A 72,089-nucleotide genomic window follows, 5' to 3' on the forward strand; every position below is an offset into this window, starting at 1 on the left:
AATTGTACATCTATCATCTTGTTTAATGCTCAAAACAACCCAAAAAAGTAGGTACTTTTGTTACCTCATTTTCTAGGCAGAGAAACTGAGCTCTGTTCTAAGCATTTTATGTGTATCAGGCCCATACATCATGGATCTGCACAGCCATGAATCTGAGGCTAGTGAGCCAGGGAGGCAGGTGCACATTTGACATGCCATCCACCACATGCTTTGGTTATAGCAATCCCCTCACCCCCCACCCACGGTTTCAGTCACCCATGGCCAACCACAGTCCAGAAGCAGATGATCCTCTTTCTACCTATTGTCAGTAGGTCACTAATAGACTAACACTAATAAAATGCCTGTGTCATTCACTTCACTTCATCACGTAGGCATTTTGTCATCTCACATCATTACAAGAGGGATGAGAACAATACAATAAGATATTTTGAGATAGAGACAGTATTCACATAACTTTCATTACAGTATAGTTATAATTATTCTATTTTATTCATAATTATTGTTGTTAATCTCTTAGAGCACTTAATTTATAAATGTTACCATAGGTATATATGAAAAAACATAGCATACATAGGGCTCAGAATTATCCACAGTTTCAGGCATCCACTGGGGGTCTTAGAATGTATCCTTCACAGAGAAGTGTTGGGAGACTACTGTACTTCTATTCCCAGACACAATAGTGGCTGCACCTGGCAGTGACAAAGCAACAGCCTGGTGTCCTCAGGGCGAGAACAACTTCTCTACCAGACCAGTGTGTGGAGTAATTTTGGGTGTTGTTCTTAGCTAAGAGGCTTCAAACTGTTTTTTTGTTTTTTTTTTTTTTGCCCTCCTGGAGAATCTATAAGCTGTTGATAATGTCTAGAAATTTATTTCCAGCCAGAGTTGCATTCTGTTGTTGTGGCTGAGATCACTGACTGATATAAAATGTGAAGTGCCTGGTGCATTACATGTGAGTTTTCTCTTCTTTGCAGGTCTACATTTGTGCATCAAGCCTTTAAATGTTGTTTCAGATTTAGGTACCTTATTAAGAATCACACGTTGCACTATATCATCACTATGTCATCACATCACATGGAGGTCCCACGGTGAGTTATCTTCATGAAGAACAAAAGTATTTCTCAAAGCTTAGATTCTTGCTGAAAAGCAAACAGCACTATTCTTTCCTTGATGTCTCAGAAAATAAAGAGGAGTGAATGAAGACTTTTGGCTTTTCAACAGACTGTGAGTTCAGACTCTTTTGGGCATCTATTCCCACCTCCCTCACCCATAAGACACACTCAGGATGACCTCGTTTCCAGGTGCCAACTCCCCTGGTCTTGGGATGGGGTGCATGAGAGGACCTGTGGCCTTTGGCAGTGCATCACCAGCATATTTGATTCTCTCTTCAAGCCCAGAAGTGACTGTGGATTTTTTTTCCAGCTTTATTAAGGTATGATTGACAAAAAAAAATTGTATTTAAGGAACACATGTGATGTTTTTATATACATATACACTGTGAAACAATTACCACAATTAAGCTAATTAACTTACCCATCACCTCACAGTCATGTGTGTGTGTGACATGAACACTCAAGATCTACTCTCTTAGCAAATTTCAAGTACACAATACAGACTTAGTAACTATGTCACCATGCTGCACATTAGGTATTCAAAATACATTCCTCCTATAAAAAAAGTGTAGACCTCCGACCAGGTTTGTCTCCCTGTTCCTCACCCTCTCCAGCCCCTGGCAATCACCATTCTACTCTATGTTACTAAGAGTCTGACTTTTTTTAGATTCCACATATACATGAGATCATCTGGTATCTGCAGAGATAACTGTTCTTTAAAAAATGATTCCACAAAGTCTTTATTATTCTTTTATTGTTTTGTAATTTTTTCATGCCTAAGTATATTTGGAACCTGAGATTCACAGAAGCCATGAACTTGGCCAATGGGTCACTGTGCGTTAATTCCACGGTTTTTACTACTTTGAACTGCTCGTGCTTCGATCAGAAGGCAAATGGCACTGTGCACCTATGTGGTCAAGGATTAATGCCCTCTCAAGGACCAGTTCAAAGTCTTCTGTGTTTTGTATGAGCTGAAAGCCAGCAAACCACTGCCTCTGGGGGCAGCACACCAAGGTACTGAGTTCCTGATGAATTGTTTAAAAACATATATGTTAAAAATGACAACTCTGGGATCCCTGGGTGGCGCAGCGGTTTAGCGCCGGCCTTTGGCCCAGGGCGCGATCCTGGAGACCCAGGATCGAATCCCACGTCGGGCTCCCGGTGCATGGAGCCTGCTTCTCCCTCTGCCTGTGTCTCTGCCTCTCTCTCTCTCTCTCTCTCTCTGTGTGACTATCATAAATAAATAAAAATTAAAAAAAAAATGACAACTCTTAGTAGTATAAATTAACTAACTGCTTCATTATTTTTTAAAAACTGTGGGAAAAATCCCTAGGTTAAGCATTCACATAATGCCTTTCAAAGTTATAGCATATTCTAGGTTTAACATTTTACTCCGTATGGTTTTTATTTGCCATGCGTAATATTTATTCTTGTCTAAACAACAACAACAAAAACCTTCTGTGCAGTATGGATTCTACCTGAGAAACTCAAATCACATTCTTAGGAATTATTTTAAGGAGAAATGGGATACCAGGAAGTAAATCAATGCTGTTCCTATCAGGAATTTGTGCAGATATGGGATCAGCTTGTTTCCAACAAGAACTATGTGTTCTTTCAAGTATTCAACCTAGAATTTCAGAACTGTATTTGAATATCTCAGATGTTATAATGTTAAGAACTGCTACAGAAGGAAAATAGTGAGCCTTTGAAAGTGAGATAGGGGAACTTAGGTCCTGGATCACAGCCTTTGAGTTAAGTATGATGGTGACTTCCAGTTGGGGTAGTAAGGGCATATTCTAGAGCAAACAGGAATGGAGTGGGGAGACAGGGAGTAGCCGGTTGATGAGTAAAGTATGAGGTTATGAGAAGTCAGTAATTCAGTGAGGATGTCACTTATAAGAAGAGGGATATGAAGGATGTATTTAAATACGGAGACCAGAAAGTCCTTAGGGCTAGAGATGGCTGCATGGTCATGGTCATGGTCATGCAAAGATACCCAAAGTTGGAACTGCAGAGAGACAGAAGGCATCATGGGAATGAAGATACAGAAATGGAATACAAGGAAAGAGTGCCTCAGCCCCCTGACACTCCCAGAGCTCCCTGGGGTACTTGGTACACAGTGTGAAAACCTTGGGACCGGTATCCTCTTAGTGTCTACCAGCTTTGAACTTGAACACTCACATGAGTCTTCTTGGGGGAAAGCCTCTTGGAAACTGACTGCTACTCTATCTGTTTTATCTGTGGAAGGGGATGTAAAGAACAAAATTTTTCTGACACTTCAAGGGATATCCTGGTGAAGAAGGAAGATACATTAGAGAGTTCAGAAATCAGCAAGTAAGCCCAACAGCAAGGCAGAAAGGGTCCAGACAGGAAAACAGCCAGGTCATCCATGGGGTTTGTAGGGAACTATTACTGAAGACATTCTGCAGATGAAGTTCATTGAACTCTGGGACAAGCCTGAGTCTTCATCAGAACTGGTCATGAGTACCCATCTTCATGTCCAGCCCAAACTAAAACCTGTGAGGATGTGCCTGTGTGGACACTGGGGCCAGTGAAGAATCTGTGGACTACCCACAGTGGCTGTAGCTGTCATGGCTCCTGATGGAACCCACCCTGGGACCAGCAGAAAGGGGCTAACCTTGGTGGAATGCTTGCTTACCTATGAGGCACCATGCTGCACCATTAATTGTTGTCATCTTTTAGTCTCAACACACCTTCAGGGTGGTAAATGATAATCCTTATTTGAGTAGCAAGGAAGCCAAAGTACAAAGAGTATGTCATTCAAGATAACAGAGCAATGCCAAAATATGAACCCAAAACATCTGACTCTAAAATTTATACTGTTTTCAACACATCAAATCGGTTCCTGAGAGATCTTCAAATTAGTTTATTCTTCATTCAACAAATCTGTTTTTTTAAACACTTAGAAAATCTCCAGATATTTGAAAATCAGGCAACACATTTCTAAATAACAATTAAATTAGAAAATATTTTTAACTGAATGATAACAAAAAGAGACAAACCAAAGATCTGCAGCTGAAGCAGCACTCAAGAGGAAAATTTATAGTTCTAAGTGATATATAAGAAAAGAAAGTGTGCTGAAAAGTCAATGATCTAAGCTTCCATCTTCAGAAGGCGAATAAAGAAACTTATGGAAATTAGAAGGAATTTTTATATCCCTAATAATAAAGAGAAGAGTGAAAAACCAATTAAATAGAAAGAGAAAACAAAGCTAAAGTTTAGTTCTTTGAAAGAGTAATAAAAGTGATAAATCCCCAAGCAAGACTACTCAAGAAAAAAAGGGAAAAACAAATTGCCAATATCAGGAACAAATATATATTTTAACTGCCTATTATATATGTAAGACATTGAGCATGAGGAGAAAGAGGAGGAAAAAGAAAAAAAAAGTATGTTTTTGAAGCCACCCAGAAAAACCACAGTTCAGATTCTATTATATTTAATATAATCCAACATGCATTTATTGGAAGAGAACATAAAGCATGTCAGCTGGTATTACAGGCCTAGAAAGAGAGCACATATACTTTGGAGTCAGATAGAGCTGAGTTGAAATCCAGCCTCTACCTTGAACTAAATAAATGACTTTAGGCAAATTACATATCCTCTCTGAACTTCCATTTCTCATCTAACAAACAGGAGATAACAGTACCAACCTCATAGGACTATTGGAAGAGGGGGAGGTAAAGTACATGGGTAGTTTATATCCTACAGAATTCTTTTCCCAACATGACCCATAACCATGGCATTTATATTTAACTATTTGTAGAAAGGGTACAAAAATATATCCTGAGACAAGGTCACTCATTCAGAAATGTAAAATTTCTTCAAAACGTTTCTCTTAATAATCTACACCAATAAGAGAGGTTTGGTATGGTCACTCTCCACAGAAAGGATGCTACCAACATATAAACAACATAAAAGCACCTATGAAAATGAAAATGAAATAACTTAATATAAAATCTTCATTCTAATTTTATACCATAATTTTTTCATGAGTATTAGGAAATCAAAATAAAAAACTATGTCAATAATATAAGTTATTTTAAATCTTTGGGGGAAGTACTTCCAGCTCTAGTGTTGGCAGGATGACAGAAGATGCCCCCCAAGTCCTCAGCTTCCCAGCAGCATGTCTCCTGAGTCACGCATGCTGATGTATACAAGGCTCAAAGATCCAAAACGACCACGCTGATTGGCTCATAAGTTATATTTGCAGGATGAGTGCTCAGGATTTTTCACACACTGAAGAAGCCTGACAGGCCTATGACAAGAAAGAAAAAAGAGGTAAATCAATCAGCAGTGCAGTACATCTATGGTTCAATTCCCTAGTGCAAGGAGTCCTTCATTAGCAACAAAAGTATGCACGGACCACTCAGCATCCACACAGCTTCCTCTCCTGCAGTGACAACACAGAGAAAGGTCAAGTCTAGGAATGAACAACTTGAAGTATGGCCTAATTTGGTTTCATTTCACTTGTAAAATCATAGAAATAAATACTGAGAAGGGATGTTTGATGATAATGCGTGAAAATGAAAACAAACGTCTGGTTCTAACATGTCACACTCGCTATGAATGTCAGCTAATGATCAAGACATAGCAGAGGCAGTAGCCTGAGATGAGGGGCCTCCATATTTTTTGTTGGTGATTTGCTTTATCCTTTTCAGAAGCTTCCTGAGAGAGGGTTGAGCCACAGGGTCAGGGGCAAAAGAGAGGGTAGAGACTCTCTGGGGGAAGGCAGGTAGTCATCAGCAGGAAGACCACACATGTCCTTTGCACAGAACAAATCCTAGATAAGAATCTAGCCAGTGAGTGACTCTCACTTTTATAAAAATGACATAAGAAAGCAACAGGATCCAATGGGAGTGGCTGGCCTATGGAGAAGTGTGGATAGTGAGGAATGTGGTTCATTAAACTGTAGCTGAATCTTATTTTGTTAAATGTGAGTCAAGAAAGAGAGAGATCCTTAGAAGCAGCTAACACTACTGCTGGGCTTCTGGGATGGCCCATCTTAGGCTTGTCTCAACCAACAATCATGACCAGCTGGGCACAGTGGCTCTAAGTGTAGAGTGACTCCATCCCTGTTAATATGGTGGCCTGGGATCACCTACATGAATACCTTCCAGGGGGGGAAAGTATCCTTTGTTTAAGGAGATCCTGCTATGGAAAAAAATCCTTCAAAGCCAATCAGAAATTTTGAAGTTATCTTTGCTTTATGTTAAATGAAGAGAACAGGAATATATTCCTTAATTAGTTTCTAATTAGGGGGAGTTCAATTTTGGAAAAGAAGCAGTAATTACGCTGTTAAGATGATCTCTCGGGCAGCCTGGGTGGCTCAGCGGTTTAGCACCACCTTCCACCCAGGGTGTGATCCTGGAGACCCGGAATCAAGTCCCATGTCAGGCTCCCTGCATGGAGCCTGCTTCTCCCTCTGCCTGTGTCTCTGCCTGTCTCTCTCTCTCTCTGTGTGTGTGTCTCTCATGAATAAATAAATAAAATGTTATAAAAAGGATTATCTCTCACCACAGATATATAAAAATATTCATATCCAATGTTCCAATAAAATGGACATACTTTGGATATGTTGGATAACACGTTGTTGGATAAAGTAGTATATTTTGAAGTAACATAGGGGAAGAAATACACCCTTTAGTTTTTTGGGGTTTTTTTTAAGATTTTATTTATTCATCATAGACATAGAGAGAGAGAGAGGCAGAGACACAGGCAGAGGGAGAAGCAGGCTCTATGCACCGGGAGCCTGACGTGGGACTCGATCCTGGGTCTCCAGAATCGCACCCTGGGCCAAAGGCAGCACTAAACCGCTGAGCCACCCAGGGATCCCCACCCTTTAGGTTTTTTAAAAATATGCTACAAGGAGCACTAACCAGAAAAAACATGCTGACATTTTTAAGGTCATCCAAAAAAGTATTGTTACTCTCTATTCATTCCGCTTGTGAGAACATATGTGAAGAAATTCTGTATATATTTCACCAGAAGTGTGACTGTGTGTATGGGAAAAAGGAAAAGGACTTGAAGGATATATAACTAAATGTTAATAGCATTTGTCTCTGGGTGGGAATCATATGGGGATAACAGCAGAATCAGTAGGAGGTCTAATCTACATAAGTGTATTTATACTCCTGTTTGCCAATCAAACAATCATACCAAAACAACTAGACAAAAGTTTGCTAAATTGGAAGGTATGCTTGCCATGGAGTGATTTCAACTTCAGCCTACATCGATACCCATGACACACACTTTAGGCTCCCCCGGGGACAAGCAGCCTTCTTGCAAAGCCACAGAAATCTTAAGATCCAACAAGGTGCCCTGAGGAATCAGTAATTTAAAGAATCATGCTGAATATATCACAACCTTATGGTTAGAGAAACTAGTGATTTCAAATAGGATCCTCAAGTTTAAGGACACTCGAGATGATGCTCAGAATGACAGGTGTTGGCTTACAAATCACTTCCTTCCATGTGGGCCACTGTACAAGTCCAGATGGAACGTATGCTTTTACATTCTTCCCAGAGGGAGAACGAGTGAGCTCACCTGGAGCCTGCAGTCAGCGTGCATGAGGCTGACTGGTGGCCATTAATGCAAGAAAGGGGAATGATTAAAATGAGAATAAAAGGGGGGGTGCGGTGTTGAGGGTTAGACCCATGTAGATTTCCCAATCCTCCCCTAGGTTTTTAGTGTTCTAGTTTCCCAACACGAGATATCTTTGAATAACTTAAACGGGTCAGATGTCTGCAATGCTTCTTTTAGAATTGTCCTTGCTCCTTTGTTCTGGTTGTTTTCCCATCTAACTGCAGTAGAAAGCTTGTGTTATTTTCTGGCAGTTTCCAGAGAGGAGCCAACTGACTGAGGGGGAATTCAGGTCATTTTGAGACAAAAGCCCTCAGTGAATATTCCTGGAATCTGTCCTTCTGCCTTTCCAATAGGGTCGGTGGGAGAAGGTGGTGAGAGAAGGATACAGGAAAAGGATTCTCGATTTCCAGCCTCTGCATTCCTTGAGAACATTTTTCTCTGCATCAATCTTATTCTAAGCAATCACTTATGAGCAAATCTCCAAAGATGCTTCTAGCAAGGAGTCCCTGCCACAACTACTTAAAAATGAGTCAGGGTCCCAGTTTGGATAACAGTTGCAGATGACTTTAAAAATATATACTATCTGTAATTTTAAATGTTTCCTCTGGTAAACATGGATTACTGATTAAAAAAAATTAAGATTTTACATTTTCTAATTTATAAAAGATAAAGTTTGGTAGATATCTACATGGCAACATCTCAAGTGTTAGGCATCTATACTGAGACCCAACTAAAGAAACTTCACATGCAAGATATTGCCATGTTACAAGGATTTTATAAATCCTTTGCATTTGACAAAACGTGCTTCTGCTCCTCTGAAAGCCAGCAGGTTTGCAAGCCCTTAGGTAGGAAACCAGGAAATACATTCTCAAAAGCTGAGTCAGTTCAGAGCAAAATCAATGATTGGGGCATGTGGAGAAGAAAGGAAGAGGAAGATGGGGGAAAGGTGGCCAGTGAAGGCAATGGGCTGGAAATAATTTATAGGCTGGGCCAGGAGGAAGAATGTTCACTATAGGTCACCATCTGGTATCACCGTCAGGACCCAAGAGGGATTCCCACAACCCTCCTGGCTCAGCCGAGGCCAAGGAGAGGAAAAATACCTATAGATGGCCAGAGAGCCATTTCTTTTCCAAGAAACCAATTACCTGTAGTTATTCTGGCAGATAAATATAATATTCCTTGTCTTGAGAATCTGTTTCAGATTATTCACGGAGGAACTTGAGCATGAGTCACTGGGAAAGAAAGACAAAATAGCCAAGTGATAAGGTTCTCACAAACATTTCCTGATCTCAGTGTCTTCTAGGTAGCAAGCCCTGGGCCAGGCCCTGGGATAAAGTGGAGCAGAAGTTATTTTTAAGTGCTCACAGGGCAGCTGGGGAGCTGAAGGTGTGGACTACCTAGATACTTATTGTGGATATGAAGTTGAGGGGTTGTTGGGATGGACTGAATGTCCAGGGAGGCCCCAATCATTTTCTGAGTCACTGTTCTCAATGCATTCTTGTGACTGTGGCTTCTTCCATGAACAAATTCCAAAAATAACCCCGAGGATATATACGCACAAAGTAGGAGCATATACCTGGGGACACTTTCGATGTTATGCATCACCCAGGCCTTTAGAGTATGAACCTTCTCTGGATGCAAATTAAAGACTTCCACACGTCCAAAAGTGCTACAATAGAAGAAGCAGAGAACATTGTTAACCCTAAACTGAATTGTTCAGCCATCTACAGGCCTTGTCAAGAGCCAGCTGTCAGGGAACCACTGGTTAGAACCTGCCCTTTGGGATGGACCAGTGGTTTACACTAGAAACAGCCCATCTCATTCAGTGTGACCCTTATGGAATAAGATTCTCAAAATAAGATTCTTAATCAGTACTTTGATGATGATTCTTTAAATACTTCTGGTTCAAAGAGGGAGCCTTGCACCAACAGAATGAGCATCTCCTGGGAGCTAGCTGGACCTGCAGAATCTAAGCCCACAGCACCTGCTGAACCAGAATCTGCAGCCGAACCATCCCCAGATGACCCACACTCAGTGAGGTTTGAGATGCACTGCCCCGAGAGCCCCTGATGCCCTGCTCTGACTCCAGCCCTAGACTCCTCCCCATTGGTCTCTGACAGCTGCCATTCCCATTGCAAGTACTTTGATCCCGAATATCAGATTATAAAATCATGGAATGTTGACACTTTCACCCAAAAGCCAGCAAGCTTGAGGTCAGAAGAAGACAAAAAGGACAAATGCTTCCTTGCAGAATTAGATACTAAAACAGAAGAAAAGGAAAATTAATATGGGGTATCCAGAGTGCTTGGAGCACATTGGTGTCTGCCTCTCTTCTCAGTCTAGCCTGATGCAGGAAAAGACTAGAGAACAAAGGCTAGAAAAGTATCCAATGTGGTAAAAACTGTAAATAGAGAAGGTCAGAGAAGGAGGGCATTGGTGTGGCCAGGTGCTGCGCTGTGGATTTCAATGTAGATTAACAACTGATAGTCACTGAGTCCTCTCTCTGTTGAGAGGCACAGAGCTCAGCACTTGCCATACGTTATCTCATTCATTATTGAAGACCACTGTCATGCATGGTCTTCAAACTACCACCACCACTTCTTCTGGTACATACTACAGGGCTCCCAGAGGTTAGGTGCCCAGCCTATGGTCACACAGGTAATAAGTAATGACAGGAGCCCCTGCTTTTAACCACTACAATAAATTATGGCCAACACCCAGAAAGAGATAGTGAAGGCCAAGAGCCCAGCACAGTAGTGATTTCACTGCTCAACTGGGATGCACACTCTTCACGAGGAACAGAGGAATCAGGCCAGATCTTCAGATGGTAAGGATTAAACAGATGGGAGTGAGAGGGGAGCCCGGGAAGGGGAACAGCATGAACAAAGGTGGAAGTCTGGAGAACTCAGAAAATTATACCGGGCCTTGAAAAGCTAAGAGGAGGACCCAGACACAGTACAAGGGCCATTGGGCCATTTAGAGGATTTTACACAAAGGAGACATCAGACAAAAGCATTGACTTAGACAAATCTATCCATAGACAACAAACATTTTACCTTTTTAGGCCAAATCTTCAGTACTGACTTAACCATGAAAAAGCATATTCTCCAAGGGGTGAAATATTTAGGAGGAGGCTGTACTAACACTTGTAAATAGGATGTAAAGAAAAGAGTACCTTTTCTCATCAAAGGTGTTACTGATGGACCCATTGAGCACCACATGGACCACACCACAGGCATCTTCTGCAAACTTAAAAGAAAAAAAAAAAAAAAGCCCACCATTCCTCAGCATGCAAATTTAATTTCCATACCCCAGCAGCTCCTTCCAAAACAATTCTTAGCATCAGCCTGTTAAGGAGGGCTGTATGGTTCTTGCTCCTGAATGCCAGGTGTATGTAATTTGCATCCTAAGCCACTGGCAGGATTATGCTTCATATGAGAATTCCGAAAGTGGTTGTTCCAATCTGTGTTTGAACAATGAAGGTCAACATCATTGTTCACAGGGTTGCTAAATTGATGATTCAGGAGCTGGAAGTTCAAGGAGTAGGAGAAACATTGCTGGAGGAGGAAGATCAAAGTGCTTTCTTAGTGCCATGCAGTATAGACACTGCACATATCATTCAGCGGGAGCAGGGTGGACACTATAAGGCTAAGGGAAAAGGGGACAGGAAGAAAGGAGAAACTGAGAGAAGGCCTGTATAGGTAACAAAGGGAAACAGGGAATGAATGAATGAATGAATGAATGAATGAACGAATGAATGAATTACTGAGCAAGAAGTTTTATTTCTTCATGCAATGAACATTCAGCTGCAATCTTTGCTAGGTGCTGGGAAAAACAAAATGAACAAAGCAAAGCAATCTACAAGTCCCACCAAAAGGCCCCACCCAGATCCCTGGGAGCAGCTCAGGCTCGCTTCTACATAGTATTCTAAAGATGAGCTCATTGTGGGTTTAGTCGTCACCACTGAGTGCTCTTTGAGGGCTGGGATCATGGTTGTCCCATCTGTCACCACAGCCCTGGAGCCCTGGAGCCGGTGCATGGCACAAAGAGGGCAGAGGGAAAAGAGGGAAGGAGGAAGGAGGGGAAGAGGAACAAGAAGTTTAAATAATCATCAGTGATGGAGATTAGGAAAGAAATAGAAAAAGCATGGCAGAGGGCAACAAAGGCGAGGTCCTGCTGGACATATAGGATCTCACCCAGGAAAGGCTGAGGCAGGTGCAAACAGAAAGGCCTAGAGGTTTGAGAAAACAGTCTTTTTGGTGAAAACCTCAGTGGATACAGAAGTTGGGTAAGAAAACAAGTTCACAGAGGGCTATGAATGCTTGGCCAAGGAATCTGGCCTTTATTCCCACTGAACAATTTGAAACCGAATTATAAGACTCTAGTGCAGCTTCTCTCTTTCCGCTGGAGGTGATGAAGAGAGGACAGAGGCCCGATCACTACCAATAACAAGTGCTAAGTCAACAGAGTGCTTCCAGAGGGCCAAGTGCTGAGTCTGACATCTATGACTCTCCAGAGCCCCCATGAAATAAGCATTGAGTCGTTTTGCCCCCAAGGTCACACCACTTGGAAGCAAGGAGGTGAAATGGGGATTCAAACCCCAAGCAGCTCTGCCTCTCTTGTCAGGAAAAGGACCTCCCCTGATAAAACGAGGTTGTCTTGGTACATCTGTGAGCATTTAGCTAAAATAAAGCTGCAGCCCCAGGGTAGCTCACAATGGTAAAGGGCATCTTTGATCACCTTCACCACTGGGCTCCTAGCTCAAGTTGTTGACTGACACAGATGAAATGTGTCACATAGAAAAGTTGTTTGCAATAACACTGCCCCAAAACATATCGGAGAGTGAGAAAATAAATAGGAGCCTTTCTCAGAAACAGCAAGCAAGCAAGCAAACAACAACAAATTATACAGTGCCTCTGTATAATTACACAGCACTTAGTATTCAACATATTTGTTACTCAACATATTTGTTAAAGGACTGCATTCTGAGTTAGTTAATGGGGTAGTGGTATCTTGTTTAAACATGGCAGTAACCCCATGGGATAAGCATTTTTTTTTTTTTTAAGACTTATTGATTTGAGAGAGAGAGAGAGAATGGGGTTGGAGGTAGAGGGAGAGATTCTTCAAGGAGATTCCCTGCCAAGCAGGAAACCCAGCTTAGGAATTGATCTCACGACCCATGAGATCATGACGTGAGCTGAAACCAAGAGTCACTCAGCTGACTGCACCACTACTCATTAGCTCGTTGACCTTGGATGAGTCACTTAACGTCTGAGTTTTTGCACCTGCCCACAGCACGTACTGTGAGAACTAACTGGGGTGACATGGGTATGGGACCTGGCCAGGGACTTGTCATGAATAAGCACTTAGAAAATGTGAGTTTCACTTGCCCTGGCTCCTCGGATGGCTAGACTCAATTCTGGAGAATTATAAATAGTGTCGTTTTACTTTCTCCCTGGTTTTCTCTCCTCCAGTTCTTTCTTTTTCCTTTCTTTCCCTTTTTTTTGCTTAGTCCATTTGCAAAGAAGCAACTTATGAGGAAAATAAATGTGCACCGAGGCAGATTAGAGTCAAGTCAGAAATAGAGAGCAATGGGGAGGGGTGATGTAAGTAATTGCCAGCAGGAATTCTGGAACTGGAGTCAGACAATTTGGGATAAACTCCCAGATCTGCCGCTTACTGTGTATGTTTAGTAGGCTGTGTATTTACCTGCACCTCCATTCTGTCATCTGTAAAATGGGTATGAGACACATGGTACCCAATTGATAGGATTCTTGTGAGGATGAAAGCTTTTAATCCATGTAAAGACATGCCTATACCTAGCACACAGTAAGCAGTCTACAAATGTTGATTATTCAGACTGTTTCAGGAATCTAAGTTAGGCCAATGCTTAGATGAGAGGATTAAACCAAGCTGGAGGTTCCTGGCAACCAAAGCCAAAACATGGGTAAGAGCTGGGATTCGCCAACTACAGCCCAGCGACCCTCCATGAATGCTCTAAAATTATATGTGAAAATTTTCTGGTATGTGCTTAAGGATATTATTCTCAAGAAAGAATCCTAAACATTTTTTTTTTCCTAAACGGATCTGTGATTCAAAAAGAATTAAAACCAACCATTGACTGAATGACCTCTTAAGTTCTTTGGTCTCCAAAATTCTAAAATTTCCCTTTTGGTACTCACCCTTTTGGACACTGTGTTCCAGAATACGGAAACAGAGTTATTGCTGCAGTCTTCCCTCCAGTGTGGACAAGATTGATAGTTCATTTCTAAAAGGCATAGTTTACAGAAAATAATTAAAGTAGAAAGGAAAGGGTATAATTAAGCTCTGTTTTTCCTGGGCTATTCGATCACAGTGGAGCCATATTCCAATAGCATCCCTGCCAGGATGGAGGATGGAAAATGGACTCATCTCGACCCAATTTAACTAAAGGCCCCCTGAATCCCTTCCAAGTCCTTACCTTACCCTCCAAATTCCTGACAGGAACACAGTGAGCAGCTTTGAGTCATCGTTCTGGAAAATTACAGCAAAAGTTCATCTGGCAGAGACGAGCCCTCAACAATATCTCCTTGTCCAGGAAAAACTAGAGATAAAACTAAGGGCCTCAGGAGCCTCCCTTGCCAGCTACTCCTCTGCTTCCTGCCAATTCTCAGCTGTCAATTCTTGTTGACAGCTTTCCTCCCCGACCTGCCTCAGTCCCCACATGCACAGGCTCAGAGAGCCTCGGAGTCCTACTACACTCACTCGCCCCAGCCGGTGAGATATAGCAGGTGCAGGGCACGAATGCATCGTTTCTGTGGTACTTCTCCCAAACATATCTGTCTAATACACAAAAATTTTTTAGATTATCTTTTGAGATATAACTAACAAATAAAATTGTGACATATTTAAAGTATACAATGTGAGGCTTATATAGAGAGAGACATCATGTAAAGATTCCCCCACATGAAGTTAATTTAACAGATTTATCACTTTCCCTACTGATCTTTTTGTGTGTATGAGAGAACATTTGAGTTCTACTCCCTTAGCAAATTTCAATTATATAATACAGCACTAGCAACTATAATCCCCATGCCAGAATCTCAGAATTTATTCATCTTATAACTGAAAGTTTGTACCCTTTTTCCAACCTCTCTCTCATTCCCACACCTCTCAGTCCCTGGCAATCACTTTTCTCTCAATTTCTGAGTCTGACTTTTTTTTTTTTTTTTTTTTTTTTAAGATTCCACATATAAGTGATACCATGTAGTACTTGTCTTCTCTGTCTGGTTTATTTCACTTTGCACAATGCCCTCAGATTTATTCCATTGTGTGTGTATATATGTATGTGTGTGTGTGTATGCATGTGTACCTACTTTTTTTTTTCTTTTTTTATCCATTGCACTTGACTACACAAACATCGAGTATTAGGTCCTAGGGATAAAGAGATGAATCAGATAGAAGCCCTGCTTTCAAAGACTACATGATCTAGTACAATCAAATAAATTAGAGAATGATCAACATGGGTTGATGGGGGTGGTATTCAGCACCTTTCGGGAAGGCTGATGTTCCACTTGGTTTTGCAGGATGAATAGTCTTCAGATAGATAAGGTAGGGAAAGGTGCTCCAGGCAGAGAGGGCACAAGCAAAGATACCACAGGTTTAGATCAGTATCACCCGAGCCAAAAGGATGAGAAGGGCATAGGAAAAGCAAAGGGCAAGTCATGCTAAGGAATTTAGACTTTATCTTGGAGACAAAATTTAGGTTGTAGGTAAAGACAGAAGCAATCCCACTGTAGTGGCCGGATGGAGGCCAACCCAGAGTGGTAAGGAGGGAGCAGTAAGAATCTTACAACAGCCCCCACAAGAGAGCAGGGTGTTCATGTGCTGGACTCAGGCAGTGGTAACAGAGTTAGAAAAGGTAAACAGGGGACACCTGGGTGGCTCAGTGGTTGAGTGTCTGCCTTCGGCTCAGGTCGTGATCCTGGGTCCTGGGATTGAGTCCCACATTGAGCTCCCCACAGGGAGCCTGCTTCTCCCTCTGCCTGTGTCATTGCCTCTCTCTGTGTGTCTCTCATGAATAAGTAAATAAATCCTTAAAGAAAAAGTAAATAGATTATGTTGGTGACTCTGAGGCAGAATCTGAGAACATCATACTTCACTTCTGGATCATTGAGCAGGTAGAACAGGTGCATAAAGAGAAGTCCTAGAACTTTCTCATATTTCCTCTGTGGGTATGTGTACAGCTGACCTAGAGAAGCAACTGTCTTTCTACTTCTTCCTTGTTATGAGTTGAATTTTGTTCCTTCAAAAGATATGGTAAAGTCTTAACCCTTGGTACCTGGGAATGTGACCTTATTTTGGAAAAAGGGTCTTTGCTGATATAAGCAATGAAGATGGGGTCATTAGTGTGAGTGAGTCCTAACCCAATATGAGTGGTGTCCTTTTCAGAAGAGGAAGTATGGTCACAAAGATAGACATGCACAAAGTGAGGGATACTCTGAAGACAACCATGTGAAGAGGCAGGGTTTGGAGTGATGCGTCAAGCCAAGGAGCACCAAGAGTTGCAGCAAACACCAGAAGCTAGAAGAGGCAAAACATTCTCCCCTAGAGCATTTGGAGAGAGTACAGCCCAGCTGACACCTTGACCTCAGACTTCTAGCTTCTAGAACTTGAGAAAATAAATTTCCAATGTCTGTGGTACTTTTTTACAGCAGCCACTGGAAACTATACACTTAGAGTCCACAGACATGTACTTGACTGCCAGTGGCATGGAAAAAAGTTCTAGATCAGAAACCCTTCCCAAGATGAGGAAGTAATTCTGGGAGTTTTTATAATAATTAAATGCTAAAAACAAAATCACACAAATAAAAAATATTTCCATGCATAGATGTAAATAATTACTGCACAGTCCAAAGATGTATTCGAATCATCTCCCAACAGAGGCCAGAATCTTGACTATGATGGAATGAACATACATTTTGTGAGGTGCTGCAAAGGTGCTACCATTTATAGGTTTTCAAGAACATAAATTTCCTGCTGTCTGACATTATATAAACAGACCATTTAATAAAATTTTAAGGTCACAGCTAAAAAGGAAGGAGGGAAATTTTACAACAAAGAGAAATTAAATTAAATACATTAAAAAAGGAAGAATAAGAAGTTTTTAAAAAAGAGATCAATAGGTCATAAAAATTTAAACTTTCAGGGGCACATCGCTGACTTAGTCAGTAGAGCATGTGACCCTTAATCTCCAGGCTAGGAGGTCAAGTCCACATTTGGCATGGAGCGTACTTAGAATAAAAATTTTAATTAAAAAAATTAAAACATTCATAGTAAAACAAATACCAACTTAAAACTAAGTTATAAAATAATGTGGACACCAGAATATATAACAATTAAAATATAAATATCAGGAAATACAGTAAATAAAATAGGGAGAAAAGGTTAAAATAAATAAAAACTGAGGCCAAAAACAAAAAAATGAAGTCAATAAAATAACCTATACAGGTTTCAAGTGAAAAGTGAGCAAAAACAAAGAACTCTAAAATATAAATAGATAAGAATTTGATTTTTTATTTTATATATCTCCATTTTATTCAAAGAAAGAATTGAGGTGGTAAATTGAAAAGTAAAGTCAAAAGAGAGAAGTTTTCATGGTAAACAAATGTAAAACCTAAAAGAATTCAATGAATGATCAAGAAAAGCTGACTTGCAAAATGGGAAATTCAAACTGGAAAGCAGGAAGCATAGCAACAGGTACAAAACTTAGGGGCTCCTGGCTGTCTCAGTTAGTAGAGTATTTGACTCTTTTTTTTTTTTAGATTTTATTTTATTTATTTATTTATTTAAGAAAGCACAAACAGGGGGAGCAGCAAGCAGAGGGAGAGGGAGAAGCAGGCTCCCCACTGAGCAGGAAGCCCAATATGAGGCTTACTATCATGACCCTAAGATCACGACCTGACCCAAAACCAAGAGTTGGTCATTCAAACAATGGGGCCAACCAGGTGCCCCAATATGGCTGTATTTCTATTTACTAATTCTTAATGAATAAAGCAAAGTTGCAGAATAGTATGTGTACCTTTTAATATATGTATTTATGTGAACATAGGGCCATGCATGGAAGGTTTCATTCAGAATTGTTGACAACAGTCCCCCTTTGAGAAATGAAATGGAAACCGAGGAGCGGGGAAGGTGTAGAGTGACCTTCACCTTTTACTTTTATATATTTCTGTAACATGCAAGTGCTTTGCAAATAAGCATGCATCATTTTTGTAATTGAAATAATGTAAGCCTGGGATGAAGAAGCTACTATAATAAGTTTTTTACAACAGCCAAAAGCAAGGTGCCTGAGTGGCTCAGTTGGTTAAGTGACTGACTCTTGATTTCAACTCAGGTCATGACCTCAGGGTCCTGGGATTGAGCCCTGCCTTGGGCTCCACGCTTAGCAGGTAGTCTACCTGAGAGTTCTCTCACTCTCTCTCTGCCCCTCCCCCCACTCATGCTCTCTCTCTCCCTCAAATAAATAAATCTTAAAAAAAAAAAAAAAACAGCCAAAAGCAGTAAGAATAAAACAATATAAAGTAAAAATATGCACAATATAAATAGAAAGAAAGGAAAAAAGAACCCCTGGGGTCCAGGGATCAAGTCCCACATTGGGCTCCCTCCATGGAGCCTGCTTCTCCCTCTGCCTATGTCTCTGCCTCTTTCTCTGTGTCTCTCATGAATGAATAAATTAAAAAAAAATCTTTAAAACAAAAAGGATGTAAATGACATCAGGACAGATATCTGTGGCTCCGTCTTCCACACTAATCTGCCACAGCCCCCAGCACAGCCCAGGGCTCCTTCAGGTCCCTGGGAAATCCCAAAAGGCCCCAGTCCTCACCAGAAGAGCTTGTGTCTCCACACCACTTGAGGCCATCCGCCATGTAACCCAACAGTGTATCCTCCAGGGTGTACATATCCCGCTGGACCCGCGTGTAGTCATGCGCCAGCTCACTTGATTTGCTCCAAAAGACGGTCTAAGAAAGAGAAACACAACCTATTATTTTTTAATGGTCCCCAAAGAAACCTTTTAAATTTTTTTTATTTTACTTAAATACAATTAATTAACATATAATGCACTACTGGTTTCAAAGGTAGAGATTAGTGATTCATCAGTCTTATATAACACCCAGTGCTCATTATATCACATGCCCTTCTTAATAACCATCACCCAGTTACCCCTACCCCCTACCCTCTCACCTCCTACAACTCTGTTTGTTTCCTATGATTAAGAGTCTCTTATGGTTTGTCTCCTTCTCTGATTTCATCTTGTTTTATTTTTTTCCTCCCTTCCCCTATGATCGTGATTTGTTTCTTAAATTTCACCAATGAGTGAGATCATATAATTGTCTTTCTCTGATTGACTTATTTCATTTATTAGCATGATACCCTTTAGTGCCACCCCACATCATTGCAAATGGCCAGATTTCGTTTTTTGAGGCTGAGTAGTATTCCACAAACACATTCTATTATCAACAATTCAATAAGTCAAAAAACAAAAAATGAAAAGACAAAAAACAAATCCACATCTTTTTAAATGAAAGAAGAACAAAAAGCAGAGTAAATTATATTGAGTAAGGGTGAGTGCTCTTAAGTCCATCACTGCTTTCTGTATGTGAAACTGAGAGCATGAGTGTGTGGGGGGGTATGTTTTCTAGGTCATAATATTTTTGGCGGCAGTAAAAAAAAGTCTGAAAGCCATTGGTCAAAATCTTACAATAAACACAGAACCAGAACACATCTGGAGAAGGCATTAGGAAATTTCTAAAGTTATCTGCAAAACAATTTTGTCTACGTGCTATTTTCTGGTGAAAGTGCTCCTTAAGAGGTTCCACAGCCTCTGCTTCTTTCCTCAACTCTCTCCTCTCCCCCACAAAGAGAAAAGAAAGAAAAAAATACAGTGAATTTTTTCAGGATCCCTTGTAAAGGTACAGAAGGTCAAATTTCAGAACAATCTCAAGCCTTGTTCTTCCCGACAGGAGGCAGGGGAGGGTGGGGCTTGAAACATGGGCCCTGGAGACCCACTGCCTGTGAAGCCAGCATCACCACTTACAGCTGTCTGACCCTGGGCAGCCAAAGCCTTGCTGTGCCTCACTTTCCCCATCTGTAAAATAATATGGGCATATCTGTAAGGAACTCAGGAACGTGAAGAGATGAAATGAGACAATTGCAAATCAACTGCTTCGTCCTGTATCTGTGGCCTCGATACTTGTCACTGGGGTTATTTCCCAAGCAGCCCCTCTGGGCAAGGCCTTGCATCCATGCACCAGGCAGGAGCTCTGTAATAACTCCAGCTCTTCAGTGATGGGATGAGTGGCTATAATACATGGCTGGCTCGGGGGCTTCACAAAGATGACTGGGGGTACACTGAATTTTCACCTTAAATGCTGCTTTAAAAAAGAGGCACTCCATTAAACATTTTCCAGTACAATCAATGACTCTCTGGCTCCTAATCTTGTGCTAAAACACATCAGCTGGTCACTTCCAAGGCCATTAGACTTGAACAATCACTGATGCCTAACCTCATCAAGCCAAGGTTTTCTCACTGGTCAAATGAGGGTGTTTATTATTATGCAGGGTGACTGGGTTATTATTAACATCATCATCATCAGAGGTCAGGTGACAGTTTGGCAATTAGGTAAGGTTGGGTCATTTTTGTTTGGGTTAGACTGGGCTGTGTTTTGGATAGGCTTGCTTTGCCTGTATTTTGGCCATGTCTCCTTCCCCTTTCCCTGTTCCCATTTCTCTCTTTCTTATAGTCCTTCCCTAGACGTCCTAAATCCTGATGAGATCCTGGTCCCCTAAAGGCCCCCCAAACTCCATGTCAGCCAACCACACATACATTCTAACATCCAGATTTTCCTCTTCCCTCATTTTGGCCAAAACATGGTCCTGTGACCTCTTCCTTTGCCTTTTATCCTCTGTTTTAAACATCAATAGCTTGGCCCCCATTACCTTGTCACAAGGTACAATTTGAGTTGTCAGTTCCATTAGTGGCCGATAGTCCTGTTCTGTACTGCCACAAGGGTCCTTCGAAAGAAATGCACTTGTGAATGCCTTCCCTATCTTTTGGCAGTCTGTATGTCTGCGAGATAAAACATGGAAAAAATAAAACAGGAAAGGTTAGATTTCAAACCTTGTGCTCCATATTTTTGGAGCACAATTACCCAGAAAAATGTCACTTGGGAAGCAATGACCATGTGCCAAGTAGTTCAGGCACATCATCTCATCTAAATATGTGGCATTTTTGATGATATGAACATTACCCTCCCTACTCTACAAAATCCTTGTCCCTCCTGGAGCTCACTCTGGTTAGAAAGACAGATAGTACTCAAATAAGCAAATCAGTTCACAAAATAAGTGTGAATTATTCTAAGTATTCAGGAAATCAATGGAGAGGGGCATCAGCAAAATACTGAAGCAGTAACCAATTAGGGGGGCTGGTCAGAAGAGTTGCCCCTGAGAGGTCACATAAGCTAAGACTGAATAATGAGGAGAGCATTCCAGGCAGAGGGTACTGCAAGTACAAAGGCCCTGAGGCACACAACGTAGCTGCAATAGAAAGGAAAGTGAGAGTGGTTAAAAAATCAAGTCAGAAAAATAATCAGACGATAGGTCATTTACCACCTTTGGACCAAAGAAGAAGCCATTGGATGGTTTTAAGCACGAAAGTGGTCTCATCTAGGGGCACCTGGGTAGCTCAGTCAGTTAAGCATCTGACTTCAGCTCATGTCATGATCCCAGGGTCCTGGGATCAAGCCCTGAGTTGGGCTCCCCACTCAATGAAGAGTCTGCTTGTCCCTCTCTTTTTGCCTCTCCTCGCCCCACTCGTGATTTCTTCCTCTCAAATAAACAAAATCTTTAAAAAAAAAAAAAAAAAGTGGTCTCAACCAGATTTTTTTTTTTTTTTGAGTCATCACTAGAAAGCTCTAAGCTGGCCCAAAAAAGTAGAAAAGTCTCTGAAACAAAATTCCAATTCCATGTCCCCTCCAGACAACCACTGGTAGTGAGAAGGCAGGCAGTCAGGCAGGGAAGAGCAGATGGAGGGAGGAGAGGATCAAGGGATACTGGAGAAGACAGCAATTGGAACTCTCCTTGCATTTGTGTTAACAGGTGCACAAAAACTTGTCACTGCCTTGGGACAAAGAAGTGGGAGTGCTCCCTTGAGAGCACTCAGTTATCATTATTGGGATAAACTCCAGCCTTTGCAATGGTGATCCTAGGTATGGTACCAAGGCAGACAACTTGATCCAGGGGAAATAAAGACCCTTTGTCCTCCCTTCCCTTCTGAGCATCTTTCCCGCTGCCCTCCAGAGGGTCTTCTACCTGCCCAGCCCAGACTGGCTTCTCCATGTTAAGCCAAGGAATCAGAGAATATCAGTGTATACAGGCCTTTTTACACAGGAGCACCCAGTCCACCGGGTGTATTTTTTGGAACACGAAACATCGGAAAGCTTTTTTGTTTAGGGCAAGGAGGAAAGCCCTTGAGTTAGGCTGCCTGCCGGAACTCTCTGGTTTTGGCAGTTATGTTGTGTGTCCTTGGGGAAGTCACTCTCTCCCTGTTTCTTCATCTGTAAAGTATCTACCATCCCACGCCTGAGGTGGTGAGAGCACTGAGCTACTAGGAGTCAGATCTAAGGTGCAAACACACGCCAGAGGATAATATCACCGCCCATCCCCTTGTCCACAGGCAATATGATTGTTTCCCTGCTCTCAATTTTGAACGGGGATGGCATCCACCCTCACCTTTGTAAGAATCAGCCTAAAAAAATCTAATGGCTTTGATGTAAAACAGCCACAGGACAGAATTCCACATCAGTCACCAGCAACTGGGTGGGCTAAGGTAATAATAATAATAATAATAATACAATAGTAGCACTTATTGGGGCTTAATATATATTTCACACTCTTATCTCATTTAACCTCATAACATTTCTATTAGCAAATGTATCAGGATTTGACTTGAGTTAATAAGATCTAAGATTTCAGGGACTTAAGAGAAAACTTTATTTCTTGTCCATAGCTCAATCTCAAAGCCAGCATCTGAGATTTCTACGACATTCCACATGTCTGAGACCCATCTGCTTGGTCCAAAATGGGTGCTTCAGTTCCAGCCCTCATGACTACATTCCAGTCAGTGGAAAAGACTAGGGAAAAGAAAGAGAAAGAAGAAGGAAGAGGAAGAAAATAACAGCAGCAGCAATGGGCATGTGGGCTGCCTCCTAAGGACAGGTACTTAAAAGATGTTCTATTTACATTCATTTCATTTGCTATAATGTCATCACAGGCCACAGCTAGCTGCAAGGGAAGGTGAGAAATGCCATCTTTAACTGTGATGACCATTGCACATCTAAAATCACTGTTTCAATTCTAGGGGAAAAAAGGCCTTTGTCACAGGGAGATACCACCATTCTCCCATTTTACAGATGAGGACATTTGGTGGCTGTGAAGTTAAGCAATGCATCCGAGGTCACAGGGAAGCCGGGATGGGTCCCAAGTCCGTGTGAGCCTGAAGGTCAGGCTCCTACCACACTCTGGAGCAAAGTGCTCCAGCCTCAGCTCCCTCATCTATAAAAGGGAGGTAATAACACGGCACTCATGAAGATTTGTGAGGATTCCGTGAGCAAACACACAACATGCTCTCTCGTGCCAAGGTCCTTCCATTCCCCAATTCCCCAACCTGCACAGGACATTTAAACTCTCATCATGGTTTTCCTTCCAAAGGAAACCATTCCTGTGCCAGGAAACCATTTTCCACCTGGCTTTCTCCATACATTATACATTTAAAGGTAGAAGGTGATTGTATTATATACTTCAATGTCAATCAAAATTTATGGGCACCTGATGATGTTCATGGGGATCATGCTTTAATTCCATTAGTTTAATGCAGTGGCTTCTCAAAAACATGCTGTTCCAGATTCCAACTCCCTTGTAAAATTTTTCTACCTCTGGCCTTAGCAGCATCTGTGGGACTTGAAGCAAAGATTGAAGGGAGAGAGATATCTCCATGGGATGAAGAGCAAGAGAATTTGCTGAAACTTTGAAAAATTCTTGAAAATTTGCAAAAAAATCTGGCACTGAGTCCACCCAGATGTTTTCTCGAACATATTCTTATTTAATCACCAAGGACTCAATGGGGTCTCCTACAGAACTCACAAACCTCCAGAATTAGTTTTATGTTTTTTAGATATACAGATTAGTTCTGGAAAAATTGCTTTCTGGGCTCAGGAATCCCCAGGTTAAAAATTTAACAGAGCTCCTTGTTCAGAAGGGGCAGAGTTATACAACATTAGAGTTGGAACAGACCTCAGTAGAGTTTATAACTCAGCTGCCTTCCCTCTGTCTTGGAGACCACAGCCCCCAAGTCGCCACAAGTTAGAGAAAAGTGGGGACAGAACAGGAAAAAATCTGGGGGCAGGCTTTATGAAGCTGCTTTTTATCCTTAAATTCAAAAGTAAAAATTTCACCTTCAATGTGCAAGTCAACATGTTATTGGCATAAATGGAGAGAGAGAAATAAAAAGGCATGAGGATGGCATTGTACAGAGATGTCTGTAGGACTTATCTCTACAGGTCATCACAGAAAGGAGCCTCAAATTCACAAGGCACGCATATTGTGGTACCAGACTGAAAAAGAACAGAACTAATTATAATCAGAGCACTGGTGACTTGCCCAAAGCACTAAAACTTGAAAATGCAGTAAATAGTAGAACGTTTTCTAATTTTTTATTATAGAATATAGAAACAGAATAAAAAAAAAAAACTCCTTGACTAAATATTAATCAGTATCCTTATTTTGAAAATGATTTTTCTCTGTATGCTACTCTAGTTGTTGTGACATGCAAAATCTATCTGCACATATAACCACTATGGGTTTCTATTTGCCCACTTTCTGGCTTTGCTTCCTTTGATAGGGTCCAGAGAGATTAAAGATGTGTAGCCAACAGGAGGGGATGATTTCAAAAAGTATCTCCACTTAGTGGAATATAAAGCAGCTTTTGAACAAAGCTTGAAATCACTTGGAGAATGTTTATTTTACCTTAAGTGATGAAAGTAGACCTCACCTTATAGAAAATAGAAAAAAGATGCCCATCAAAGTAGTAGTTGGGGTTGTCTCTCAGAAGAAAAATAAAGACAAATTTCCACTTTTACCCCATATTTTTCTGTGTTGGTTTACAGTAAGAATAGATCCATGTACTATCCAAGACATCTAAAAAGAAGGAGGGGGTTAGAACCCTCTTACACTGTTGGTAGGAATGCAAACTGGTACAGTCATTCTGGAAAACAGTATGGAAGTTCATCAAGAAGTTAAAAAAAGCTAACCTATGACCCAGCAATTGCACTACTAGGTATTTACCCCAAAGGTACAAATATAGTGATTTGAAGGGGCACACGCACTCCAGTGTTTATAGCAGAATGTCCACAATAGCCAAAATATGGAAGGAGCCCAGACATCTATTGACAAATGAATGTATAAAGAATATGTGAGATAGATAGATAGATCGATATAGAGAGATATAATGGAATATTATTCAGCCATCAAAAAGAATGAAATCTTGCCATTTGCAACAATGTGGATGGAACTAGAGGGTATTATGTTAAGTTAAATAAGTCAATCAGAGAAAGACAAATACCGTATGATTTCACTCATATGTGCAACTTAAGAAACAAAACAGATGAACATAGGGGAAGGGAAGGAAAAATAAGATAAAAACAGAAGGAAAGGCAAACCATAAAAGACTCTTAATTCTAGGAAATAAACTATGGGTTGCTGGAGGGGAGGGGGGATGGGGTAACTGGGGGATGGACATGATGGAGGGCAGGTGATATGATGAGCACTGAGTGTTATATGGAACTGATGAATCACTAAATTCTACCCTGAACCTAATAAAACACTCTATGTTAATTAACTTGAATTTAAATAAATGATAAATAAAATTTTAAATTAATTAAAAGAGGTGGGGAGTTTCTCTTTAATCAGAGACATAGTATAATCACAACCAATTTTTAAAAACTGAGGGAAAAAAACCTCACAGGAATCAAACCATGTTTTAAAAATAGTTATATCTGGTTGTGAGAAGTACAAGGGTTGCTTTGTAATCTTCCCTTCCTTATATTTCATGTTTTCCTATAATAAACATATATTACAATGGAGATCATAACAAAACTTTCATTTCCCTTTAGAGTCACTTGAGCAATTAGACCAAGCATTTAAGAATCTTAGAAAGCTTTAGGACCCAGGTTGAAAGAAAACATATGGCCTTAGGAATTCCTGTGCCCAGCAGAGATGGATATGGATATCCACTTGGTCACCACTTATTATTTTTGTGTCCTCTCTCATGTCTCCTAGTTACAGTGTTTTTTCTCATTTCTCCTCCAATTAAAGACAGCATGTGGGACACCTGGGTGGCTCAATCAGTTAAGTGTCTGGCTCTCAGTTTTGGCTCAGTCATGATCTCAGGGTCATGATCTCAAGATCGTGAGATGGAGTCCTGCATCAGGCTCCATGCTCAGGAGGGAGTCTGCTGGAGATTCTCTCTCTCTCTCTCTCCCTCTGCCCCACCCCCAACTCTCTCTCTGTCTCTCTTTCAAATAAATAAATAAATCTAAAAAAGACAAAAGCAGTAACTGGGCAGGACTTGGTGCCCCAGCCCCACTTCTCAAGGCCCAGTGATGTGATACATGAGGAAGGGTAGGGGCTATGGCTGCAGACTTTTTCCAATGGAGCTTTCTCTCCAATTTAAAGACTTCCTTGAATCCTTAAGCAAGATTGGGTTGTCCAATCACTCTTAATCACAGAGCATACTAAGAAACTCTATGAATAGTATCAAGGAGGCAAGTAATCAAGAGGCTCAGACAAAGCAAGGGAAGGATGGCACTTCCTACATAGCCTCCCCGGTGTCCTACCCACCTTCCTGCATGGGACACACACTTTCTCACCCAGAATCATGAATCATGCCATTGAGTGACCTTTTGGGTTCTATAGGGTATATCACACAACTGGAAGGATTGAAATGATGAAACATCTCCATCTTATTCCCCAGAGAGCTCCACAACTTACATGACTTTTCCAGAGACTCACAGACTATGAACTTATTTTCTCTAAGTGATCCTTTAACCAAGGACATCCTGTTAAGGACATTCAAGAGATAGGCCTCTTTGTTCTAGCGAGAAAAGAATATTTAGTCTATCTACCTGGAAGTCCAGTTGATAAGGAAATTAGACCACCACTCCCTTGCCTTCCTTTCTTTCCCTCAGGATCATCCTTCCAAAATTAGGTAAAGCCACCAAAGCCAGCTGCTCTAGCTCCTTCCTTGCTGGGACCCAGATAGCAGAAGGTTTTACATGGAGATATTGGTGATGAAAAAGAGAAGCCCCTGACACTCAGGAGCTGGCCTGGCACTCACTTGGTATTCTACTGCTGGACCCCATCCAAAGATACCTAACATCAGATAAGCCTCTCTGTACCCCTGAGACTGTGATGTGAACAGACAGAAGCCACACATATACACACACACACACACACACAGACCAAATATCCTTCTATCTTAGCAAATATCAATGCCTGCTCCTTCTTTACCAGTAAGAGCTTTGGTTTTGCTTCATTCTTCCAGCTGACATATAAGATTAACCTACCCTATCAAAGAATTAACCCCATTCCTAGTGCTTCTGGGCAGCATCCAGGCAAAGCCAGCCTCCTTGAAGCTTGCCCCAAATCTCACAAAACAAGCTCCAATCCTATAAATTGTTCCTAACATCATCACACTAAGCCCTTCCTTGTCCCCATGAGCTCACCTATTGAATGCTCACTCTTGCAAAGAGCCATGAAACCCTTGTTCAACTGCTGTGTTCCTGGTGGTCTTGAGCTGAGGGACATTGATAGTAACCTGCCATCTTGAGGGGGATATTAAAGAATCAAAAGGCCTGTGAGAACCAGCATGCCTTAAGCAGTGTGTATGTTTGACAGAAGTTCCAGGAGCAGCTTCTGAAAGACTCAATCTGCTAGTAAGAAAGTCTGCATGTTGAGCTGACATCTTAGCCATGACAGTATTTCTCTGTCTGCCTCCTTAACTGGTGACCTGGAAGCTAGGTACAAATGTCAGGACTCAAGGTCAAGGACATGTCCTCCCTCTTCCTACCACTTGGCTCCTTCTAGCAGACCCCAGATGGTCGTCAATTGCCCTATCCCCCATGAGTCAATCCCTCTTGCTCGCTTCTCGTCCTTTCTCCCTACCTCCGACCTACCCAGGCAGTGGTCTCTAGGAGCACAGAGGTAGGAGGGAATGCTAGAAGGTTGGAAAGGAGAGTGCATGACCACCACAGAGTGCTCCCCACGTGCTGGACACTGTGCTTAGTCCTTAACCCATACTTATCCAATTTAAATCTCACACTAGCCACATGAGGAGGATCCTGTCATTATCGTGTTTTAGAGTTACTGAAGTTCAGAATTTAGTAACAACTAAATCCAAACAATTAGAGAGTGACAGAGCTGCCTGACAGGCCAAACTAGGCTCTTTCTCCAGAACAATGCTGCCTCCCACAGGACACAAGTTGTTCCTAACATAAATGAGGACCTAAGACCGCAGAGGGCTTGTTCTTTCCCTAGCTCCCATGAGAAGCTGAGGACCAGAATGGGGCATGTTTTCCCCAGGTGATGGGATAGAACCACCAGTGGGGTCCAGGGGATGCACAGAGGGTTAAAGTCCTATGCTAAGGTGAAAACCAGGTACATTTGGTGGTTAAATCTGTAGGTTGTCAGGCTCCTTAATGTTTCATAACTCTGTGCTGTCACCTCTCAGCACAAGTAAGTTTTATTCAAAGTCCCCCTCCCACCCCGGCCCCACCCTGCCGGCAATAAAGCAACATCACCTTCTTAACGTTGGGAAATCTTTCACACCATAAATCCTCATACCTAAAAGCACTTAGATCTCAAAGGGTAATTACATTCATTCTATGAATTTTCCTGCTGTCAAGTCCTGCAGGGAACTTTGTCTGGACCCAGGGAAGACAAGCAGGTTAACTCGGGTTCACTCTCAAATTAAGGCTGAGGGAACCTATATTGTAGGTGAAGACTGCCATCTTGTGGGCAAAGAGAACAACTGGGGAGATTCACTGAGGAAGATCAGAATATCCAAGTAGGGTCTCAAAGGAAGAAGACTCGGGGCTACCAGCTGGCTCAGGGGGTAGAGCATATAGGATTCTTGATCTCAGAGTCAGGGTAAAGAAAGTTCAGAAGTCATTAATTCCATTAATCTGCCTCTAATGCCAGATATGTTCAAGAAACAGCAAAGAAGCCAATGTGGCTGGTGGCTGGATCAGAGAAAGCCAGGTAGATAGTAGACAGAGGTAAAGGCAGACTGGGGGAGCTTCCTAAACAATTGTCAGGAATTTAGCTTCTACTCATGGAGAACTGAGGAGCCATAGAAGATCCAGAAGCACATGATATTACTTAAGTTTCAAAGTATTTCTCTGACTGCCTCGTTGAGTACAGTCAGAGGAAGGAAAGAGCAGAGGCAGATAGACTAGTAATCTGAGGGATCCCTGGGTGGTGCAGTGGTTTGGCGCCTGCCTTTGGCCCAGGGCGCGATCCTGGAGATCCAGGATCGAGTCCCACATCAGACTCCCTGTATGGAGCCTGCTTCTCCCTCTGCCTGTGTCTCTGCCTCTCTCTCTCTCTGTGTGTGACTATCATAAATAAATAAAAAAAAAAATTTAAAAAAAAAATAAAAAAAAATAAAAGCTTTAAAAAAAAAAAAAGACTAGTAATCTGGGCAAGTGCCAGTGATTCACACCAAGATGGTGAGAGGTGATAGATTCCAATTACCCTTAAGTTTCCTAATGGATTGGATATGTGGTGTTAGAGAAATAAGGAATCAATAATAATTCCAAGTTTTGTACCCTGAGACACTGGAAGGACACAGTTCCCAAGAACTGGGATGGATTAGGCTTGGGTGGAGCTGACACTGATCAATTCAGCTTTGAACATGCCGTATTTGAAATTTCTAGGAGACATGCAGTGAAGCTGTGGAATAATCAGATGACATATGACTCTGAAGTTCAGGAGAAACAAAGGCATGAAACTCTCAGATCAGCATCCAAAAGAAAAAGAGAAGATGACCAAGGATTTAGCCTTGAGGCAATCATCCAACAGAAGAGGTTGGGAGAAAAAAAAAACAACAAAAACTGGAATGTGGGACAAAAAGCAGGAGAATGGGTTAGTCTGGAATCCAATTGAAGAAACTATATTGGGGATCCCTGGGTGGCTCAGTGGTTTAGCGCCTGCCTTCGGCCCAGAGCGTGATCCTGGAGTCTCGGGATCAAATCCCATATTGGACCCCCTGCATGGAGCCTGCTTCTTTCTCCACCTGTGTCTCTGTCTCTCTCTCTGTGTCTCTGATGAATAAATAAATAAAATCTTTAAAAAAAAAAAAAAGAAACTATATTAAGCAGGAGGAAGCGATGAACCATGTAGGATGCTCTTGACTGGTCAAGGAATATGAAGACTGAGAACTGATGGTCTGAAATATCACTAAGGAAGGGCTGTTTTAATTTCCAAATGCAATGGGTGTTAGCGGGTGCATATCTTTTTGTTATTGATTCCTGGGTTTGTTTTGGTTTTTGGTTTTGGTTTTTTGCCTTTATATGTCACATCATGTATTTTGTGAATTTACTTGGGGGAAGATCGTTGGAAATGCTGCCTATATTTAAATATTTTATAAATGTATCCTTAAGAAAGCAATATCCCTGAATTTATCCTTCCATGTGCTCACCTTTCATGCTCATTTCAAGCCTGAGCATGTCTTCTCCTAGAATATTTTTGTTGTTGTTGCAAAAGGTGCTTTTATTAAAGTACGGGAACAGGACCTGTGGGCAGAAAGAGCTGCTCCTCCTAGAATATTAAACAAGCCAGTTCCTTACTAATCAATCATTTGTTGGAATGACAATTTTCCTAAAACTGTAAAGCAAAAAAAATTAGAAAATAAATTTAATGTTGAGGTTTGAATCATTCTGTGATAGTCACTTCTTGCAATTGCTTACTTCAAGCTTTTATACTCATTAACACCTAGTATCATTATTATAATATCCAAAGACTATAAATATGAACATATTAAACATATTTATATTAACAAAATTATTTGTATTTCCATTCTTTTGTCCAATTAATACAGAGCACTTGCTCTGTGCCAAGCAGAGCATTAGGTATATTCTAAGAATGCAGTACTTAACAAGACACATACTACCCTTGACCTCCAAAGCTTTGCTCCATAGGGAATTACAGTTATTAAATAGGAGGTAACTATAAAGTGAGTCATGTGGTGGCTAAGGAAATGTATCACTTTGGGACCTGCTCTTTTGGAAGATTGGATCTTTTTGGAACTGTATATAAGTAAAAATGTTAAATGCCTGTACCTTGATAACTACATGAACTCTGGCCACCCCTGAGCTAAAACTGTTTGCCTCATCTTCTAGGTGCCAAAACTGTCCTATTTCTCAAACATGTCAAACTTGTTTCTGTCTAAAATTTGTGAATACAATACCAACATTCAAAACTTGAACCATTAGAAAATATTTTCTAAATTAGATATATGTGTATATATATATGTATATCTATACTTGAAGAGAGACTATAGGAATGCAAAAATTGGAACTATTGAGCCATAAATTTAACAAAATATATGCAAGACTAGTACTCTGAAAACAAAACATTGCTGACTGAAATTTTTACATGCCTGAAGAAACTGAAAAGTGTACCACATTCATGGCTTGGAAGGCTCCCTATTAAGATGGAAACCATTTGCTAAGATGTATCTGTAGATTTATCAGATCACAAATAAAAATTTCAGTATACTTTGTTAAAAATATTGACAAAATAATTCTAAAACTTACATAAAAATACAAGCAATCTAGCCAAAGTCAACAAAAGGAAAAAAGCTGGAAAATTTATGTTATTTGACTTTAAGATGTACTAAAGAGCTAGGGAAGCCTGGGTGGCTCAATTGATTAAGTATCTGACTCTTAGCTCAGCTCAGGTCTTGATCTCAGGGTCATGAGTTCGAGACCCACATTAAAAAAAAAAAAAGGATGTACTAAAGAGCTCCAGTAATTTAGAACATGTGGTAGTGGTGAAGAACTGATACAGATCAAGGAAAGAGAATGGAGAGTTCAGAAAGAAACCCATACTTACATGGTGCTATAGGTTGAATATTTGTATCCCCCCAAAATCAGGTTAAAATCCATCCCCCCAGTGTTAGGAGGTGGGGCCTTTGGGAAGTGACTACAGCATGAGGGTGGAGTCCTCAAGAATGGAATTAGTGGTCTTATAAAGAGACCCCAGAGCATTCCCTCCCGCCTTCCCCCATGTGAGTGCACAGAGAGAAGTTAGCCATGTGAGTTAGGAAGCCAGCTCTCACCAGACACTGAATCTGCTGGTATCTTAGTCTTGGACTTCCCAGCCTCCAGAACTGTAAGAAATAAATTTCTGCTGTTTATAAGCCACGTAGTTTCTCATGTTCTGGTATAGCAATCCAAACAGGCTAAGGCATGGTCGATTGGTTTTTCAGCAAAGGGGCCAAAGCAATTCAATGAGAAAAGAAAAGCTCTTTCAAAGAATGATGGTACAGCAAATAGACTCTCATATTAGAAAAAAAAAAAAATGAAATCTACCCTTACTTCATACTCTACACAAAATTAACTGGAACTAGATGAAAGACCTAAAGCACAGGCTATACAGACAGTCCCCAACTTAACAATGGTTCCACTTATGATTTAGTACAAAACTGATATGCATTCAGTAGAAACTGCACTTTGAACTTTGCATTTTGATTTTTCCCCAGATTAGAGACATGCAGTCTGATCCTCTGTCACAATCACTGCAGGCTCCTATAAGCGTTCTGAGTGTGCTTTAAGTGGGCTAGGCTAAGCTATGCTGTTCAGTAAAGTAGGTGTATTAAAAGCATGTTTGATTTACAATATTTTCAATTTATGATGGGTTTATTGGGATGCAACCCCAGTGTAAATCAAGGAAGATATAAATAAGAAAAAGTGAACAAATCGGATCTTGTCAAGATATAAAAACAACTCGACCCTTTAAAAGACCCCATGAAAAAATAAAAGGAATACTGCAAAATGAAAGAAAACACTTTCAGTACACATCTGACAAAGGACTTCTATTCAGAATACATAAACCAAAAACTCAATAAGAACAAAAACCTAACTTTTTTAAGATTGGCAAAAGATTTGAAAACTTAATTCAATAAGCCCATGTTCAACATCATTGGTCATGAGGGAAATGCAAAATTAAAAGCACTATAAAAATACCACTACGAACTCATTAGAATGGCTAAGGAATAAAAGTCTGACAATATCAAGTGTTAGTAAGATTGTATAGCAACGACAATATTCATACATTAATGGTGAACACGTAAAACCATACAATTACCTTGTAAAACCATTTAGTATTTCTTAAATAGCTTTGTAAATCATGTGGCTCTGCTATTTCAATTCTGGGTATTTGCCCAAGAGAAACAAAATCATATATCCATACCGTAACTTTGTTCATAGGACCTTTATTCATAATATCCAAAAAGGGAATACAAGCCAAATGTCCATCAAAAGATGAATGAAGAAACAAATTAGGGTATACAAGCACATAATGGGCTACTATTCAGCAATAAAAGGGAACAGTCTATTCATGCACACAACAGGGATGAATTTCAAAAACATCACACCAAAGCCATGAAAGAAGCCAGACACAAAAGTGCACAATTTATGATTCTGTTTCTATAAGTACTTTCAAAAAATGGAAACCAATGCCTAGTAACAGAAATCAAACCACCTTTGATGGATATCAAGACATTAGTAATTTAAACAATGTGGTCATTGTTTTGGGATAATTAGATTATAAAGCAGATTGGAAAACTCAAACTAATGAACTTGAAATCAATTAAAGTGGCATTAGAAAGCCCCTTGTAAAGGATGGATTATTTGATAAATATTACTCACACAACTGACTATCCATCTGTGGGGAAAACAAAATTAGGTCCTTACCTTACACCACACACAAAGATAAATTCCAAATGGATAAGAAGAGTTCATTGCAAAAAAGCAAAAGTTTAATTCGGGGAATATATGTGACCTTTATTGTGATCTCTGACATAAAAAATAAGTTCTTAAATAAGATGCAAAAGGCACAACCATAAAAGATAAATGGGATTACACTAAAAATCATCAGTCATACAAGGGATCCAATAAAGTCAAGAGTCAAGACACAGATTGGAAGAACATATTTGCAATCTGCATAACTGACAAAAAATTAGAATCTTGAATGTATAAAGAAGACAGACAATTCAACACACACACACAAAAAGGCAAAAAACAAAAATAGGCACTTCACGGAAGAAACCAGAATGGCCCATAAACATATAAAAAGATGATCAGTTGAGTTAGTAATCAGGAAAACAAAAATTAAAGCCACAAAGAGAGGGGCAAAATTGTTCTAGGCGATGGTAAGGATACATAGCAACAAGGACCTTCATGCTGCTTTTCTGAAAGTAAGTTGACACCACAAATTTGGAGACTGGTTTGAGCATATGTAATGTGGCAGACACTGTTGGTTCCCAACCCAAATAGATTTTCCCTACTCTTCTTCCCTCTTGGCAAAGTATGCCTCCTATCACATTGATTCAAAATATCAAATACTCAGTTCACAAGCCTCCTTTCCAGCTGGGGAGCCATGTGGCTCAATTCTGCCTAATGACAATTGGGGGAAGCACAGAGGCAGTTGAAGGAGGTCTCCTGGGAAAGACATTATTTCCTGATAAAAAGAGACTCAAAATGGTGATTTTCTTGCCCATCCTCCTGCTCTCTGTCCCTAGGCATTATTCTATAAGGAAGGACATAATACCTGGAACTGCAGCAGCCATCCTGTGACAAGAAGCTTAAGGATGGAAGCCACCCAGGGAGATGGGGAGTGAAAGGGAAGTCCCAAACCATCACTGAGCATGGAACCAACCCTAGGACCACCCCATCTCTAAATGTCTTGTAATGTCTGTCTGTAAAATCTCTTGTCTTAAACTACTTCCATTTGAGCATTCTTTTACTTGTAGCCAAAAGCATCTTCATTGATACACCCACTGGTATGGAATGAATTGTATCCTCCCCAAAAGATGTGGAAGTGCTAACCCCCAGGACCTTGGAATGTGACCTTACCTGAAAATAAGGTCTTTGAAGATGATCAAGGTAAGATGAGGATAAATGTGGACCCTCATACAACATGACCGAGATCCTCATAAAAGGGAGGAATTTTTGGGTGCCTGGGTGGCCCAGCTGGTTGAGGGCCCAACTCTTGATTTCAGCTCAAATCACAATCTTTGGTTCATGGGATGGAGCCCCACATCAGCTCCATGTTTAGCGCAGGGTCTGCTTGGGATTCTCTCTCCCGCTGCCCCTTTCCCTGCTCACATGCACACAGCTATGCTCAGTATAAATAAATAAATATATATATATATATATATTTTTTTTAATAGAGAGTAATTTGTACACAGAGAAAGACATGTGCAGAAAGAAAGTGTGTGGAGACACAGGGAGACCATCATTTACTGGATAAAGAACACCTAAGGCTTCTAGAAACTAGGAAAGAGATATGGAATGAATTCTTCCTCACAGCCTTTAGAAAGAACAAACCCTTCTGATAACTGAGCTTCAGATTTCTGACTCCAAAAATATGAGACAATCCATTTCCATTGGTTAAGCCACCCAATTAGTGGTAGTTCCTTACAGCAGCCCTAGCAAACCAGTAACACCCAGTAGTGGGTAAGAACGCAAATTCCATGACTTAGTACTTCTATCTCTAGCTAAACTCCTTAGAGAAAAAAAAAAAAAAAACAAGCACAAGTAGACGTGTGTGTTCTGGCATCACTTATGCCAACAGAAACTGAGGAAAGGGAGTAGTTTAGTAAACGTAGGATATGGTCTTTCAGGAGGATCTCATACACAAGTTGAAATTAATGAACTGAAGCTCATATATCAACAAGGATAAATCTCTAAAACATGATTAAAATCACCAAAATATGGAAAAAGCAAAGCTTATTCTACAGGGCAAAACACAAACTACATAACAATTAAAATGCAGTCACATCTTTCCTTATCAGACTGATAAAAATCAGAAAATCTGAAAACACCCTGTGTGGTAAAAGTATAGCAACACAGAAACTATCATTGCCTCAAAACGAAAATTGTCTCACAAAGGGAAATCTGGCTATTTTCAAAATTAAGTTCAATCCTTGAACTTAGCAATAACTCTTCCAAGATTCTTACACAAGAATTTATTGCAGCACTGTTTCATAATATATTACAAAAGGTTTTCAACAACCAAATTTGTCTATCAGTACAAATCTAGAAAATGGCAAATCCATAAACTGGAATACTCTGTAACCACACTGATAGTCAAGCAAGATACATTATGAAATGAAAAAAGAAAAGTGAAACACAGAAGCACCAATGTGTGTGGGGAAGAAAAGGAATATGGGAATATACTTACATATACAGAGAACATTTCTAGAAAGATACAAGAGAAACAAGCCATAGTATTTGCCTCTGAGAAAGAAGAAAGGGGAATTGTGGGAAGAAAGACTTGTATTTTACCTGTTGAGTTATTTCTGTAAAACTGAAAAGGGGCACCTGGGTGGCTCAGTCTGTTGAGTGTCCAACTCTTGATCTGAGCTCAGGTCTTGACCTCAGTGTCATGAGTTCAAGCGCTGCACTAGGGGGCTCAAACTAAAAAAAAAAAAAAACCCTAGAAAAAAGATCTAAAGCAAATATAGCAAACATGTTACACCTGTTACCTCTGCATAATGAGTAGATAGGCATCAGTAATATTATTCCCTAGACATTCCAGTGTGTTTAAAATTTTCATAATTTAACATCTCTAGCTTAAAAAAAAAGACAAATTGAGAAGAGAGACAAACATGAGAGTAAGGAATATTGAAGAAGGAAAAAGACATCCCTTGAGAAAGAAGAATGAAGTAAACTAGTCCTGGTAAATACAAAGAGGACAGTTCTTGGTAGTAAATTGGTGTGTTCCTACAGGTGGGATTCAAAAGTCCCCCTGAAAAAATTCTGGAAATGCTAAAATATGAAAGAAGTTCCCCCAAATGTGATCGATTGTCTTTGATCTAAGTCTCAAACATTCCTTTGTAATTCTAAATCTCTCACAGTTTCAGGGCACCTGGGTGACTCCGTGGTTGAGCATCTGCCTCTCTCTGTGCGTCTCTCATGAATATATAAATAGAGGGATCCCTGGGTGGCTCAGGTTTAGCACCTGCCATCGGCCCAGGGTGTGATCCTGGAGACCCAGGATTGAGTCCCGCATCGGGCTTCCTGGTTGGAGCCTGCCTCTCTCTCTGCCTGCCTCTCTCTCTCTCTCTCATGTATATATAATTAAAAATCTTTTTAAAAATAAATAAATCTCTCACAGTTTCAGTATGTTTTCAGTCTTTCTTTGCTCTTGAAGAATTCCCAAGGAGATTTAATTACTAATTTGACACTGCTCTAGGTAGGTTAATTCATCAACAAACTTTTACTCCCAGGAACCATGATAATGACGAAAGTAATTCTATTATGAAATTATTTATTATGAATTTCACAATACTTAAACTATAAGGTGCCAAACACAGCAATGGCTTTGTAATATTTACTAGATAGTCATAATAAAAGTAACATTTGAATGGTATCAAGGCAAATATGGACTGAAGCCAGGTAAAAATACGTTGGGGGAACTTCTCACATCCCTTCAAATCAGACTTTCCTGCTTCAAAACATCCAAGAACCAAAGACGTAAATAACTTTCTACCATGTGGATGCATTGTGTTTGCTACAATCTACGAGGAAGTAGAAAACTGAGCTTAGTGATTCTCCTAAAAGTCACATTATAAAAGACATTTGAATTATGTCTATAAAACTGTGTGTGTTGAAACCATCTATTTAAGCAGCTCTTAATCTTCCTTTTGTGAATCTCCTTTTTTTTTTTTTTTTTCTTTTTTGTAATTGTGGCATTCATCATTATTTAGAATTCCACTCTGGGGGTCAAGTGATTTTGTATTCTTCTCTATATCTTTGTATTTTTCTCAATGTCCTCCAATAAGCTTGTCTTATTTTTGCAATTAGAAAAAAATAAGAGTCATTGCAAGGGAAAAGAATGTTATTCTGTTGCTACATTTATTCTTCAAATTTCTTACCTCAGCTTTCACTGCCTTTCTTGTCTTCAAAGCAAGATTCTCAACATCCCCTCCCTCCACAGTAGATATCTACTGGTGATATTTTGTTGAAAAAGATAATCCCATTCAGATCAACTACAAAAATCCACAAATATGATTACTCCTCCCTTACCAAACCCTGAGTCATTAAAACACATACACACACACATACACACACACACAAATCAATTCTCAATTTTATCTCATTCAATTTCCTGTGTTGTTCTCAGCATCTTGCATTCATTCTTTCCACCATCCTTCACTTACAGAAAACTTAGTCTTGGGGGCCCTGGCTGGCTCAGTCAGTAGAGCATGCGATCTCTTGATCTCAGGGTTGTGGATTTGAGCCCCCAGCTTGGGTGTGGAGCCTACTTAAAAAAAATAAATGTAGGGGTTCCTGGGTGGCCCAGTTGGTTAAGCCTTTAGCTTAGGTTGTGATCTTGGGGTCCTGGACTGAGTCCCACACTGGGCTCCCTGCTCAGGGGATATCTACTTCTCCCTCTGTCCCTACCCCTGCTCATGTTTCTTTCTCTCTCTCTCTCAAGTAAATAAATAATTTTTTTTAAAAACAAACCCAAAAAACTTTGTCTTGGTAATTTTCTGACCTGATCTATTTCTAAGGGGTTCCTAAATGGCAAGAAAAAAATACCTGACCACATCTCAGTTCATTTATTGCAAAAACTCTTACCTGACCCCTAAGTGATTCAGTGCATTAACCAACACTATATATTCTTTTTACATAATTAATAGGCTACCGTCTAGTACATCCAACCTGGTTGTTTATTTATCTATTTATAAATCTGCTTATACTTGTTATTTTAATTATATAATTTAATTAAATTGTACATAAATTAGATAAGTAGGAAAAGAAAAACTTTTCTATTTTTTTAAACTATGAAAACTAAGTTGAATGGCTTGGTAAAAATGATCATAGGTGATATATTTTGAAAATGTTACAGACCTGAAATCGAAAAGAAATTCATTGGTAATCTCTAGAGATTGATAGGTCATTAACCAGCTCATTATTCAATAAACAAGGGAAAAGAATCAAGCATCTATCTTGACTTTCTTTTATGGACTCTATTTCAGGGCATCCAAGTGGTGGGTGAGAGAAAGGCTTCTGTTTAGATGAATCAGAGTAAATAAATGCAGAAGGAGTCTTAGAATTATAAAATATTCACGATATAGCCCCTATGGACATAACCAATCCAATGCTGCTAAGCTAATTAAATGAAGAGTTGTGAAAGAACTCTATAACAGATGAATCAGGCAGATACAACCTAATTCTTTTAACCGCCTAAATGTGGGGTGCTACGATTTTTTGACATTATGTGCCTCCTGCTGTGACTGATGCTTGAGGAATTCCGCAGCTCCCTCTATAATGCATTCCTGGCCACCCTCAAATCCAATTCGCTTCCCCAGTCTCTTCCAAGTTAATAGGCATTTAAAAATGGAGGAGGAAAAATGGTTAGGAATTAGAAGATGCTTAAAGGGGTGCCTGGCTGGCTCAGTCAGTAGAACATGTGACTCTTGATCTTGGGGTTATGAGTTCAAGCTCCATGTCAGATGCAGAGATTTCATAAAAATAAAATATTTTTTAGAAAAAAAATGATACTTAAGATATTCTTTAAGATATTACTTAAAGGATAAAGTAGCTGAATGCAACGTGTGAATTTTTATTTGAACAAAATCAATTCTAAAACTACATTTTTAAGAAACTCATGGAAAAATAAACAGCGTGGATATGGGGTAATACTGAAGAATTAGTCTCAGTTTTGTCAGGTGTGACAATGGTATGTCAACTATGCTTTTTTAGTGTTACTTTTTGTTAGAGATATAGACTCAAGTATTTACAGACAACATGATATGAAGTCTGGAATTTGTTTTAAAGGACTTTAGAGGAGGGAAGCTTGGGTAGCTCCATCTGTTGAGCATCTGACTCTTGATCTCAGCTCAGGTCTTGATCTCAGGGTTGTGAGTTCAAGCCCCATATTGGACTCCATGATGGGCGTAGAGCCTACCTTAAAAAATAATTAAATAAATAGGGGCATCTGGGTGGCACAGTTGGTTAAACATATGACTCTCAGTTTTAACTCAGGTCATGATCTCAGGGTCATGGAATTGGACCTGAGCTCCGTGCAGAGTCTGCTTACAGATTCTCTCTTCCTCTCCCTCGGCCCCTCCCTCTCCTTCCCAGAGCACTCTCTCTTTTTCTCTCAAATAAATAAATCTTTAAAAATAAAATGGTTTAGGTAAATAAATAAAATATTTTAGAGTGGAAAGGTGAGGAGCTAGATGAAAGAACAGCAGAATGTTAATTATTCACAATGGTATTAGGTAAAGGGAGTTAACTATTTTGTCTAGTTTTTTGGGTTATTTTTAACATTTCCATAACAGAAAGATCCAATTCTGCTGGCATTCTTGCTGCTGTCTTTGCCTCTGTCTTTGTTCTTGCTTTTGTTCAGCGGGCTCTCCCCAAGACGTTTCTAGGTTCCCTCTTTATTCAGGTCTTTGCTAAGCTATCAGCTTTCAGTGAAGACTTTCTTATTTTATTATTGTACTTAACACCCTAACACTACTGCCCAGCACTCTTTTTAGCACTTACCACACTGTATATTTTCCTGCTTTATTCACTGTCTGTACCCTAATCCCACTAGAATAAAAGACCCATGTGATCAAAAATGTAGTCTGTTTTTGTTCCCTGCTACATCCCCAGGATCTAAGAGTTAGTGGGACATCATAGGAACTTGAGAAATACTTACTGGATAAACATGTTACAAAAATCTTTAGTGTTTGGAAATAAGGCAAGAAGGTGGGGAGGATGTCCTTTCAATATCTTATGAGGGCATTGTTTTGACAGGCTGTCCCTAGAAATATTTAATTATGTAGCAGAATAGGTCTTTATCTTTCCTATTTACTATCAAACTTTATGAAGTTAGGTGCTAACAATATACATTTTGTTGGTGAGAGATGCAAATAATTTGTCTGATAGAAAAAATATACACCAAAGTTAATGGCTTTTGTTAACTTGTAGAACATTAGCCAGTTTTATATCTAAACTATCAACCTAATTCTAATATTCTATTTTAAATATGTATAAATACTTCAGTGCCCCCAAGGTATTCTTCGAACTGACTTTATCATTTCACTGATTCCTTAATAAATGAGTAAATAAATCTTTGGCATGCATTGATTTTGTATGTTAAATAAAGTCATGCTCTTAACTTTTTGAGACTTCTACTCTGACAAATGAACTCAAATTGTGATGCACTATGCAAGGATTGGCTGCGATTCTTAACTTTTTGCCATCTGAGGCTCTGACTCTGCCTTATAGAGAGAGCAACACAAAACACACCTGATTCCTTGGCATCAAAACTATTCTTCAACCAGTAGAGACACCTGGTCACCCATCAGATTTCTCCAAGCCAAACAGCCCTCGGCCCCCAAACTTCTTACTCCAGCTTCTCCTCCTGCTGCCCCTACTTTAGGACCTATTCATTTGTTAATCACTTTTGAACATAAGTACCTGCAGAAAATGGATGGGATGATGGTGACTATCCCCAGGTGGGATAAAAAATACTGTACAGAGGTTCCTGGGTGACTCAGTCAGTTAAGAATCTTACTCTTGGGGATCCCTGGGTGGCTCAGCGGTTTGGCGCCTGCCTTTGGCCCAGGGCGTGATCCTGGAGTCCCGGGATCGAGTCCCACGTCAGGCTCCCGGCATGAAGCCTGCTTCTCCCTCCTCCTGTGTCTCTGCCTCTCTCTCTCTCTCTATGTCTATCATAAATAAATAAATCTTTAAAAAAAAAAATCTTACTCTTGATTTCAGCCCAGGTCTTGATCTCAGGTCATGAGTTCAGGCCCCAGTGTGGAACCTACTTAAAGAAAAAAATATTTATACTTACCTACTTGGGCTGACAAGCAACATGATTCTGACATAGAATCCAAACAGGTGTCATCTCTTGGAACAATTCCACCAACAGGTAGCATCTATGTGGCATACTGTGTAGACAATTTTGAGGCTGGGCCAGGCTAACTCAGTGAATGTGATCCATCAGCAATGCTTTCTATAGACACAGGATTAGGAATGAGGAGTGTGCACTCCATCTTTCCTGACCCAGTTCTAGGAGGTGATGGTTCAAGAGGAGAGATAAGCCATGAAGAAAATGTCCTGGTAACCAGGCATGCCAAGTCCTGCATGGTTACCAGGACTTGGCATTCTGCGGCTTTACCTGCAAATGTCATAATAGCATCTAGAGTACAGAGACAAAGCTCTAGGCTCTAGGACCTTGCCTCCCTAAAAGGAGAAGCCCAAAGACCTCACACTGCAGCCTCATGACTCACCTTTGAGACAGAAAAGTAACAGATTCCTCCATCTGGAGACTCTACAAAGGCTCCTACCTTTGGAATGAGTTGCCTCAGGCCCTAAGACATGAGAACACACTCTTTTCAAAGTCTTATGATGTAATGGCTATAGGCTGTGCATTCAGTTCAAAAACCACCTCTACCATTTACCGGCTCTGGTCCTTAGGGGGAAAAAAAAAATCACTGCATGCCGCAGTTTTCCCATCAGTCTAATAGGTCTGATGAGCCCAAGAATGGAAAGAGATGAGTTTCTTCCATGTCCTAACAACAAAATTGACTTTGTGGGCATCTGATCAATGCAGTCACATGGGTCCCTGGGCTCAGAAAGGTCCTACACTTGGAATTTAATGCTCTACAGTTGCTGCCTGGAAATTATTATTAATATTTTTTAAGATTTTATTTATTTATTTGAGAGAGTACAAGTGGGGAGAGGGAGAAGGAGAAGCAGACTCCCCACTGGGCATGAAGCCTGATGACAGGCTCGATCATAGGACCCTGGGATCCTGACCAGAGCGGAAGGCAGACATTTAACTGACTGAACCACTCAGTGCCCCACTGTATGGGAATTCTTAGTAATTTTATCTTTGCTTTGCATCTTATGAGACAAGGCCAGTGGGACACTGTCTCACTGCACTGGGGGTTTGAATCCTTGGCTCAAACTCCCCAGGACGGCTTCTCAGGCTGCCATATGAGGAGTGAAAGCGCAGGTGGGTGGGATTAGGTGCACCTTCCCCACATGCCAAGTTGTGGTGTGCGATCCCAGGCACCTGTGAGGGTCTGCTTGCTCCCTGCAAGAATCCTGGTACCCAAGGGGACTCAATTAAATAGCACGTAAAAACCATCTGGCTGACAAGACGTCAGAGGGAAGTAAAAGCTTTCTCCTGCTTTTTGAACAATAAGCCCACATTTTCATTTTGCACGGGGCTCTGCAAATTACCCAGCCTGCTCCAGACCAACTGATAAGCCAATTTATTTAACCTCTCTCAGGCTTCATTTCCTCCCCCACAGGATGTGTCCTGAGACTTTTCTGACAGGATTCTAATAAGAGAACCAACTATATGAAGTTCTGAGTATATTGCAGATAACCCATAAACATTGATTTCCAACCTTTCTCTCTTCAAAAATTTTAAAAATATTTTTTATTTATTCATGAGAGACAGAGAGAGAGGTAGAGACATAGCCAGAGGGAGAAGCAGGCTCCCTGAGGGGAGCCCAATGTGGGACTTGATCCCAGGACCCCAGGATCACACCCTGAGCTGAAGGCAGATGCTCAACTACTGAGCAACCCAGGTGCCACTGTCTCTTCAAAATTTCTAAACTGACTTTTGGCAGCTGTTTTCCAAGGGCTTTCTCTCCAAAGAGAAAAGGGGAAAGCAGAGAAGTCATGAGTGTTCATTGTGATAAAGAACAAAAGCTTTCTCCAGGCGGAACACCACCACTTCCCTGTTAATAGTGATATCAGAACCAGAAGCTTGGGCGAGCCATCAGTAGTGAGCACTTCTGACCTTTCTAGAAACTTCCAAAGTGAAACAGAAATAGCATCTCTCCTTTTCCCTCTTTCTCTTATTTCTGCCTTCCCTCACTCAGCCATCTGAGATGCTCCCAGGGCTCTCAAATAGCCTCTCCTTCTAGAAGATTCTAGCCCAGAGCTACATCCTCTCAAGTGTCTTGATATCACTTGAAGCCTCACAGTTCCCAAATACCATTTACTTGCATATGTACTCCACCCTTCCTTCAATAGATAACTCTGTGGTATGACTTCCCCATTTGCTCACAGCAGCATCCAGGCCCCCCACTTGGGAAACCAGTTTCACTTTCCCAATTTCACCCTCCATATTCAGTCAGATGCATCTAAGACTCTGAACACTGGTCTATCTTAGAGTACAGCATGAAAGATGGGGTTAAAGGAAGCCTGATAATCATAGTCCTAAGCACTGAGGACACACAGGTGAACATGAAGCCATCAACTTGACTCGCTCTAATGAGGTTCAGGGTCTTATTGAGAATGCAGATGTTGAGCAGGCAGTCATCCCATCACCCACAGAGAAAGTATTCTAGAATTCTGTCCTGTGCAAATATGGTCACATTCATATTCTCTCACACACTGAGAAGGTCCAGGTTGTGGGTCGGCCAACATGAGGTCCACATCCTCTTTCCAGTGGGGTCCTGCCAAAGTGTGGAGGCCGAGAAAAATTAAGGCCATCCCACCTAAAATTGAGCATTAGCACAAGTACAGCCATCTTAGCCACCTGTGAATAAGAGCTGAACTTTACAGGAAAAACTACAGAATGTCCTTGGCAGGGAATCCCATATCAGAAAGACAACAGAGCTCAGAATTGCCTTCGGCAGAGAATCCCATATCAGAAAGACAACAGAGCCCATGCCTGTGGTAGAAATTCCCATATTAGAATGAGAACAGAGCTCAATGCCCTTGAAAGCCCCATATCAGAATGTAAACAGAACTTGAGAAATTCTTCCACCCCTTCTGAAAATCCCCTAGACCAGCCTATAAAAAATCCAGCTGTAACTCACTTCAGGGTCCAAGCCCCTGCTCCGCTGTGTTGGGTATACTTGGACCCAAGCTCGAGCTTGCTAATAAACCCCTGTGCGCTTGCATTGGTGTCGGCTCCTTGGTGGTTTCTCGGATTCGCAATCTTGGGCACAACAAAAGTCCCATACCCTTTAAAGGGTTTTGGTCCAACTATTTGCCAGTTTTACCCCAGAAGTAGCATCTTATCTGCCTCCCAGATTCATTCAACAGGTTAGCGCACACTGTTCAGAACACCCTTTGCTGAAATTCCATTGTAAAAGAAGACTTCATATGCTACTTCTTTCATGAAGCCCTCCTGACTCTACTTGGGTGGGTGGTGCTCATTTCTGAATCTCTGTGACATGGTGCAAGAACTTTGCTCACAGAAATTCATATATTTTGCTTGATAGGTACTTCAGTACATCCTACACCCTTTCCCCTACAGAATCCAGCAAAGGGCTTAGAGAACAGAAGCCACCCCTCCCTCCATGGGGCCCCTCTTGCCCATGAACACAGCCACGTGCTATTACAGATTGCACTGCAGCACTGTCTCCAGGTCAGTCCTCCCAGATCTCCCCACAGGACCCTGGACAGCAGGACTGGTTTTTTCTTCCTCTCTCTGAAGCACCCTCTCCTCTCACCCTCCAGTATCCCTAGCACCAGGCACACAGTGAGTCTTTACTATTTGTTTGTATGAATTTGCTATTTTGTACATTTTAAACTCATGAATTTTACTGAGTAGAAGCTAATAAAATGCTAAAGTCATTGAAATGGGAGGTATGGGGAAGTAAAAATGAAGAATTGGCCCCTGGGAAATCTCGTTAGAAATTTTGAAGAGGAAGGAGAAGCAAGAAGAAATTGAGAAATGAAGAAAAGGGAATCAGAAACAATAATCAGTACCAGCACAGTGCAGATAATCTATCTGTCTGTGATCACCAGAAGGCAGGATAAGATGGATGGAGTTTCTCACTGTATATGTTTATTTTTCCACCAGCGTGATTTGTACTTGACTGAGTTCAACTTAGCAAGCAGCTACTAAAGGACTGTAATGTGACAAGCAATGTGCTGGACGGCCAAGGGTGCAGGGGTGAATAAAAAGTCTCTCCCTTGGGAACCCCAGCTTGTATGGGGCAGGGATGAAGAGTTGTCAGAGGAATGCCCGCTTCTGTCCCTGACACCCAGTGGCTATCATTGATGGCCAAAATTTATGCAGAGGGCTGGTTTTCCCCAAGGCAAGAAGATTTCTGGAACTGTAACATACCTCTGGGTGCCTCTAGAGTCCTCCTGCAGACTCTGCTCTGCCTTCCCACATTCCCTGGCTCCTGACTATTGCACAGAAGGTAACATTCTCCCATACAATAGCACTAATCGTCTGCTAACATTCTGGTGAGTCTTGGCCACATGTCTGTCAGGTCTCACAAGCCCAGGGCCATCTTAGGACAGAATGCAGCTGGTGGATATGATCTTGAGACAGCAGAACCAGGTGTCATCTGTTCAGGAGTATTCTTCATTTAATGTGCATGGCTCAGTTTTAGAAAGTCTCACCTTGATAAGCAGGGACAAGTTTCAGTGCTCAACTACCCACACTAAAAGACTGGCAAAGAGTGACTTCTATAGGGGTAAGAGATTTTGGGAAAGGAAAATGAAGGAAAAGGAATATATACAAAAGATAAAGTCCTAGATCTACAAAGAAACACTGAGAAGCTATTTATATAAGAGAAAAATCAATACCCTATAAGCCCAAAATAGAGATTGATGAATTTGGGAATAATGGTATGGAAAATTTGTTGGATAGGTATATTTATTTTAGCTTTTTCTAATTTTATTTTTTTTATTATTTTTTTTAGTAGTAGTAATATACTGGCTTCTATATCATTCATTTAATTCAACTATTTTGCTTATTATATTGCAGGCACTACTTAAGGTCCTCGATATATGTCACTCAACAAGTCCCTTGATTCAATGAGTTTATATTCCAGGAGGCGTATATCAGATTTTTATCATTATTAAATCTAATTAATAAAAGGTAATAATGTATAAAGAGCAATAGCTGTAACAGAAGAACAAAAAACACAAGGAAGAAATAAACATTTAAAAGCTAACTTAAGGGACGCCTGGTGGTTCAGCAGTTGAGCGTCTGCCTTCAGCTCAGGGCATGATCTTGGACTCCAGGGATTAAGTCCCACATTGATCAAGTCCCATCCCCCGCATGGAGCTGGCTTCTCCCTCTGCCTGTGTTTCTGCCTCTCTCTCTCCCTCTCTTTCTCTCTCTCTCTCTGTCTCTCACGAATAAATAAATAAATCTTAAAAAAAAAAAAAAAGAAGCCGTCTCAAGGCAATGATCACATCCCAGGTGCTGCCAGTAAAACATGCTCACAGGGTCAAGACTTCAGGGCTGTGACTCTAAGGCTCTGAAACAGCATGGAGAAATTAAGATACTTAGCCTTTCTAGCATCCCAGGTAATACCATCCTTTCAGCTGACCTCTCCATGGTGCCATTCATGTGAGTAATGCCCCATTTATTTTTGGATATTCCAGCTTAATTGAGCTCCCAAAGGACTCCAGCCCCAGTCAATATCACAAGGAGAACCACTCAGCTAAGCTCAAGCATTTCACAGCATCATGTAAAAATAATAAAAAGGTTTATGTTTTAAACCACTAAGTTTGAGGGTAGTTTATTATTCAGTAATAGATCAGCAAAATGCCAATTATAAATCATCTGAAGCTGAAGACTAATAAGGAAAGAATAAGGAAAGAAATCTACAATAAACTTATGGATGGCCTAAAAATCAGTGGTGGAATAATAATAGTCAGTGGTTAATAATTCCATTAACCCATATTTTACTATCTCTTTTCATTTATATTCAGTTTTACGTAGTTACAATTATTATATGCATAGTTTTTATACTGGTTTTGTTTAGCCTGGTATCACATATCAATTTTTTTTTTAAGATTTTATTTTTCATTCATGAGAGACACAGAGAGAGAGAGGCAAACACAGGCAGAGGGAGAAGCTGTCTCCCTGTAGGGAGCCTGATATGGAACTTGATCCCAAGACCCAGGGATCACAACCTGAGCCAAAGGCAGATGCTCAACCACTGAGTCACCCAAGTGCCCAACATATCAAATGTTTTTTATGTTAATACATAGTTGTGGGCAGCCCGGGTGGCTTAGCAGTTTCGCACTGCCTTCAGCAGATCCTGGAGACCCAGGATCGAGTCTCACATCAGGCTCCCTGCATGGAGTCTACTTCTCCCTCTGCCTGTCTCTCTCTCTCTCCTCTCTGTGTCTCTCAATAATAAATAAACAAAATCTTTAAAAAAATACATAGTTGTAATAAAGACCTACGACGTAAGAACTAGAAATAGCAGGTCAAAGTGGAATTACAAGGTTGAATAATTGACATAAATGGATGCTTTGGCCCAATACAAAAAGCCAAAGCAGGAGACAGTGACCCAACAAGGAATGGATATGAGAAGAGGACCACAAGAATGATTTCAGAATACAACAGGGAAAATATTTTTTCTTTCCTTTTTTTTTTAGATTTTTATTTATTTATTTGAGAGAGAGAGTACGAGAGCAGGGGGTGGAGGGAACTGCAGGGGAAGGGCAGAGAGAGAGAGAGAAACTCAAGCAGACTCTCTGCTGAGAGCAGAGTCCAACTCAAAGGGCTCAGTCCCAGGACCCTGAGATCATTACCTGAGCCAAAATCAAGAATGAGGGGCTTAACCGACTGAACCACCCAGGCGCCCCAGGGAAAAGAGTTCTGATGCTAAGATAGTATGACTCAAAGAGAAATTGTCAGCATGCCAGACTTGCAACAACAGAGAAAGAAAGAGTATTGATTAGAGTCTTAACCTTGAAGTTAAAGTGTCAAGAGTGGAAGGGCAACAGAAATTACAAGGGTTCCAAGCACAATGAGCAGAGAGAAAATACCATATATGTGATCTACAATATATAAAGAACTCCTCTAAAAATAAATGAGCAACTCAGTAGAAATTAGCAAGGATCTGAACATAAAGTTCACAGACAAAAATATAAATGACCGGTTAACATATACAACATGTTATGATCCTCTGATAATCAGAAAACAATTAGATGCTATTTTTCTCATAATATCATGTAAAAAAGGTTGATACTGTTGAGCAATGAGGAGATTGTAAGAAAGCACAACCTGTGATAGATGGTAACAGGAGCCTAAAATGGTTTATTTTGGAGGGGATTCAGAAACTCTTAACAAAATTTAAAATACGCATGATCCTCCCTTTGATCCAGCAATTGCACCACCAGAAACCTATCCTACAAAAACACTCCTATAAGTGCACAAAAATATACATTCATTGAAGCATGGGACTCCCAACTGGGATGAAAAGTTTCATGAGAGTGGGAAGTTTGTCATCCACTACTGTGTTGTCAATAGTAGATCGCTGCCTGGAAAATAGTAGATGCTCACCAAATATTTACTGAATGAATGAATGGGACTGAAAATTGGTAACTAATTTTCTGTCCAAAGAGATACCTCTAAGCTATGGAATACCATGAGCTGTTAAAAAGAATGAGGTAAATCTACCTGTACTAACACTGAAAGATCTCCAAGGACATGTGTTTAATTTAAAAAAAAAAAAAGGCAGTAAATAAAAAAAATTGGAAACAACAAATTCCATCATCGAAGGACTGATTTACTAGATTGTGATTTAAATACATGTAATACTGGGTATCTCTTTTGAGTTGGCCTTGATCTATATTTATCATTGTTGAAAGACGTCTGTAACACTGCATTTCCAAAAATGAATGCATTATGAGCACTCATACAAATCAGGATTATTCCTCTTGTTCCTCAGAATTCCCACCTGTGGTAGGTACCATCTCCATTTGCCAGCTGAGAGCAAGACAGCACAGAGAAAGTCAGTAACTTGCCTGAAATAACACTGAGGCAGAGCCAAGATCTAAACCCAAGCAGTGCACCTCATGAGTTTGCACACTTAAACCACCCAAGGATAAAGAGACCATATGTTCTGGTTAAGTCTATTGACTCAGCATAATTATGAACAGCATCTCCTTCCCTTTCAAAAATCTTACATGTGGTCAATAAATTACGGTCACTCTAGCTAACAGAACATATATAAGCTGCATAGCGTAGTGGCTGAGTTCAGTTTCTGGAGCCAAATTGTGGACAATGAAGTCAAACTCTACTTCAAATGTAAAATGGGGATGGCAGTGGTAAGTGCCTCGTATAGTTGTTGAAGGACTCAATGATTTGATATTTAAGTGGCTGGCACATATACCGTATTAATGACTAAACCATTTATATAGTGTCTCTATGTTTGTGTGTGTGTGTGTACACGTATTGTGAGATATTTGGAAGGATATTCAAAAAATATTAACAATACATATCCCCTGTTGATATTTTTGAACATATACACATTTACATATGTATATGTTGGATATATGTGTGTGTGTGTTTGTATGTGTGTACTACTAAGTGCCCTGACAAACATTAGGAAGGCTTGTGGTTTCTGTGACGCATCTTGCTTGCTATACACTGGTGATAATCTATCCAATAGTGTGAATTTATCAGAGATAACTGAACAACAACAACAACAAATTTAAACGGTTACATTACATTGGAAATTCAAAGACCGCTTTTATCATCACCGTGCCAGATTGGCTATAGCTTGATTTTATTGGAACTTTTAAGTATGACCTAAAGGAATGCCTCACCTTCTGGTTTCTCAATTAACTGTTTAATTACTCGGAAACAAAGCACTTAAGGGACCCTGGCAATCTTTGGCCTTGAAAAATGTGCAAGCCAGACCTCCGGGATCTGCATTAGAATACATGGGCTGAGAGCACGCGGGGAGGCGGGGCGGGGGGTGGGTTGGGATGCGGATTGTACCGCTCAACTCCCGAGTTGCAGGTGTTTCTGGCAGGTGGAATCAGTTGTGCAACCTCGAGCTCACAGCAAAACCCCGACTGCCAGGGCCCCCCTCGGGCAGCCAGAGAGGGAGCTTTCTTACTTCCCACTGGCCCTACTCTGTGTACAACTTCAAAAAATGAGTTCTCTGTGTGAAACCAGACCCTGGGAAAGGAAGTCCAGAAAGCGAGCGGTTCCTCTTGCGGGGGAGATAAGGAGCTAGCCGGCAGGAGGCACGAGGAACCGTCCGGGAAGTTTCCACGGACTGCCGTGGGTGGTGTTTTCAAGGTCTGTGCAGACCCATCGGACAGGTGCACCTTACGGTGTGAATTTCATCTCCGTCCTCAAAGTTTTCTTGTTTTGGTTCTGTTATCGAGATCTCTGATCCCCTGTAGCTCTGGGCGCGCAAGAAGTTGTGGATTTGTGAAAACTCACCCTGGCGGTCGGACCCTCCTGGCGCCCCCCACCCCACCCCACCCCACCCCACCCCGCGACCCCCTGCCCGGGCCGCAAGCCACTCAACCAGGTGTCAGCTGTAACTCTCTGGGGGCGCTTTCGGGCCAGGGACAGCCAGCAGAAACCCCATGCCTGGCAGAAAGCGCCTTCGATCCCCGCGCCTACCGGTTGCCTGCGTCCCAGCAGCGCGGCGGCGAGCGCAGCGGGGCTTGGGCTCGGGGCCGCCCGGCCCGAGCGCAGGAGGCGCGGGTCCCCGCCGGGGCTGGGCGCCCCGAGCTCGAGCTCGTGCGGGGGGCGCGGGAGGGCAAGGCCGGCTCCCTGCTGACCCGGGTAATGAAAGATGCTTTGTTGCGCGCGCGCGCCCGGTGCCCAGCTGTGCCCAGCTGTGCCCCCCCGTGCTCCCCCGCGCCCCCCGGGGCCCAGCCGCGCGCCAGGGACGCGGACTCACCGCTGCTCAGGTCGCACGACTTGAGTGTACGTGTAGCACCGTCCCAGGAGGATCTCGTAAAAATGGGCAGTGGTGCCCGGCCCCTTCCACTCCTTGTGCTTGGGCGGCTGGCGCCACATCAGGATCCCGACCGGCACCGCGATGCCCACCACAATCAGGAGAATAAAAAGGACGCAGAGACAGATCTGGGCTTTTCTGGAAATGCCGCAGCAGGGTTTCTCCTCCTCGGACACGGAACTGAATCTGTGGTTGGCCATGGGGTCCACTGAGGGGTCTGGCGGGCAAAGTTGGAGGAGAGAGCCGCCCCGGGGCCGGTCAGGGAGGGAGGAGAGAGCTAGCCGGTTCTGAAACTGCACCTCCCCTTTATCTTGCCCTTGTCTTTTCTCGGCTTCCTTTCCCACTCCCACCCCCTTCCTCCAAAGTTCCGTGACCGGCTGGACCAATAAGGACTTAAAGAACTGGAAAGACTCTACTACTACAGCCACTCACTGCCAGACTCCTGAGCAGACAAGGACCGGACTTTGCATTTCCAGGGAGAAGCGGCCACGGCCACCTTACGCTTTCTCTGCAGGTGCCTGCAAAACAAACAGCAATCCCTTATACTTACTCCTCGGCCAGCAAGCTTGATCAGACTTGCAATTTACACTTCAGTCACACCTGATGCTAGAAAGCGTCAAGGCTTGGCTCAAGGCTTGGCTGCCTGCCTCTGCACCTGCCTGCAAGCGTTTGGGTTTGCAAGCAATGTCTGCTGCCTGGGAAAGGCTGCTCTCCCTCTCCTTCTTCGCCTTGACAAATGCCTGCCTGCTCAGCCCCTTTCAAAAGCTCTACTCAAGCTTCACCCCTTCCCCTTAACTCAAGTGACATCAGTCGTTAAGCCTGGGTTCAAATCCAGCTCCACCACCCACTACTGGAGCCGTATGGGGCAAGTTACTTGATGGCTCTGTGCTTCAGATGTAAAGCAAGGATAATAGTATCTACTTCATGAGGTATGATCAAGATGAAGCGAGTTTATAGTTACCATGTGTTTGGCACAAATGCCTGGCACATGCTAAGCACTCAATAAATATTAGCTATTACTACCTGCTCTGAGAGGCACGTACTCTCTCAAGGTTCCTTAGCACTAGGACCATCTGTGACATTTCCGCAGAGACCTAAGGAAAGTGAAAAAACAAGCCACAGGACTTCCTATGGCAAAGGTTTTCCAGACAGAGGGAATAGCAGAAGTAGTGGCTGAGACAAAACAAACAAACAAACAAAAAACCTCTGAGGCAAAAAAGGAGAAAAAAAGAAAAGAAAAGTTCGTTCCTTAGCCCATTCCAGGAGCACCATGGAGGCCATTGGAACTGGAATGCAGGGTTAAGGGAGGCAGAAGAGAAAAGAAGTTCCGAGGGTAGCAGAGGGCCAGATCACCAGAAGGACTTTTTAGACAGTGAATTTTATTTTTAACCCATTCAAGGTCACTGGGTGACTTGATTAGGCATGACATTTTAAAGGCTCAATCTGAGGGCACCTGGGTGGACTTTGGGTCAGCTGGTGATCTTAGGATCCTGGAACGGAGTGCATCAGACTCCTCATGGGGAGCCTGCTTCTGCCTCTGCCTATGTCTCTGCCTCTCTCTGTGTGTCTCTCATGAATAAATAAATAAAAATCTTGAAAAAAAAATAAAGGTTCAACCTGGTTTCTGTATTGAGAATAAACTGTAAGGAAGTAAGGATGGAACAGTGAAGACCGGTTATGAGGACTTTGACCAGGGGAATAGTTATAAAAGTGGCAAAGACAACAAGCAATTGGATTCTGGATACACTTTGAAAGTAGAAACAACAGGTTTTGCTGATAAGTTGGATTTGGGGTTTGCAAGAAAGAGGAGTCAAAGAGGACTCCATGAATTTTGATCTGAATAACTGACCAAGGGAAGGACAGTGCTGGCATTTATAGTGATGGGAAACAAGGATGAAGGAGATTTGATTTGGGAGAAAAGGCACCAGACAAAAATTTGGTTTTGGAGGTAAGTTGAAGATGCCGATTAGACCCCTAGGAGGAGACATCAAGTAGTTAATTGAGTATAAATATTTGGGATTCAAGGGGTCAGTGCTGGAAACACAAATATGGGAGGCTTTATCATACAGCGAGTTTTTAAAGCCAAGAGGATAAATAAGATCACATAGAGAGTGTGTGCAGAAACAGCAGTTCCAGAGACTCAGCCAGGCGGTTGCCTGTGGCAGAGATCAGAAAGATGAGAAGAGCTCCAGCAAAGGGAGCTGGCAAGAGTGACCCCTGACACAAGAGGCTGAGACCAGATAGGGAGTCACTGGTGCTCTTGACAAGAACAGTTTCAGAGAAAATGTGGAGGACAAAGCCAGATGAGAGTAGGTTCATGAGAGTGTGTGAGAGGAAAATGTAGTATCAGTATGCAAGATGACTCTTTTTTTTTGTTTAAGATTTTCTTTATATATTCATGAGAGACACAGAGAGAAAGACAGAGACATAGGCAGAGAGAGAAGCAGGCTCCTTGCGGGGAGCCCGATGTGGGACTCATTACCGGATCTCCAGGATCATGCCCTGGGCCGAAGGCAGATACTCAACAACTGAGCCACCCAGGCATCCCTCAAGATGACTTTTGAAGAGTTTTCTGTCAAAAGAATAGAGAAATGAGGACACAGCAAAAGGACACTGTGCAGTCAGGAGAGAACAAAATGTTCTCACTGCTTGCTTACTGCATGTCAGGAGGGACTTACCTATGTCTGTAGGATGACTGGACAGCCCAAGACATAGGCAACAGTTGATAATGCAGAAGAGGGGGAAACTGCTTAAAAACTTGCTAAAAGGGATCCCTGGGTGGCGCAGCGGTTTAGCGCCTGCCTTTGGCCCAGGGCACGATCCTGGAGACCCAGGATCGAATCCCACGTCAGGCTCCCGGTGCATGGAGCCTGCTTCTCCCTCTGTCTGTGTCTCTTCCTCTCTCTCTCTCTCTGTGTGTGACTATCATAAATAAATAAAAAAAAATAAAAAACTTGCAAAAAGCTCATGTAGAGGTGAGAAAAACCCGAGGCACAGGGGCATATGTGTAGACTCTGCTACCTCATAAAAGGAAGGTGAAAACTGTGGCTTTAAGGATTCGGTTAGTGGGTTAGCTGATAGTGACATGTGAGCATCCTCTTTTGACTACTTCTCAGTGAAATGCGGTCACCCATCTACTGAGAGTGGGTGAGGGCTTGTAATGGCAGGAGAACAGCAGAGTGGACAGAACAGGGAAATGAGAGGTTCTCAGGGTATCAGGAAGTGGTCAGGAATTTAAAGAAAGGTCAGTCAGGGGCACCTGGGTGACTAAGTGGTTGAGCGTCTTCCTTTGACTCAGATCATGATTCCAGGGTCCTGGTATCCATTCCCATATCGGTCTCCCCGCAGGGAGCCTGCTTCTCCCTCTGCCTGTGTCTCTGTCTCTCTGTCGCTGTCTCTGTCTCTCTCTCTGTGTGTCTTTCATGAATAAATGAATAAAATCTTTTTAAAAATTAAAAAAAAAGAAAGGCCAGGCAATGAGGGGGCACTCTTCTGTCTGGCTACTCCCCGCAGCCCAAGAGAAAGGGCAAAAGTAAGCAGAGAGTGGGATTTGATGAGGCTGGGATTTGCTGGATTTGCCAGGGCTGAAATAACAAAGCCACACAGTCTATTGTGGCTCAACCAACAGAAATTGATTGTCTTCCAGTTCTGGAGGCTGACATCAAGGTATCCAAGGGTCTAATTTCCTCTGAGGCCTCTATCCTTAGCTTGTGTCCTCACATAGTCTTTCCTTGTGCATCCACATTTCTCCATTCTATTTTTTTATGCTTCTTTATTTTTTTTTAATTTTATTTTAGTGTTTTTTAGTGGGGGGAAGAGGCAGAGGAAGAGGAAGAGAGAGAGAATCTTAAGCAGGCTCCATGCCCAGCACAGAGGCCAACATAGGGCTCAATCTCACAACCCTGAGATCATGACCTGAGCTGAAATCAAGAGTTGGATGCCTGACTGAACCACCAGGCACCCCTCTCCTTTCCAATCTCCTCTTCTTATAAGGACACTAGTTTTTATCAGATTTGGGCCCACAGTAATGACCTCACTATAACTTAATTACTTCTTTAAAGGCCCTGTCTCCAAATCCAGTCACATCCTGAGGGTTAGGAAGTTAGGACTTCAACATATGAAGTGGGGGCGGGGCACCATTCAGCCCATCACACCAGGTAAGTACAATGGAGTAAGAGAAAAGGAAGGAAGGAAACAAAGATGGGATTTTAATAATGGACTGTCATACCAAAGTCCCACAGAAAATGAAGTAAGGGCAGAAGGAGGATTCGAGACACTGGAAAAATAAGAACCCTTGACTGGGATGTCCTTATGAGACCAAAATGTTGCCAAAAGGAGGGAATATCTCTACTTATAAATCACTCCATCCAAAACTCAACTGTTAGTCTTCCTCTTTCAAGCTGACTTATTTTCTGTTTGTTTATTTGTTTTAGTAAGCTCTGTGTCCAAGGTGGGGCTCAAACTCATATAACCCTGAGATCAAAAGCCTCATGCTCTACTGAGTCAGTCAGGCACCCCTTCTTTTCTGGTCTTTTGAAATCTGGTAAAAAGAACCTAAATCCCTGCCTGATTGCTTAAGCTAGGAATGTCCAACTCTTCTGTGCTCTTTCCCTCTTCTTCATCCCACACATCCACCTAGAAGTTGGCTTCTCTGCCTAAAAGTTATTAAGTATCCACTTTGTTCACCTCCACTACCACTGGCTTCGTGCCAGACAGAGTCTACCCTCTTTCTCACCTACAAAGGACTTCCAACCATTCTCCCCAAACCCGCCCTCCCTACCTCCTCCATCCATTCTTTCCAGACAAGATGGTGGCTTCCTTTTAAGCCAATCTTTGGGGCACCTGGGTGGCTCAGTGGTTGAGCATCTCCCTTTGGTTCAGGGTGTGATCCTGGGGTCCTGGGATCAAGTTCCACATTGGGCTCCCTGCAGAAAGCCTGCTTCTCCTTCTGCTTCTGTCTCTGCCTCCCTCTCTGTGTCTCTCATGAATAAATAAATAAAATCTAAAAAAGAAAAAAAGCCAATCTTTTATAAAGAAGCAACTTTGGAAACATAATTCTGATTATCTCACCTCTCCACTTGCTCTAGACATAACAAGCATGTAAACCCATGGCTCCTCCTCCTCCAGCCTGCATGAACATGTGTCTCTTCAACCCTAGAGCACTGCAGGCCTGCTGGCCTTCCCTCTGTCCCCAACTAGCCCAAGCTCTTCCCTGGCACAGGGCTTTCAGAGATGCCATTCCCTCTGCCTCCTAACTCCTACTGATCTCCTTCAATGCCATGTCCTCAGGAAGTAAGCCTTTCCTGATCCCATGTAGTTACCAAACTGGGTTCTATTTCCAAATGGAACACTTTCCTAGCAGAATAATACAGATGCCAGTAGATCTTGGACAGATCTCAAAAGGTCTGGTCTGGACAGCCTAGCCCTGGAACACATCCTCTGAAATTTTTTTCTAGATGTCCTCTCCCAACTAGACTAGGAATTTGCACAAGGCTAGGTTGGCAAAAATTAAAATTTATTCTCTTAGTATCCCAGGACTCAAAGTGCTATCCACAAATGGTTGCTGAATGAATAAATGAATGAATGACCAACAAAAGTTTTACTTTCGGCATCCATTATTCCACCCTTTCCAAATCGAATTCATACAGTTATTCTCACAATCCCGCATCTAAGCAAAATGATGTGGAAATGGGATGAGAAATGTTGGTTTTGCTGGGGGTTCATTTATCAGCTCTCTGGCCTTGCTGTGTTCTGTCTTCCTCCACCCCCTCATCCTGGGCACAAACTTTTTCTTGTATTGAATATTGTGCAAGGTCCAAAATCACTTAATGTGTAACAGAACTTGGCATCCATTCCTTTCTGAACTGAGCAGACTGGTACTATTCCGGCTAGTAAAACTCTGAAGACCTGTCATAAAACAACTCTTTTAAAAAGGGTATTTGTTTTTGATAATAAATACGATAAGTGTATAGGGAGTAAAAGTCAAATAGAACAAAGTGATTTGTATATAAAATCATTCTTTCTCCTTCTCTGGACTTCCCTCTTACTATAATAAGGAGGTAGCATTCATACATAGATACAGAGGAAGTAAGCTTTCACTGTGCCATAAAAATTAGAGCATACTGTATGCCCTATTGTACACCTAGCTTCCTTTACACAGTGACATATGTTGAAGACATTCTCTATCACCACACATTGCTCTACCCAATTCTATTAAATAACTTCTAGTATTCCATTGTATAGCCTACTAAAGTTTGTTTAACTAGACCTGTATCAATGGGCACTTAGATTTTTCTACTCCTTCATTCTGACATTAAATTTTGTAATAAATATTCTTGTGTCAGCAAATTTTTTCACATATGCAAGTACATACACTCCTAAAAGCAGATTTCCTGGGTCAAAGGGCCCAGACATTTAGAATTTCATCAGATACTCTCAGAGAGGTTGTACCAATTGGCACTTACACAGCAGTGCTTGAGAATATGGGTTTTCCACAACCATACAGTTACACTTTCAGATTTGCTTTGTCTTAATTTCTAACTATGAATCAGGAGTTACTTGGGAGCACTTCAGCTTTTAGTTTCTCCTTCTGTTAAATACAATGAACACTTGGAAAATAAAGTCTAAAAGGACCCTGTAATCCTTTGCTCCTACAAAGTCATTTGGTTTGTGAACTCTCTCATTTTTATTTATCTTTCTGCAAGTAAGGTCTTCAGGTACAAATGTCAGACACTCTGGTATGCCCATGGGGAAGATCACAAATGCACAAGAAAGTGACCACCCTCCAAATACACAATCTAAGTGTGGTATGATTTGAGGCAAGTTGCACTTTTGTTAAAGATTTTATTGATTCATTTGAGAGACAGAGAGAGCATGGGGGGAGGAGTTGGGGTGGGAGACAAGCAGACTCTCCACTGAGCACGGAGCCTGACATGGGACTTGCTCCCAGACTGTGAGATCATGACCTCAGCTGAAGTCAGACACTTGACCGACTGAGCTACCCAAGCGCCCCAGGGCAAGTAGCACTTTTGAATTTCAGTTTTCTCCTCTGAAAAATGGACACAATGTAATGTCTACTTGTTAGATTGAAGTGTAGATTAACTGAGATAATAGACCCATCTAGGACAAGCTAGGCACTCAACACATGGTAATATTGTCATTGTAGACTTATTTGTGCATTGTGACATTGCACAGAGGCTCCAAAAATGGCATATCCTGACTTTCATTCATTCAACCAATATTAGGGACCATGTGCCAGGCACCATGGTAGCTTTGCTGAAGGCACAGAAATAAAGTGACCCTGAGGAACCCCTGTAGAGATTAGTAAGCACACAGCCTTTCTGGTCAGGTAGACCGGAGCGGGCTCTCCCACTTGGGCAAATAACAAAACTTCTCTGAAGGACAAGTTCGTCTTCTGTAGAATGGGCTAAAAAAATATCCGCAGGCATCACTGAATTATTTTGGGGATTGACTCAGATGACATTTACAAAGAATTTAGCTGAGCATCTGGCCCCTAGTAAGTATTCAACAAATAAATGCAGTGGATCCCCCTTAGCCACAGGGTATACGTTCCAAGACCTCCAGTGGATGCCATCAGCACCGAACCCTATGTTTATTCCTATACATGCAGACCTATGATAAAGTTTAATTTATAAATTAGGCACAGTAAGAGATTAACAACAATAATAATAAAATAGAACAATTATAATAATATACTGTAATAAAAGTCATGTGAATGTGATCTCTCTCTCAAAATGCCCTATTATACTGAATTCACCCTTCTTCTAGTGATGATGACATAAGATGATAAAGTGCCTGCGAGATCAGAGATGAAAAGGGTTAATGACGCGGGAATTGTGACGTAGCACTAGTCTACTATTAACCTTCTGGTGATTGGTCAGAAGGACGAGCATCTGTCTCCAGACTGTAGTTGACCACTAGTAACTGAAACCATGGGAAGTGAAACTGTGAATAAGTGGGGGGATCATATGACTAATACTGGGATGGCCATGTGCAGATGGAAGAGATGGCAAAGAGTCAGTAGATTCTAGGAAAACTTTGACAAGACGAGGACACTAGGTCAGGTCATTGAAGGGCAAGCACAAAGTGGGGGAAGGCATTCAAACAGAATTGTAGGGAGCACTGCAGGGTGGATCCTGGGATGTCTGTGGCACCAGAGGTGAGACTACCTCTGGGCCACATAGCTGGGTTATGGAAGTGTGGTTCCTGCCATGTGAGTTTTGAGCTCTCTTCTTTCCTTGGTCAACTTCATTAGCCATTTTTAAATTCTTCAAGTAATACAATCACATTTTATAAATTGAAAAGAGAAAAGAAAAAAAAATGCCCTCCCCATTCCAAAGCCCTAACCCCAACTATCTAACATTTTGATATCTTTCCTTCCAGCCTTCATTCTAATCTTTGACGGCTTTAAAAGTAGTTATACTTTATATTATTTAATATTCTATATATACATATATACATTTTCAAATTTCTGCTCTTTCCACTTCACTGTGCATACATGGTTCCAGTCAGGCCATGTCTCCTCTTCCAGAACATTGAGTTGGGCTCAAATCCCAACTCTGCACCCATTGGTAGCTTTAAGCTGAATGTCTTATCCTGTTATTTCCCTGTGTCTCAGGCTACCTGTAAGAAACTGTAAAGAACAGCCCTGGCACAGCCTCTTAGAAATGGGGCTTCTGGGACCCCTGGGTGTCTCAGTGGTTGAGCGTCTGCCTTTGGCTCAAGACATGATCCCAGAGTCCCAGGATCAAGTCCCACATTGGGCTTCCTACATGGAGCCTGCTTCTCCCTCTACCTGTGTCTCTGCCTCTCTCTCTCTCTCTGTCACTCATGAATAAATAAATAAAATCTTAAAAAAAAAAAAAAAAAGAAATGGGACTTCTTCCTCTCCTCACACTTCTTACTAGAAGGTCGGCTCCATGAGAACAGGGCTGATCCCCATTTCTGCCCACCACTGAGCCCCTACCACCTGAACGATGCCTGGTATGCAGTTGGCACTCAAGCAATGCCTGTAAAACTCCCTCTCCCGCAGTTCAAAACCAATGACAACAGACTGATGATCCACCAGAGATGGAGAAACTAATAGGTCCAGGGTCTTCAACAGATTCACCAGCTAAAACCAATCTATCAGCATCTGTTGTTCATCTCCTGAGTAGTGAAGCACAGTGTCAAAGGGGAAAGAAGAGGGAGGCTATGATTAATTACATAATTCTTCTTTTTCTTCCTTCAACAATAATTACTAATATCGAGTTTGCCATCATAGAAATATAAACTATTTCCATGTTACAAACAAGGAACCAAAGGCTTAGAAAGGTAAGCAAAATTAAGAAATTAAGTTAGTCAAAAAGGGTCTTGACCCCAGATAATCTTATTTCAAATCTGTCCAGCTAACACTACCTCTACGTGATTAGGCAACAGATAGTTAATGGGTGGAGATCCCTGGGTGGCTCGTGGTTTGGCACCTGCCTTCGGCTCAAGGCATGATTGTGGAGACCCAGGATCGAGTCCCACGTCAGGCTCCTTGCATGGAGCCTGCTTCTCCCTCTGCCTGTGTCTCTGCCTCTCTGTCTCCCTTTCTCTCTCTCTCTCTTTCATGAATAAATGAATAAAAAAATCTTAAAAAAAATAGTTAATGGGCACCCACTATGAACTGGCTCAGAGTTGGCAGACTCAAGCTGTTCTGGCTGAGGATTTGTGATCTACAGAGGGAACTTCTGGAAACATAGTTTTGGGCATGGGTTGGTGGTAGCCGTGCGGCTCTGAACATCACTGAAAAGCTTGGAGTGGACCTGTTCTCCTGGAAGGCGTTTATCTTCTCAACATGTTTTTAACTTCTTCAAATTATATAACTTTTACCAGAAAAAGGGTGAATATCAAAAATAACAGAAAAGCACACTCAATGATGTTGCCCGTGATCTGTTTTTTTCCAGCAGTCTTGTGAAAAGGAAAGCTGCATGATTTTTCCTCCTACACCCAGAAACTGAGCAGAGCTGAATTTTGTATTCACTCTTTATTCTGCATTTTCAATGATGCAAGAATTAGTAGGACTCTGCAGAATGCCTTGAAATGCTTTTCATTCACTTGGGTGTCACTGGTAGTCACTGGCTTGTTTGTTTAGTTAATCTGGGTGTAGTTTTGAGTGCTGGAGAAGTCAACTTCGCAGCCACTCCCTCAGTTGCAGCTAACCTCAGCATCGCAGATTCTGTGACTTCTTGATTCTCACCATCCTCCACCTCTTCACCTTTCACCTCTTCACCTTGTTCTTCCCCCACTTCCTGCTGGCAGCTTAGATACCCCATGCCTTGGACATCTTTTATGAGTTTTCTCATTGTCTTCCCTAGGGTTTTTATAACCCTATACTTCCTAATTTTATTTTTTGGATTTGAATAGTTTCCTCCTCTCTCCTTTTGCACCACACTAGACTGCAAATTGACTCTGAAAAAGTGTTTTTCTTGAGTATGATTCCAATGACTAGCAAGTCCCTCATACCTAGTAGACACTACAAAACTATGTGTTGATGAATATCACACTTTAACACAAATCTTTTTTTTTCCATTCACTTACTCTTTCATTCATGCATTACATGCTCACTAAGCACCTTCTGTGTTCATGGATTTTCTTTCAAGTACCGAGGATACAGCGGTTTAAGAAAATTCATTCCTAAAAAAAAAAAGAAAAAAAAAAAAAAAAGAAAATTCATTCCTGAGGCTCCAAGCTGGCTCATTCAGAAGAGAGAGTGACTCTTGATCTTGGGGTCCTGGGTTCAAGCCCCACGTTGGGTGTAGAGATTACTACTTAAAAAATTCAGTCCTAAAAAAAAAAAAATTCAGTCTTTACAGAGTTTATAAGGGGAGGTGGGGGTACAGACCTGTAATAGACAAGATTAAAAAAAAGTAAATCAGAGTGTTTGTGAGGTGGTGACAAAAACTAAGAAAGGAACAGGAGGGACTGAGATAAAAACTAGAGGGGGAAAAATTTTGTTAATTAAAAAAAAAAAAACTGGAGGGAAGGTCACTCCATCAGATGGAGGGCCAGGATGTTCTCACTGAGAAGGTGGCATCTGAGGAAGGATCTGAGGAAAGTAAGGTAACCACATGTCATCTGGGGACACAGAATTCCAGCAGAGAGAGGAAAAAAGAGCAAGGGATGAACATCTGTTGTGTTGAAAGAGGAGCAAAGGTCAAAGAAGGGATGTGTGGTGCAATAGGAGCAAGGAAGGAAGAAGTAGGAGTCAAGGACAGAGATGCACCAGCATGTATGAGGCACAGTGGAAGACCACGTTTTCTGACTTGAATTTGATCAGACTCACTCTGGCTCCTTGTTGAGAAAAAACTGAAATGGGGCCAGAGCAGAAGCAGGGAGACCACTCAGGAGGCAATGACACCATAATCCAGGTAAGAGATGCCAATGGCTTGAACCAGGTTGGCATCGGTGGATGTGGTTGAAGTCTGGATATATTTTGCAGGTAGAGTGCAGAGAATGTGTTTATTAAGAGCCAAAAAGAGAAATCAAGGCAACTCCAAGGATGTGGGTTTGAGACATCTAGAAGGAGGAAGTTAGTTGTTCAATGAGTTGAGGAAGAGACTCCGAAGGGAGAACTTGTGTGGGGCATGTTCAATCTGAGATGTCTGTTAAAATGTTGAGGAGTCAAACACTGTGTCAAGCCTCACAAGTATTACTCATTCAATCCCAGTAACAGCCCCACCAGGGAGGGAGTCTACTTAGTCCCATTTTACAAGGTGAAATTGAGGCCCGGAGAGGATGAGTGACTTACCCAAAGTCATGGGCTAATAGGTGGTGGAAGTGGGGAGCTGGGAATCAAATCTACATAACGTGCTTGAGAATGTGTGCTCCTCTACACCAGACGATTAGCCAAACAAACACACAACCCCCACATCATTCCAGTCACTTAAGAAAATCCTCACCTTTAGCTCTGAGCCAATCACCACCACCTGTGACATGGCTTGCTCTGATTCCATTAGGTCTGAGTCTCCTGCTGCCTGACCTGAGGGGGACGAGGGGGTGGAGCCCCACTTGGGCTGAAAGGGGAGCAGGGTAAGTTCCCCAGAAGAAAGTGAGGATATCTCACCAGAAGAAGAGTGAACAGATGCCAAATTTCAAAAACAACAGAAAACCATACTGCCTGACGTCAGAGTTAGCCCACTCCAAACAACTTGGGCAGTTTAATAGATTAGTCATCCCACATATGCTTTTCAAACCACCAGAGCACCCCAAAATTCATGCCAAAATTTTCTCAACAGATTTTCTTATAAGATGTTTACTTGATTTCCCGGGACACTTGTATTTTCCGTTCTAGCCACAAAGAGGCTAAAGGTCAAATACCTCAGCTGGGAGGAGGAACACATTCTTAACTATCTGAGAGGCAACTGTGCAATGTTTTCTCAACTTAGTGTTCTTCAGAACAGGCTCAAAACAAAACAAGCGAAAAACTCAAAGTCCCAAATGAAATTCCTTGAAAGTAAGGGTACTGAATATCATTCACTGATTTTATTTTGATTTTTTAAAAATAAACTTAACTTTCTAGAGCAGCTTTAGGTTCACAGCAAAAGTAAGCAGAAAATACAAAGTTCCCATGTGCCCACTTCCTGCCAACATGCACAGCTTCCCCACTACCACATCCCCCCACCGAACTGGTACTTTTGTTACAAAAGATGCATGTACAGTGACATATCATTATTACCCAAAGCCCATAGTTTACATTAGAGTTCACTTTAGTTTAGTACATTGCATGGATTTTGACAAATGTAATATATCCATTGTTACAGTATCACTGCCCAAAAATATCCTCTGTGTCCTTTTGTTTATCCCTCCTTCCCCCCTAACTTCTGGCAACCACTGATCTTTATACTGATTTTGCCTTTTCCAGAATGTCATATAGTTAGAATCATACAGTTTGTAGACTTTCAGATTGGCTTCATTCACTTAATAATATGTATCTAAGATTCCACTATGTCTTTTCATGGCTTAATGTTCATTTCTTTTTAGCATTGAATAATATCCCATGGTGTGGATGTACTAAATGTTACTTTTCCATTCACCTACTAAAGGACATTTTGGTTATTTTGTTGTGTTTTCTGAAACTAAATTTTTTTGACCTAAAAAGTTTGAATTCTGTTAATTTTACTAAGTAATTAGCAGTCAAAGTAAAATTCAAATTTATATTTTAGGAAGACATCCCTTTTGGTAAAGTAACAGCTCTACACATAATTTTTTCAAGTTATAATAAGAATCACGCTCTCAGATGTAATTTTGAAAATTAAGAGTATAGGGGCCCTTGGGTAGTTCAGTCAGTTAAGCGTCTGACTCTTGATTTAGGCTCGGGTCATGATCTCACGGTCACAAGATGGAGCTCCAAGATGGGCTCTGCTCTGAGTGGGGAGTGTGCTTAGGATGGTCCCTCTCCCTCTGCCCCTCCCCCTTACCCCACCTCACCCCACCCCATTCCACTCCCACACTTGTACACACACACACTTTCTCTTTCTCTCTCAAGTTAAAAAAATACTCATAATTTCAAAATTATGAGTATAAAGAAGAAAATTACATTACTCATAATTTCATCACTCGGAAGCAAATGTTAGCATTAATAATGTAATGATATTTGATGAATAATTTATTAATTACATGACTGACTATAATTAATTATTAATTAATTAATAATTTGATATTAATCGATCACTTATTGTTAAAAATTAAATTGATTAATATAAGATTGATATTTGGTTGGCTGGATTATTAATACTTTATTGTTGGTTAATAATTCATTGTTAATATTAAAATTAATAATTAATAGACATTATGCTAAGTGAAAAAAGTCCATCATAAAAAACCATATATTAAAAAAAAACATATATTGTAGAGTTCCATTTTTATGAAATGCCTAGAACTGATAAATCTGTAGAGACAGAAGATAGATTACTGGTTACCTATGGCTACATGTTGGAGGAATGAGGAGTGAGGACCAGTGGGTATGGGACTTCTTTTTGGGTTGATTCAAATGTTCTAAACTTGGATTATGTGATCTTTGCAAAACTGAATATACTAAAAATCATTGAATCATATACTTTAAAAAGATAAAATTAATTGAACATGAATTATATCTCAATTGAAATGTTTTTAAAAATGTCTGTCCTTGGGGTACTTGGGTGGCTCAGTGGTTAAGCATCTGCCTTTGGCTCAGGTCATGATCTCATGGTCCTGGGATAAAGCCCCACATTGGGCTCCCTGCTCAGTGAGGAGATTGCTTTTCCCTCTCCCTCTCTCCCTGCCCCTTGCTCATATTCTCTCTCAAATAAATAAAATATTTTATTAAAAAAATTTTAAAATAAAATCCTGCCCTCTTGGAATTTACATTCTCTAGTGCTGCTCTGCCACATTTCTCCTGGATCTGTTACAAAGACAGCCCATTTGTTATTTGGTGCTCCTGGGGAAAAAAAAACAAGGAGAAAAAAAGAGACAGGGGAAGAGGTGTATTTAGCATGTATTTAGTTTATGGTACTTTCCAACACAATGGTGGCTTTTTTGGCACTTTCCCCATAACTCTTCCCGGCCTAGAAATAAGGAAGATTGTCTCCAAAGGCAGAACTGTTCATTGTTGCTTTTCCTTGCACTTAAGAGAAGGAGGGAGGGAGAAGGGGAAAAAAAGGAGGATTAAAAGGAAATAGAAAAGAAGGGAAAGAGGAAAAAAAGGAAGGGGGAAGCACAAACATTAATTGAGCATTCAGCAGCTGCCAAACACGCCACTGGGCTTTTAGATGTATCATGTTATTAAGTCCTAAAAACACCCTCCTGAGGTAGATATTACCACTATCCATATTTCACAGATTTGGAAACTGAACACAGTGGGCATTGAATTTTCAGACAGGATGGATTAAATCAATCATGTGACATCTTTCCCATAGAATATTACGCAGCTACAAAAAAAAAAAGTGATGAATCTCCCTCTGTGTGTTGATAGAGTAATCTCTAGGATATATTAGTAAGTAGAAAAAGAGTAGGATACAGGGATGCCTGGGTGGCTCAGCAGTTGGCTCAGGGCGTGATCCTGGAGTCCCAGAATCGAGTTCAACAAGAAGCCTGCATCTCCCTCTGCCTATGTCTCTGCCTCTCTCTGTGTGTCTCTCATGAATAAATAAATAAAATCTTTAAAAAAGAAAAAGAACAGGATACAAAATATTGTGTATTGAATGCTCCTTTCTGTGTAAGGAAAGATAGGGAGTCATAATATCTATTCGTAAGTGCTGTATCTCTAAAGAAAGAAATGGTTATCTGCAAAGATGCAGAATAGGAGTGAGGATTTTTATATTGTTTTCAGTTTTGAACCATGTGTATATATGTATGGCCTTTTCAGAAATAACATGAAAATCACCAAATATCATCTAAAACAAAGATAACTATTTATATTACAAAAATGGACAATTGGGGACAGCCTGGGGTTTGATAAACATGCCATCTCATAAGGCATGTTTATCAAAACACCTCCTGTTGAGAAACCAACAGAATTCAATATATGTGCAGCTGCATCCTTTCTAGCTTCTTCTTGTGATTCAAAACCACACAAAGCTAATGACATCCTTCCTCTTCGCCCTGGCCCTTCTGCAGCCACTCCAGGGGCCCTGAGGACAGAGCCTCCAGATGAGAAGTGAAAAGATTTTTCATAAGGTCCAGAGAGGAACACTCATGAATATGTACATATCTGAGAGAAGACTATTTGGAAATTCAGAAATGTTTCCCAGCTAAACATCCCCATTTCTCTGGGTCCATTTAAACTCTTCATGGAGTGGTCACAATGATTCCCAAAACCTCTGTTTCAGGGGCTTTTGAAAACTCCACTTGTCTTGCAGAGCATTAACCCCTTCCAAAGAGACCCCCTTCATTATTTCTGCAGGTCCTCATGAGGCAGGTTTCATCTCTGCTCACACAGCCCTCACAATTTTCCTTTCTTGCTCAATCACTCCTGGTGACTAGGCTGAGGAGGCTACAGGCTGGACATCTTCCATTTGGCCTTCTAGATTCTTTTTTTTTTTTTTTTTTTAAGTAATCTCTATGCCCAACTTGGGGCACTAACTCATGATCCCAAGATCAAAAGCGGAATGCTCTACCAACTAAGCCATCCAGGTGCCACTAGCCTTCTAGATTCTTCACCTTTCCTCATTTCCTCTCTGCCCCAGCAGAGTCCCCCACAGGGAGGAAGGACAGTGAGTTCATTAGGACTGTTACCACAAAACACCAATGACTAGGTGGCTTATAAGTGGCAAAAATTTCTTTCCCACAGTTCTGGAGGCTGAGAAGTCTAAGATCAAGGCACCAGCATAGTCATGTTCTGATGAGGGCCCTCCTCCTGGTCCATAGCCAGTGCCTCCTCGCTGTGTGCTCACAGGTAGATGGGGTGAGAGATCTCTGAGGAATCTCTTTTACAAGGTACCAGATCCATTCATAAGGCCCCACCCTCATGACTTAAGCACTTCTCACGGGCCCATAACCCAATACCACTGTGTTCAGGGGTTGGGATTTCAAGATATTAATTTGAGGTGGCACACACATTCAGCTGGCTCCCTCTGCAGGGATGCCTCACTCCTGCTGGATACATTGGCAGAAGGCACTGCTCCTATTAAGGCAGCCTCGCCATGGGACTCTTTCTCTCCAGAGTCTGTAGCCATTCCATCCGCTTATCCCTTCAGACCTTGGTGTGCTCCTACAAACTATCAAATGCCTTTGTAAAGGGTCCCTTCTTCAACACTCCTCAAAGTATCTTAATCTGAATGTGTCATCTATGTCCTGCTAGGATCCTAAATGATATGGACTGGTTTTTTCTGCTTGGCAGTTTGATGTTGTTTCATTATTGCCTTTGCAGCCCCTTCACTGGGAATCGTCAGCTCTGCCATTGCTAGGTCACTTATAGAAAGCTGGGTCCCCCTACACTGTCATTCATGGCTCTGCGCCTCACAGTGCTGTCTCTCCCTGGGGCTCACTCTTACAGAAAGGGATGCTACTAATAATTACAATGGGACGAAGGACACCAATTGGCAAGGTGGTAGGTCAATCAGGAAATTTGGTCCTCCCACATGCACACATGCACGTGTACACAAAGACCAGTCTCCACTAGACAGGATGACCATTTAATTCTTCTCCACTTTCAAGAACCTCTTTCTTACCTGACAATTCCTCCCATAAACAGACTTCTCGAAGCCCTATGCCATCAGCCCAGACTTATCTGAGCCCCAGAGAGAGGTTGAATTTTAGAAGAGTACAGTGTGCTATATTTTGGATATAACATCATATCAGGGACATAGAGGAGTTTCATCCATTGCCAGATACGACTCTAATAGGATGACACTTTACCTTCCTAGTGATTTATATTTGGTTTACGTCCTTGGCCAGAGTTGAGCACATCAGTATGCTATAGCCAGAAGGCTCTTTTCAGGGGCCTCTTGTGGCTTTCTATCTCGTTCAGAGGAAGGTCTGTGAAACAGCCTCTTACCTTCCCTCAGTGACCCGGCCACCCTGGCCTCCTAGCTGTTGCTGAATAGTTCAGATGTGTGGCCACAACAGGGTCCTTGTTTCTGCCCCTTCTACCTAAATACCTGATATCCACAGATATCAGCATGACTTGGTCCCTCCACAACTCCAAATCTTTGTTCAAGGGTCATCTGTGAACCTTCCCCAGACCTCCCTATTTAGAAACATAGCACATAGGACACCTGCATGGCTCAGTGGTTGAGCTTCTGCCTTAGGCTCGGGGCATGATCCTGGGATCCAGGATCAAGTCCTACATCAGGCTCCCTGTGGGGAGCCTGTTTCTCCCTCTGCCTGTGTCTCTGCCTCTCTGTGTGTCTCTCATGAATAAATAAATCTTTTAAAAAATAAATCTTTAAAAAAAACAAATAAATATTTAAATAAACCTTTAAAAATAAATCTTTAAAATAAATAAATAAATCTTAAAAAATAAATCTTAAAAAAAAAAAACATAGCATGGGGCATCTGGGTGGCTCAGTGGTTGAGCATCTGCCTTTGGCTCAGGTCGTGATCCCAGGGTCCTGGGATCGAGTCCCACATCAGGCTCTCCATGTGAAGCCTGCTTCTTCCGCTGCCTATGTCTTTGCCTCTCCCTTTGTGTCTCTCATGAATAGATAAATAAAATCTTTAAAAAAAAAAAAAAGAACCATAGCACAGCCCAACACTTTCTATGCTCTTCCCTGCTATATTTTTCTCATAGTATGCATCACTTTCTAAAATACAATTTACTACTTTACACAAGCTTCTTACTGCTGCTCTCCACCACCCGCCAGACTGTGTACTCCAGGAAGGCACGGATGTTTGTCAACCACTGAAGCAATCCCAGCACTTAGAACAAAGCTCAGAACCCACAAACACGATATTTGTTGAATGACTTCATAATTGAAGCAGAAATGTAACCACACGTCTCCCTTGTCAAAGTTTAGCAGTCCATAGTTCCCTGTTGCTCTAGGACAAAACAGAAGTTCCTTAGTGTATTTACAAACTGGCAGCAATTCATTTTCTGGTCGGACTCAAGTCAACTTCCCCCATTACCATGAATTACTGTAAGAGAGGAACTCATATCATACTTGAAAAATAAGAAATACTGGAGTTTATGCGCTGTGATGAGGAAAGAAAGACAAGGACATGAGCATGACCTGATTACCGAACAGTGGGCCTCTCGAACGTGTATTCTTCAGTGTGCCCGCCATCCCTCCCCTCCTGGGCCAGCACTACCTTTCTTCTGAGGACTTGCTTCTCTTTCTCCCAGTGGAAAATATTTGCTGAATGAGCAAGAGAAAATAAAAGGAGTCAAATAAGCAAATTCAGGGGGAAAACAAAGAGATGGTTAGCACATCTGGCTGAGAAGGCAAGCTAGTACTTCCAGATGCTATTGGTGTCAAAGAAAACCAGAATCAGATGGAGGGTAAAGTGGTGATGGCAAATATGATTCGAGAACTATTGCAATAGGAGAGCAAGAGCCCTGAGGATAGACCTGAGCTCCAGTCCCAACAGAGTGTGGATAAGTGCAGATTCACAGCCCAGCAATGACAGGGTGGAGGGCAGCGAGTGGACGATCGCGGACAGGCACATCAAGGACAAGGCAGATTCAAGTCAGTGTTTCCTCCATTGGGAAGATTGTCTTGTGATTTTGTGTTCAGCTTTACTGGGGTATAATTGACAAATCATAAGATATTTAAAGTACACAGTGGTGGCTTGATACACACACATATTGTGAAGAGCTCCCCATCAAGTGAATTAACACACCCATCACCTCACGTATTTTACCTTTTTGTGTGTGTGAGAACATTTAACTCTCTGGGCCGATTTCCATTGCACAATACAGTGTTATCGGCTATACTCACCTCGTTGTTTATTTAGAGCATCAGGCCTTGTTCATCTTAGAACTGAAAGTCCCTACCCTTTTACCAACCCCTGTAGCCCCCGGAAACCACTTTGCTACTTTCTGTTTCCATTTACAAAGGTATCCTTTGCTGACTTTTGGTAAATTATAGATAGCTTGAGAGAAAAGAAAAAAATGTTTTCTTAAATCTGGAAAACAAACATACAAGAACCAGTAATACTACCCAGAGGCAGAAAACTACCACACATCTATAATGTACACATATAAACATATAGAAACCAGACAGACAGAAAAAGAGATCTTATAGCTTTCATTTTAAAATTTCAGCCATGAGACAGGTACGATATTACAAATCTCATTGGGGGACACCTGGGTGGCTCAGCGGTTGAGCTTCTGCCTTTGGCTCAGGGCATGATCCCAGGGTCCTGGGATCGAGTCCCACATCAGGCTCCCTTGCATGGAGCCTACTTCTCCCTCTGCCTGTGTCTCTGCCTCTCTCTCTCTCTCTCTCTCTCTCTGTGACTATCATAAATGAATTTAAAAAAAATAAAAAATAAATAAAAAAAATTTTTTTAATAAAAACAAATCTCATTGGCTTTTAAAAGAACAATCTGGATTTACATTGTGTTTCTGGCAGATGGTAGATGTTAAGGTTACCTGCTATTCTGTATGGATAGACGTTTTTGTGATGTGTCTCGCATAACCCACCACCTGGCCCTGCATAGACACAGGCAGGCTAAGCAATGTTGTCTGTGGGACTCATGCTATGTGAATAACCTTGGGAGCCTGGTTATTTGAGATATATTATCTGGCCTCCAGGTCAGACCTGGCCTTTCTTTTCTGGACGCCAAGAGCTACAAATCTTGTCTCACATCCCCTCCTGCTCTAGGCTGGGCTGGCGCTCTGGAATGGAATCCAGGAGGGGAGGCAGACA

The 72,089-nt window shown here is 41.5% G+C and overlaps 1 protein-coding gene across 1 annotated transcript; it reads right to left on the bottom strand.

Moving 5' to 3' along the window:
- Positions 1-4,568: 4,568 nt before the first annotated feature.
- On the bottom strand, positions 4,569-52,337 carry CD38 (CD38 molecule). Its single transcript, NM_001003143.1, is given in 9 exon segments — positions 4,569-5,385; positions 8,858-8,944; positions 9,289-9,381; positions 10,888-10,961; positions 13,895-13,980; positions 18,577-18,712; positions 20,691-20,820; positions 51,700-51,966; positions 52,303-52,337. Coding segments are annotated over 8 exon segments (927 nt in total). The 5' UTR covers positions 51,957-51,966; positions 52,303-52,337; the 3' UTR covers positions 4,569-5,321.
- Positions 52,338-72,089: the final 19,752 nt, after the last annotated feature.

Source organism: Canis lupus, chromosome 3 (assembly GCF_011100685.1).
Source record: "Canis lupus familiaris isolate Mischka breed German Shepherd chromosome 3, alternate assembly UU_Cfam_GSD_1.0, whole genome shotgun sequence".
NCBI classification, from domain to species: Eukaryota; Metazoa; Chordata; class Mammalia; order Carnivora; family Canidae; genus Canis; species Canis lupus.